General features: G+C 38.8%; 1 protein-coding gene across 1 annotated transcript; it reads right to left on the bottom strand.

The window, feature by feature from the left end:
• Positions 1 to 9128: 9128 nt before the first annotated feature.
• Positions 9129 to 59287, bottom strand: SCGN (secretagogin, EF-hand calcium binding protein). The gene is made up of 11 exons (XM_053602595.1): positions 59039 to 59287; positions 57996 to 58066; positions 47965 to 48057; positions 44324 to 44413; positions 40022 to 40078; positions 39524 to 39601; positions 27803 to 27858; positions 19762 to 19807; positions 19459 to 19518; positions 17306 to 17374; positions 9129 to 9699 (listed from the first exon to the last, which is right to left on the bottom strand). Exons 1-11 carry the CDS (start codon positions 59118 to 59120, stop codon positions 9571 to 9573), a joined length of 831 nt encoding a protein of 276 aa, XP_053458570.1. The 5' UTR covers positions 59121 to 59287; the 3' UTR covers positions 9129 to 9570.
• Positions 59288 to 72089: the final 12802 nt, after the last annotated feature.

Below are 72089 nucleotides of genomic sequence, written 5' to 3' on the forward strand. Positions count from 1 at the left end.
ATTCTCTATCCCTGCGTGCTGAGTTCTTTGTTTTGTGTTGTCTTACACATATATTCCACACATAAGTCAGATCATACAATTTTTTCTTGTTCCTCTGTCTGGCTTATTTCACTTAGCATGTCAGGTCTATCTGTATTGTGCCATAGGATAAGATCTCCTTTTTGTAGAGTCTGAATAATATTCCATTTTCTATATGCAGCACATTTTCTTTGTCCATTCATCTACCAATGAACATTTAGGCTGTTTCCATATCTTAGTTACTATAAATAATGCTGCAATGAATATCAGAGTTCAGATAGTTGAAGAGGTGGTGATTTCATCTCCTTTGTGTATGTACTCGGAAGAGGGATTGTTGCTAATTCTGTTTTTAATTCATGAGCTCTAGAATAAAAGTTTGCAGACCTATTTGAATAAGAGACCCCAGCCATATTCTCTCTGTATCACCTAAGTTCTTCTCCAGTGGCTTGGTGGTTACATCAGAGTAGGCTCTCAGGGCCATAGCTCAGAACCCATATCTTGTGCTAGTGGATGACTTGCTATTTAGAATACCTATAAATTCCCACCCTTGAGAACTTACAAATAAATAAGCAATCAAGAAGCAAAACTGAAGCCTATGAGTGTGGTAGTAGGACTTCTGAAGTTATTTTTACACCAGATCTCGTCTAGGTTTAGTCAGAAAGTCTGTACTTGCGTGACTATTAGTCCATTCAAACTACTGAATTTTACAGAATTTTGAGCAGAATTGACCAGATTGCAATACCAGGAGATAAAGTAAAGCTGGATACCCATACCAACTTCACCTAAATTTTATAAAAATGAGTGCTTGATACCTAATACTTCATTTCTTTTAGACTACATTATGCAGCAAATGTGATTGCATTGTTAGTGTGGTTTATTATCATATAGATCCAATAAAAGAATGTACTAAGTACTGCCTTATCCCCAACTATGTTGTGCTATAGAGGATTCTTGGACCACCATCACCACCACCACCAATAGTAGCATTACCAACAACATCATCATCACTACCACCATTACTGATACAGGACAGGTGGTGCCCAAGCCAGCTTAGCTGAGCTGGAGGACCCGCCACCTCCTCCCCGGCAGTGTTGGTGCAGTGGCAGCCAGCAGAGGAACCAGCAGGCTGGAGGGTAGGCAATGCCCCCCATTCGCCCTGCGCTGGAGGCTCTAGTAGCCAGAGGGGCCTGACAACTGCTAGAGAGACACTGGCTGTGGCATCTCCTTCCCCTTGAACTTATGAATGAACAGGGAACCCCCATTTCCTATGCCTAGGTCAATTTCATGTAAGTTTCCTAGGCCTCAATTCCATGAAAGGATTGTGTGCATTCATTAATACATTCATTCACCTTGCCCCAGCCTAAGGAACTGTATTCATTCATTAATGTACTCATTCTTTGCCCCAGTGGAAAGGACTGTATCCATTCATTTCCTGGCCTCATATAACAAAGAACCCATGCAACTATATATACCCCTAGACAAAGAGTCCAGAGAGAGAGCTATTTTCCCCCGATTTAGGTTTTTTCTCTCTGCCAGAAGCTTTGGTGTTTTTGTATTCTTTTCTGTAAAATAAATTTTGTCTTACCACTGATCTGTGGTGCGTGGATTCAATTTTCGAATCACTGAGACCAAGAAGCCACTGAAAATGAAATTCTGGTATCATTACCAAGAAGAGTAAACATTCTTGAGCACTGCTAAGATGCTAGATCAGGGGTGGGGAACCTGTGGCCTTACGGCCATTTGTGATCTTTTAGGTCCATAAGTGTGGTCTTTTGACTGAATCCAAATTTTACAGAACAAAGTCTTTTATTTTTATTATTATATCTTTGTTCATCTTTTATATTTTTATTTTATTTTTAAAACAAACATATTTAAAAGACCAAAGAATAAAATAAGTTTCAACAAAATAATCCTCCCTGATTGACCAGCACCATTACAGCATCATGAACCATCAGGGCTAAATTCACAGTTACAATGCTCATGATTTAGTTATAGCTTCCCCACCTGATAGGCTCCACCATCACATGAGACTGGTGGGGAGGTTAAAACTAAATCATTTACAATGGAGCACATTGCAAGTACAAATTGGTTCTATCATGTGTAGAACACAAATGTCCTAATGCTATAAATGGGTAAATGAGATGAAAGCTATGCTGATTAGTATGATTTAAGTCCTCCAATCTGTACAAATAATCAACACACTGAAATGGGCATAAATGTATTTATAATCTATGTACAAAAGACTTAATTAAAAAAATAAAATTAAAAAAAACTAAATCATTTACATCTCAACAATATCTTCCAATTCTGTTTAACAGCCCATCATGTCAAGACCAACTCTGAAAGAAGAAAACAGATTTTTTTAATGAAGATTAGAAATTGCAATATTATCTTCTTTTTGCTCAAGATGATTTGCTTTATGATACTGCAATATCGATATTAAATAAATTCAATTCTCATCAGCATGATAACACTCACAAAGACCACAAATATTTTAAATTAGAGGAAGAGGCATAAAACATTGTATTGCAGAAATTAAAAGATGAAAACCAAAGACAATTATTTTAAGTAACAATAATACCTGGAAATAATGCCACTGAATCATTATAAAGTAGCTTATTTACTCCAGGACAGCAGTACTCAACCTGTGGGTCATAACCCACAGGAACTGTATTAAAGGGTTGCAGCATTAGGAAGGTTGAGAACCACCACCTAGCAAAAAGAGAAGCCATTCAGTGATATAGAAATTATGAAAGAATGCTTTGTCAAAGTTGTAGAATGCTTAGACCCTATTAATGTTCCAAAGTACAAATAACTGCCTCTTTCAAGAACTGTCACTGATCAGCAGCATCAATTAGCCTTCGACTTACAGAACAACTTCATACATACTTCCAGATGAAAATACATACTATTCAATTGCTTTGGAAGAATCAACTGATAATACTGACTCAGCGCAGATTTTATATTTAGGCCAGCAAATATAAAATGTCTGATTTCAAATCAAAAGTTTAGTTTATTATATCACGAACAAGAACCAGTGTACAATTAAGCAAAGTATGCACAGAAGCTATCAACGCAGTTTTGCCATTTTAACTGTAGCTTATGTACACCAGCAGCAAAGCCTGGAGAGTGAGTGGCAACAAAATCACAAAAGCATTTTCCATAGTTTGTTGAGAACTGAATATTTTTCCTTACAAGAAGTGGTCCAAAGCCCGTTAAAAGCAGCAGTCAGTTGGTGCAAGATCTAGTCAATAAAATGGATAACAGAGTTTTGAAATCCAGCTTCTACAGGTTGAGCAGTGTTATTTGTGCAACATGTTGTCCAGCATTGTCTTGCAAGAAGATTGGCTTGTCTTACCTAACAATTGCAATCAGTGTAACCTGGCTTATTGTACCCTCAATGAATCCCCAACAATAAAAAAAAAAAAAAGAAGAAGAAGATTGGCTTGTCTCTATTGACCAATCTCAGATGCTTAATTACAAGCACCCTTAACATTCTGTCCAGTTGGTTACAGTAGACATCTGGTGTAATGACTGACCAGGTTTTATGAAGCTGTGGTAGATAATACCTATGCTAGACCAAACAGACACCATTAGCTTTTTTTGATGAATATTTGGTTTTGGACCGGGTTTTGGCACTTGATCTTTATCCAACCATTATGGCAAATGCTTGCAATAGTCAAAAAGAATGCATTTTTCATCACACTTAACAAAACAGTGTAGAAATAATTTGCTGTTATGTCATGACAGCAAAGAAAGGCAAGCTTCCAAATGATTTGTCCTTTGGATGCTCATTTAATTCACGTGGAACCCATCTATCTAGCTTCTTTACCATGATGATTTATTTCAAATGCAACAATATTGTTGGAATAGTAATGTCAAACCTTGCTGCTAATTCATGCTGAGGTTGAGATAGATTTGCTTCCACCATAGCTTTCAGCCCATCATTATCCAACTTGGTCTCAGGCCACCCACATGGTTCATCTCCAAGATTACAATCTCCAAAACAGAATCTCTCAAACCTTCAATGTACTGTGTATTCATTAGCCACATCCTTCTCAAACACTTCATTGATATTTCGAGCTGTGCTGTGTTGGTTCCATGAGGAAACTCATACTCAAAAATAACATAAATTTTTGACTTTTCTATGGTTTTACAAAAATTGCTGTTTAAAAAACTGTGAAAGATAATCATAAGCCAAAAAGTACATTTGAAAGAATGAGCATGTACCTTCACAATAAAAATAAAACAAGAATCAAAATGAAATGTCAGAGATGGCAACTGTCAAACTTAGTACTTAAAGAAATTGGACATTTCGTACTTAACAACCTAAATACATCATTCCAGTCATAGCAGATTAACAGATACAGATGTTCTCAGTTCTTTTCATTGTATCTTGCATCAGCAAAATCTCTGTGCTAAAGCTGCTATTTTAAGTGACATTTTGCAACAAGTTATAAGTATTGTTAACTACATTTTTTTCAAATGCAACATGGCATCATCATTTTTGTAACATGCTAAAGTTGAAGGGTAAGTTATTCAGTGTAGATTTGTTGAATCATTCTCAAGTATGTTGGCTATTGCAGTAACAGGTTTCAGCCAAAATTTTATCTCTGTGAGAACAGATAGTTAAATTTATGGAGAACAGAATCAGCAATGTAGATTATTGAAAGATTTCTTTAAGAATGCAGCATTTCTGTGTGACATCATGTCAAACAAAAACAACTTGAATATTTCTTTGCAAGGTAAAACTAAGTCTATATATGGTATGTGGCAAAACAACAACAAAAAACTAAGTATTTTGAGGAAAGCTACCTTTTATCAAAGCACTTCTTTTAAAGGAAATTTCAGGTGAGCATTTTCCCCAGTTAGCAAAGGTCATTGATGAGCAGGATGATATATATGAATCATTTGAAGAATACACAGCTGTTATAGACCTATTAATTGGAGAATACAAGAAAAGGTTCACTGACTTTAAGAATCATAACATCATACTCGAATTAGCATTTCAGCCTCACGTGTTGATATTACCAAAGCAATTACAGAACTACAGATGGAATTGATTGAACTTTCAAGAGATGATATTCCAAACTCATTTTTTGATGCTAAGAAAGATCTAACAGATACCAAAAAAAATGTGGTAGAATACTCATGCCTTCAGCAACATGCCCCCCCAAAATGTTTTCTTGCTCTTCAACCACTTCTTGCTATGAATCTACATTCTCCTGTCTAATCCAAACCAAGACACCCTTACAGTCACAGATGACTGATACCCCTCTAGAGGATCAATTGAAACTGTAAACCCTCCATGATGACAACAAATATTCAAATGCTTTCCAACAAAAAGCAGACACAATGAAGTCATTAAAATGTTAGTTTTAAGATTAACAAATATTTTTGTCTTAAAATTATTAAATACATAGTAGTTAGACCTTTACAAAATAATATACATTTTAAAATATATCTAATTGAAGTTTCTTGAATCCAGCCTTATTTCATTCCAGCTAAACTAACACAGCCCTCAAGGTTGAAAAGGTTCCCCATCCCTGTGCTAGATATAAAAAGACTTGTAGGACACAAATTCTTGATATCAATAACTTTACAATCCACTTAAAAAGTAGCCATAAATATAAAAACACTGCATGTAGGTAAAATTGTCAAGTGAGTCACACAGTGAATAACAGGGATCATAGTTTAGGGGAGGGAGCAGTGTATGAGGACCTAACCAATTAAGGAAGACTTTACTCATTCTTAGTAATTATCTGTTGCATGAATCAATAAAATACATATCTTTAGATTTGAGTATGGCTTTCAGGGTACCATCACACTTTTCCCCAACCCACCAAATATATACAACATGCACTCTGATAAGAAACTTCTGCCTCCTGGGAGCCCCTCCTTCAGCTGCCAATCCCCCTCTGGTTTTCCAATGGAAGCCTGGGGCCATTTATCTTCTTTGGCCATCAATCATTAACCCACCAGCACCTACGTTATAGAATATGAGGGTCAAACAAGTTAAGAATGTTTCTAAATAAACTTGTTTTTTGGATGGAACAAACTCACTTTTTTCCTACTCAAAGATCTCTACCAGTCCCTTTTTTGTATGCTTGGAAAGGTTATAACTTTAGGGAAGCCTATGAACTTGTAATGGAGTCTCCGCTGTGAGCCATAACTGAAAATTTACAGGTTCTTGGAGAAAATAACTTCCCTGGATGGATCTGAACACATTATTCCTAAAAGAATATAACCTACCCCCCTCACATACACACACCATCATCCTCATCTTAGCCACCTCCAGATAGACACTGAAGAGGAGGAGGACCCGAGGCTAAGAATTTATAATAGTACATTCATTGCTGGAGAAGTAGCTCAAAGATTTTCTTCATGTAGCTAAAGGAAGAGTCATGAGTTTAGTAGATATAACTTAGCCTTGGGTCCAGTTCTTATTTATGGCAGTTCCAGAAGGAACTCTATTTTAGGAGCAGGAGATTAAAATTGGAGCCCTCATACATTACCAGTGACAATGTAAAATGTTGCAGCTATGTGGAAAAGTTTGGCAATTCCACAAAAAGATAAACACAGAATTAATATTTGAACCAACAGTTCCACTCCTAAGTATATACACAAAATTGAAAACAAAGACTCAGTTGCTCATGTGTCAATGTTCGCTGAAGGATTATTTACAATAATCAAAGGGTGGAAACCAACCAAGTGTCCATCAACCGATAAGTGGATAAACAGTATATGAAATATGCAAACAATGGAGTAGTTTGTCCTTAAAACAGAATGACGTTCTAGTATGTGCTACAACATGAATGAATCAAGAAATTATTATGCTGAGTGAAAGAAGCCAGACACAAAAGGAAAAGTATTGTATGATTCAACTTATATAAAATGTCTAGAATGGGCAAATTCACGGAGACAGAAATTAGATTAGAAGTTACCAGGCAGAGAGAAAGGAATGCTTATACACTGTTGGTGTCACTGCAAATTTGTGTGAACTCTATAAAACTCTATAAAATACAGTATGGAGATTCCTCAAAGAACTAAAAGTAGACCCACCATTCAATCCAGCATTTCCACTATTGGGCATCTGCCCAACGGGGAGAAAAAAACTTTTCTTTATAAAGATATCTGTACTCGGGTGGCGCCTGTGATTCAGTGGTTAGGGTGCCGGCCCCATATACCAAGGGTGGCGGCTTCAAACCCAGCCCCGGCCAAACTGCAACAAAAAAATAGCCGGGCGTTGTGGTGGGCGCCTGTAGTCCCGGCTACTTGGGAGGCTGAGGCAAGAGAATCGCATAAGCCCAGAAACTGGAGGTTGCTGTGAGCTGTGTGACACCACGGCACTCTACCGAGGGCGATAAACTGAGACTATGTCTCTACGAAAAAAAAAAAGATATCTGTACTCAAATGTTTACTGCAGCACAGTTCACAATTGCAAAGATGTGGAATCAACCCAAGTGCCCATCAGTTTGTAAGTGGATTAATAAAATGTGAAATATATATATGTGTGTGTGTGTGTATGTGTGTGTATATATACACACACACAGCCATACCACGAAGTACTAGCCAACTATAAAAAATATGGTTTTTCAACAATCTGGATGGAACTGGAGACCATTCTCCTAAGAGAAGTATCTCAAGGGCAAAAAAACAAACACCACATGTACACACCATTAAACTGGAACTAACAGATGAGCACACATGTGCATGGAGGGAGGTAAAATTCTGGAAATCAAGGGGATGGGGAGCAGTGCAAAGAGGAGGGAAGAGCCAAAAACCCACCTAATGGGTACAATGAACACGATTTGGGTAATGGACACACACACCTATAGCTGGGACTCAAGCATTACAAAAGCAATCCACATAACATAAAACATTTGTACCCCCCTAATATTTTGAAATTTAAAAAATGGTTAACAGGACTGGGAGAAAGGGGAATCAAGAGTGATTGTTTAATGCGTACAGAGTCTCTGTTTAGGACAATGAATAAGTTTTAGGCATAGATAGTGGAAATAGCTGCATAAGATGTAAATGTAGGTTCAGTGCCTGTAGCCCAGCAGCTAGGGCACCAGCTGCATACACCTAAGCTGGTGGGTTCAAATCCAGCCCAGGCCTGCCAAACAACAATGATAACTACAACCAAAAAATAGCCGGGTGTTGTGGTGGGTGCCATTAGTCCCAGCTACTTGGGAGGCTGAGGTAAGAGAAACACTTAAGCCCAAGAGTTGGAGGTTGCTATGAGCTATGACGCCACGGCACTCTACCAAGGGAGACATAGTAAGATTCTGTCTCAAACAAACAAACAAACAAACAAAAAAAGATGTAAATGTAATTAATGATACTAAATTATACACTTAACAGTTAAATGGCAAATTTTATGCTATACACACACAGCAAGACACAAAACACATACATATGTACATATGACCACAATGGATAAAAAGTTTCAAAAGGTGACAGTGGGAGCTGAGCACAGTGGTTCCCACCTCTAATCCCAGGACTTTGGGAAGCCAAGGCAGGAGGATCACTTGAGATCAGGAGTTCAAGATCAGCCTGAGCAACATAACAAGACCCCCAACCCACTTCTACAAAAAAAAAAAAAAACTAAAGGGCGGCGCCTGTGGCTCAAGGAGTAGGGCGCCGGTCCCATATGCCGGAGGTGGCAGGTTCAAACCTAGCCCCGGCTGAAAAAAAAAAAAAAAAAACTAAAAATCAACTGGTCATTGTGGCATGCTCCTCAACAATGTGCCCTAGTTCCAGCTAAAGCTGGAGGAATCACTTGAGCCCAGGAGTTGGAGGTTGACCTGCTACCCGGGGTGACAGAGAACAAAACCCAGACCAAGAAGTATTCTCGTCTTCTCCCTCCAGTAAAAAAAAGTGATCTTGGCAACTCCTGGTTCCATTATCATCTCAACAGGAAGTCAGCCCTAGTGAGGGCATCTGAGAACTCTGGCAGGATTGGTGGTGTAGGTGGGTTCCTTCAGGATATTGCCCTTCACTTTCTTTCTCCATCCCCTAACCTCCCTTAGGTAAGTAGCTTGTTTGTCAAACAATTTAGTAGAACATTTCAAAGGTCACAAGACAAAAGCAATTACCAGTACATCTTTGTTTGCAACTGCAGTTTTATTTCCACACAAAAATCTAGTCATAGAAAGTACAGAATTGCTATGAATGCCATACACTATTCAGATTTAGCAGAAAGCCCACAAAAAAGCACAAGATGGATGCACTCAGTAGCTACTGTTCCCTGGTGACTAGGAAAGAAAAGCAGAGCAGATGTAACAGGGAGCTGAGTCTTCAGGGGGACAGGAATGTTCAGGGTCATGGGGAAAACAACACAGACAGTGTATGGGGAATGCTTTCACTGAGGCAGGGACATACCAGTCTGGTAGGAAGAGAGGCCCTAGCTTCCCTCCCCTTGCCCAACATACCATCCCAATTGTGAGAAAGTTTGCCCAGTGTGTACCAAGCAGCAATGCACAGACACAATCCTAGCAGCAAGAGCACAGAAACATGGTTAGAGAAATGGGCAAAGCAATCTGGAAGTTATGGGTTGATTTTCAGACCAAGACACAAAGCCAGTTCAGACTTCTGAATTTTTCCATCCTTGTTCACATCGCAGTGACGCAAGAGAATCTCCCGGAACTTATCAAGGTCCACCCCGCTGATGCTGGGCTGAGGGTGACAAAAGTAACATGTCAGTAGCCAGGCTAATGGCAATCTCACCCTTTAACAACCTCCCGAAGCTCAGGGGGTGCCCAGCCTGCTGAGAGCACTGCAGAGGAGCCAAGTCACAGGGGAGAGCCTATCTCCTTATCCCACCAAATGCTGCCAAGTGTAAGTTTTCTGTCATCAGCTTTATTTCTCAGCACGGCCCTGCAGGCAAAAAAGAAAAGTCTATTTCCACATCATTTCCCTGCAGTTCTTATAGAAAGCCTGCCTTATTAGCAACTGTAATAAAGACATTTTGCTTCAAAGTATAGAATCATGATCATAAATTCTGTCTTGCAGTACTGATGAGAGAAAACACATTTCATTATCTCCCTGTGGAAGGTTTCTGTGCCTCTAGTTTATAAAAAAGGATGTAGTAAACGAAAATCTAACTAAAACATTATATTATTGAGCTAGGGATAAACAATGTATTCAAAGAGACATTTTTGGGACTAGGAAGGAATGTTAGGAATGTGAGGCATGTTAGCTAGGAAAAGTCTTTGACTGTGCTAGACAATTCAATATGCATCAAGAGACCTGAATGCCACTACTGAAAACTGCTTGTGTCACTGAAAGACATACCCCTTGAACCCATTAGGGTCTCAGTCTTAATAACAGTTTTGATAACAAGTCACCAATTTCATTGCAGGAAGTTCCTGATTTAAGGGCTCTGTATATGTTAACTGTGATCTTCAGAACAATCCTAAAAGCGTGTAATCTACTTGTAATGCTAATCTACAGATGAGTTAACTAAAGCACAGAGAGATTAATTAATCTGCTGTCACACAGCTGGCACATACTGAGAAAAAGGATACAAAGTCACAGTCACACTGTATCATGACCTTTTAAGTAACAATGTAATTTTTTCTCATTCATTTCATGGGACAGTGCCAGGTAAAAATTAATTTTAAAACGCTTATCCAGGGCGGCACCTGTGGCTCAAAGGAATAGTGCGCTGGCCCCATATGCCGGAGGTGACGGGTTCAAATCCAGCCCTGGCCAAAAACTGCAAAAAAAAAAAAAAAAAAGTTTATCTGATCCTGTAATACTGGCAATAGGGAGACCTCTGGGTCTGATCCACTCTCCCCAGTTCTTGCCCACAAGTAGGTGCTCGATTACATCTGTGGAGTCAGTGAGTGACTGTCCTCAGATGCAGTTTTCATGTTTTTGCTATATGTCCTCGCTTTTCTGTACATTCTGCCTCTCTTAAAATAATGAAAGCAAGCATTCAAAGCCTCTATTAACCAGCACTTCCCAAATCTCTGTGCTAGAGGCCCCATACCATGTTCAGACTACTAGAGGGACTGAATTCGTTTTGATGATAATAAGTGCACTTTATTTTAGCCCATTCATGATAACTTTCTACCAATCAGAATATTTAATTCTCTAGAGCCTCATTCTCTAACTGTACAAAGTTACAAAGTTTTCTCTGCCTCCACTTTTCCCTTTACTGGCCATACAGATGCCTGAAAAGACTGAGGTGACAGGCAGAAGCCAAGACACTACTACTTAAGGCACCAGTCCAGGCCCATCCCAGCAAGCCTCTGTTTTTCTCCACAAAATAATAATAAATCCCACATTCAGGTCCAGTTCTTTCCCCTTTTTCTTATCAATATCACCTGCCATTGCTTTTTAAAATGAAAATAAGGGATTATGTTGGTTTTTCCTTAGGATTATTTTACTAGGCAAATGGAAATGCCTGTTCAGATACTGGGGAAGTCTTCTAGAGAGTGTCCTACCAAGTGGTTGTTCTGGCATTTGAGCAGCTCAGGAAGAACCTCTTAAGTTTTCCACCTGTCTTCCTATCAACAGTTCCCACAATGCTCAACATTCTTTTGTTAGATATTCACCTTTCGGGGGGTACACTGCCTTCTCCCTGCCACCCATTCTCTCTTTTAAAAAATGCTTATCAGGCTGGGTGTGGTGGCTCACACCTGTAATCCTAACACTCTGGGAGGCTAATGTGGGAGGATCCCTTAAGCTCAGGAGTTCCAGACCAGCCTAAGCAAGATCGAGACCCCCTCTCTACTGAAAATAGAAAAATTAACCAGTCATTATGGATGCACCTGTAGTCTCAGCTACTCAGGAGGCTGAGGCAAATGGATCACTTAAACCCAAGGGTTTGAGGTTACTGTAAGCAAGGCTGATGCCATGGCACTATAGCCTATGCATAGAGTAAGATTTTCTCAAAAAAAGTTGTTTATCAGTCAAGGGATAATAGTACATTGAGTCACTAACATCCTAGTGAGAAAAAAATATTTTGTATGCCAGAACCTTCTTTTATAGATAAATGTAGGTCAAAACAAAGTCACTGATTTTCAGGGTAGAAAAGAAGAAAAACAGGGTTGGAGGAAAGGACTTCACAGAAGGAAATGAGAAAGCATGCCTGCTCATTCACCAAAAGTTGGCTAGAACTTGACAATGGATGCCAGAAATTTTAAAATTCTGGCACATTTTAAAAAGTGTGCAAACCACTTGACTTAGTAATTCTATTACCAGGAAAAGGCTAGGTACAGAGAAAGACTTATACAAAAAGATTTCATTATAGTGTTATTTTGAATCACAGACATAGAAAACAATCTACATTACCCACAGTAGAGGGATGTTTAAGCAAATTATGCTCTAACCACAAATAAAATATTATAATGGTCACTGAATGACCATTACTATTATTCTGTAGCAGACTAGACATAGTATAGTATATATATTTTATATAATATTACATATTATATACAATGACTGCTATTCAGTAAAATCTCAACTATATACAAAACATACATAGGACAGAAAGCAGTCTATGGTGAGTCTATTCAAGTATAGAGATATGCTTCTGTATTTTTACTCTGTTTTCAGATTTCTCTGTGATATATTTATTATTTCTACAATTTAGAAGTCAAAAGAAACATTTGTGCTAAAGGCGAGCTCTTTAGAGAAGCACGTTAGATTCAATCCTTCAAGTTAGCTACTGTCCCCTCTTGTCAATCATCTTCCTGTCAATAACTTCAGGGAGGGCCTCAGGCCAGGAACCCTCAGCACCCGGAGGCACACAACAAGGTCATCTCTGGCAGCCCATGTATTTGGCTTCCAATCTTATTGTTCACATTTCTACCTCTTCTTGAAAGATTTTGAATATATTGCCTTTCCCTCTCTAATTTAAGCTGTAGATTCTTGTGTTGGTTTTTATATTGTGCTGAGTTGCAGCCTCTTAAAAAATCTTATGAGGAAATATTGTGCATATGTTTTACAATATTAGATTATATACTTTAAATTTCACTATGAGGGTAGATGGTATGTTTCTTAGCTTCTTTTTTTATTATTTTATTTTATTTTGTGTGTGTGTGTGTGTGTGTGTGTGTGTGTGTGTGTGCGCGCTCTTACTACAAAAGGACAAATGAAACAAAACAAAAAGGTAGGGGCAGGAGTCGGAGAAACCTCTGCAGGTGGTAGATAAATTTATGGTTCCATGGGTATATCCTTATCTCCAAATGCATCGAATTGTATATAAAAGTACAGCTTTTTTATGTCAACTATATATGAATAAATTTGCTTTAAAGAATTGTGCCTATTCCCTCAGGGACTTGCTATCTTGTCAGACTGACAGAGGACCTACGTACCATTTTTCAGAGCTTGGGGAATTGGGTGTTTTGGTAACCAAATAATCTTGTTAATACAGAGCCAACATATGCATCATATATGGTTGTTAAATAAGTAAAAAAGTATGAAATAAGCTTATTTCAGGGCTATTACTGCAAACATCAAGGACCTTGACCCAGGACTATAAATGTAGAAACTGGACCATCTGATCCCCTGGTCATTCTGTGATAGCTGCTTTCAAAATAAATTTCAGATATTGATTTGTTTACTTTTCCCATGAAGCTTTCTTATAAAATGAAAAAAAAAAGTCACAAGAGAAGATTCTTTGTAAAGCCAAGAATGTCAATAAATAATCATTCCCTTGGCTACGTCCATCAAATTATATGTGAATATTTATAAAGACTATAAGACTAAGAAAGATTCAATAAAGACTGGAAAAGACACAATAAAGGTATGCACCTTCAATTATCTGGTGTCAGAGGAGAATCAACTACTGTGTACATACTTTTTATTATTTTTTAGAGACAGAGTCTCACTCTATCACCCTTGGTAGAGTGCTGTGGCGTCACAGCTCACAGCAACCTCCAACTCCTGGATTTAGGCAATTGTCTTGCCTCAGCCTCCCGAGTAGCTGGGACTATAGGCCCCTGCCTATATATACTTTTTAGATCAACAAATCATCTGGAGAACCCTGATAAATTACTTCTGTATTACTGACCACAATCTGACCCAGTCCTTAGAAACTAGCTCTGTCTCAAATTGGCTGCTGCACTAGCAACTCCTCAGAAACAGAAAGGCAAGGACAAAGGGTCGGAGATCTACTGATTTCCCATGGAGGTGATATGAGGCCATTAAAGAGTGAGGCTGGCCTCCACATCCCACTAATATTCTTTTTTTTTTTTTTTTTTTTTTTTCCCCACTAATATTCTTGATTGGTCTAGAACTTTTCCCTTCTTTTAATTTTCTCTAGGAAAAAAAAAGTCTCGTCTACTATGTTGTTGGTTTGGATTTTACTTCCATCATATCCTCATGACCTTTGGAAACCATTGTCAAATTCAGGGACAACTGAAAGGCAGAACCATTGAAAATTTTTAAGATCATCCAGATTTAAAAGTGATAATTTTTAAGGGGGAATCCAGCAAAATTACACTGGATATAGATATATGGGGTTTCTCTTCTAAAAAAAAATGGAAATAGCAAAAATCAGAGTAACACAAGTTGAGAGCTATATCAGTTTTCATATCAATTGTGATATAGTCATAACAGCTAATATTTACTGAGTTCTTAATAATAGTTTACTATTATAGATATTATTAGTGAAGTAGCTCAATACTAATTGTCTTACAAAGGTTTTCTCTTATAATCTTCATGAAAACATTATGGGGATAGAATCTATAATAATTCTTATCTTCTAGATGAGGGAACTGAGGTTTGGAGATGCTAAGTGATTTGCCCAAGGTCACATTGCCAGTGAGTGATACAATCAGGCCTGGAACCCAGAGTGATCAGCCTAGAACCTGAATTCTTAGCTTGAAGCTCTCAAGAGCTTCTTGTCCTTTACTTGCCTTTATTTTCAATATTTTTCTACAATATTCAGAAGTAATTTTATAATCAGAAAAGAAAGCAATTTTTTAAAATTATGAATTATAAAATATGTAAGTTAATTGCCATCTGACATAGTTATGTCTATCTTTTAGAACCTCTCTTTGGCACTCACGTATTATTTTTAACAGGATTATCTAATAGAATAGCATGGCCATGTGTTGAGCTGCTGATTCCTTTTCTGAATACATTCTGAGACTCAGAAATAAAGATCACAGCAGCTTTATTCTAATGAAATAATAAAGACCATTATTTTTGGAAATCATACTATACCCTAGGGTTTGTGATAGATGTCTATGTTATTCCTGGTCTTCTCACAGCCTTGGGAAACAAATGTTAATATTACTGTATTGATTTTGGGGGGTGATATGACAGGTATCAGAGAGTTTGAGTAACTTGCCCACAAATATACAGTTAATAAGTGGCTGATGTGGAATTAAAGCCCAGATTTGTTAAGAGTCCAAAGCACCATCCACCATTTTATAGTGCCTCACCTGCAAAAAATTTTTAATCAATTCTTTTTATAGAATAGGAAACAAGGAAGACATGAGAACAAAAATGAGGTAAAAATGAGGTTGTAAAAGAGGAGAGCAGCCACTACCACTATGGCAGCCCCTCTGGAAACCACTGTTCCAAATTCTGGGCTTCAGATGGATTCAGAGGATCCCAATCTGTCAGCCCTACCTGGCCACCTCACACAGCCTGATGAAGATATGGGATACCAGAAAAGGTTTTCAACAACAAATCACACATCAGCCCTGCAAAAAAAGTATGTTTCCCACAAGTTTGAGATAAGACTAAAGAAAAGGGATAGCAGAACAGGACACCGCTCCAGTGGTGAGTCAACACTCACTGCTGGCTGTGTGTGCAGACCATGGAGAAGCAGAAGGCCAGGCTCCCTGCCCGGGGGATGTGTATGATCTGAAACCCCCAGGCTCTACACTCGGCAGTTACTGGCCCCAGCTCCACTGCACAGAGGTGGCCAGGCAGCTCTCAAAAACAGGCTCGCTGTCCCATTCTTTCTATCAAAAGCATATTAAAATTCCAATTTGGCAAGTCTTTCTGCCATGCTACTTTAATATCCCATAGATAATTGCCCAGCTTCTATTACAGGAAGCATTCCGGCATTAAATACATAATGAGTAAAATGGAATTTGCCTCTAGCAATCAACATAAAATGCAATACCACAATGGTACCCATCAATTATTCTGGCTGTGCAAATGCCTGTGAAATCTCCAAAAGGAGCAACAAGTGAAGGGAGAAATGAAGAGGCAAAGGGACAGTTGAGATGAAAATAACAGAAGTTAGGAGTCACAGAAGTCATCTCAGTCACCCTGATAAGACATCAGAAAGAATCTTGTCCATGCTTGCTCAGTTACAGTATTTGAACTTCCTAAAGATTTATGCAAAAATCAATATCTGAAATACTTTCTTTTGCAAGGCTCCATAGTCCCAATCAGATTTTCAATCTGATACTAATACTATACTATACTAATACTATACTATATCTGATACTAATACTATACTATACTAATACTATACTAATACCATACTATACTATACTAATACTTTCTTTTGCAAGGCTCCATAGTCCCAATCAGATTTTCAAAGAGGTCTGGAACTCCAAAGACAACTAATAATTCCTACTCTAATTTGTTGGCATCTGGGCCAACCAGTACATAATTGTTTGTCCTGAGCAAACTTTTTAAAATTCCCCCAAAATAGAAGACTACTTAACTCATTACTTATTATTCCATGAAAAGGGAAATTTGGAAATTCTCTGTTTAGCTGGATTGTACAAACAGTCAATACAGTTCACCAGGATCTCAAAAGAAATTGCTTTTTAAAAACATTTTCTACCCTACAGCAGACAGCTATATAATGTAAATATAATCTCAATTGCATTGGCCACAGGAATGTCTTAACAGGTAAGTATCCATCTTAGGGTGGGTGTGAGAGAAACCCCTTGGCAAAAAAAATTAGAACCCTGAAGATGAGATTTAGTATATAAAATTAAATTAAAATTTGTTATTCTAATAACTGAGTTCAGGGAAAAGAAGAACTTTCGGTAATCATAACATAAAGCAGTAAGATATTCAGCGGCATCTGCTTTGGTAAAGTAGATGACCTTTACGTGATGGTAAAAAGATCCCCCTATGGCAGTTTTATGTAATTTAAACTACAAACAATCTAAAGAAAGCAAGAGAGTTTTGATGAGTTTCACAGAAGTTCAAAGGTTATAAAATAGACTACATTCCTAGATTTTCTTTCTAACCCTCAGTCCCACTGGTTCCCACAAATGAACAATGAGATCAATTATAATGGCACCCACAATTCATGATGAGAATTATCTACACAGCTTCACAAAATCACCTGGACAAGCTCCATCATGTCTTTGACAAAGCCATCTACTTCTGGGCCTTCTAAGGCTCCTGTTTTACTCTGAAAGACAAAAGATTCAATCACCCAAATATCATTTTCTTAAGTCAAAAGGCTAAAGAGTAAATTAGGCAAATACACCAAACCAATATTCTTGTGTAACTGGAAACAGATTTAGAAATGGTATGTTTCACTTTATGTTCTCCATGCAGGACATGAATGTTCCACATGAATTAAAATAAGTCATTGGCAATAATTCCATGTAGCCAAAATGAGAAGCAGCAGTTTTGAGTTCTTTGCCTCCTGCAAATTGCATTAACATGCCATATACTGATTTTTCTTGCTTCACAGATACTAGGCTTTGTTCAGAAGTATTAATTATATATCGAATTGATCCATTGAAGGACAGGTTGAAATTTTCTTTATTTTGCTTTATGATTTAGCAATGACTTGGTGATTATTTAAATACATTTTTGGTATTTATTAAATAAATACATATTTGGTATTTATGTAGCCAAAATGAGAAGCAGCAGTTTTGAGTTCTTTGCCTCTTGCAAATTGCATTAACATGCCATATACTGATTTTTCTTGCTTCACAGATACTAGGCTTTGTTCAGAAGTATTAATTATATATCGAATTGATCCATTGAAGGACAGGTTGAAATTTTCTTTATTTTGCTTTATGATTTAGCAATGACTTGGTAATTATTTAAATACATTTAAATCAAGGGAGACCACATTGAATAAGCATATCAGAATTATGATTTAGTCTGTATATAAGACTCTTTCTTTTTTCCAACCATTTTATAACCCAGGCAGGCATTTTGTAGACAAAATACAGTACATATTAAATTTCTTCTCCTAAGTTCCCCTTACGACAGTTCATCTACTCTCTCCCTCTTTCTCTTTTTTTTTTTTTTTTTGAGAAAGAATTTTTCTCTGTTGCTCCAGGCTAAAAAAGTACCCTTGCTTCAGACTACCTCCCAGCAATCTCAAACTCCTGGGTTCAAGAGATCCTTTAGCCTCAGCCTCCTGTGTAGCTAGAACTACAGGCATCCCCCACAACGCCCAGCTAATTTTTTTTTTTATTTACAAGGTCTTGCTGTTGCTCAGGCTGGTCTGGAACTCCTGAGCTCAAGCAATCCTCTTGCCTCAGCCTCCCAAAGTGCTAGGATTACTGGTGTGAGCCACCACACCTGGCCCTCTTCATGTTTTCTTAATTCTGAACCTTTAACATATCATTCAAACAATTCCACTCCATTAGTGTATTATCCAAACACAGTGGTTGCTATATGACAGGCACTCTCATGAAAGTTTTATAAACCCGAGTAATTTAATTTTCATAGCAACCCCATGAGGTAAGTATTATTAGTATCCTTATCTCCCTAATTTTACAAATGAGGGAAACAAAGCACAAGGAGGTTAAGGAACTGCCCAAGGTCGACTGGCTAATAAGCCAAGATTCAAACCTAATTGGTCACAGAGGCCATGTGCTTAATCACATTATGCTACACGGCCTCTCCCAGGTGAGACTCTTCTGCTCAGAATATGATACACAGATATTCAATCTGATTAGTTTCAGGGAGACATCTCTTATGACCTTTCACAGCTTTCTGCTCTTCTTCCTTCCTACATTTATTCTACCACGTCCTTAAGAAATTCTCTTTGCCATACTTTTTACTTTAGAATTATTATTGTCTTCCCTCTGGAGAAGGATCAAATAACTGGTCTTATAAGAAAAATAAGGTGTCAAATAGGTGTGACTTTGCCTCTATTTCTTTGGGTTAGAAGTGAGGGATTTTTTTGTTTGTTTGAGGGAGGTTTTTTTGTTTGTTTCATTTTGCTTTTTACATACTATTATAAATGGACTGTAGTCCAATATAGGAGAAAATGTTCTTACTTTGATCCAAGAAGGAATAAAAACTGTAATTCTATTCTCTTCTGAAACATAGATACTCCTTTGGCTATTTTTACTTAGTTCGCTGAAGTTATAATAAAGAAGCAGAGGGTACTTTGACCTAACAACAAGTAAGTGAGATTACTATTCACCATATAATTTGGGGTCTGGTGGTAGGATGACCCCACATAGGAGCTAGAGAAGCTTCCTACCCAAAGACGGCCAGAACAATATAAAGAGGCATACTTACAACATCATAGTGGGCAAAGATCTTCTCAAAGTCCCTCTTCCTTTCTTCAGTAGAACAAGCCTATTTATGGACAAAAACATGAGCAATGTGAAACTTCAGTTGTACAATTCTTTCAGGGTCCTGCATGACTTTTATAAACTTTGAGTCAATGACCCTTAAGATCCCTAGATTCTGCTCAGAGCCTTGTCTATCTCTAAATAAGTTAAAAGGTAGGACAAATAGATACTCAAATTTTTTCTCTCCTTCTCAAATTCATAGAGAAAGATAAAAGACATAAACCAATAGAGAGAATTTCACACTTACATCCATTTTAAATTGGAGGAGAAAGTTTTCCTGAAGAGCCAGAATCCTAAATGAAAAAAATAAAAAATTCACATAATAATATATCAGCTCTCAGTTATAAGTAAACTTACAGCTTTGGTATATAGAAAGGACAGGCAATTTCCACATTATCCTGAAGAGCAAAATAGGTGATGGAAATACAGGAATCCTTTCATCACAAAAACAAAGAAATTAATTGGGAAAGACTCATAAAGATTAGTAAACACCACAGAGAGACTTTCAAAAATTCATCTTGTTAGAAAATGATGGAGTACGGGCTTTTGAAAATTCTCTCCAGCATACAAGCAATAAGAAAACTGAGGGGGAAAAGTCAGAATAACTTTTTCAGAACTCTGGAAAATAGTCTTACAACAAACTAGGGAGTGTTTATTCTGAAGAAACAGCTGAATCTTGGTAAGAGCAATAATATTGTGGCATTTAACTTACCTCAACACACACATAAAATCTGTCAGCAAAGACTGGGAGATTTCTTAAATATGCATTTAAGAAAATCTCTGTGTACTTACGAACTAACCATTGAGATACCAAGCAGATACATCAGAGGATATACATGATAAAGAATACAAACTTTATACAATTAGTTCGGAAAAATCAATAAACAAATAAACAGCAACAAAATGATCAACAATAATAAAGAAGTCCTATACCAAATTCTCAAGGGAGTCCTTTAGGCTGAAATGGAGGGGATCCTAGACAATAACGTGAATTTACATGAAAAAATAAAGAGGACCAGTAGAGATAAACATATGAATAAACATGAAAAACAACATAAATGTATCGTGTTTGTAACTTTTTTGCTATCTGATTTAAAAGGCAACTTCATAAAATAATTAAAAATATGTTATTGAGCACACAAAGTATTAAGATATAATTTTAACCACATAAAAGAGAAGGGAAGGGTTTGAAACTATTTAAAAGTGAAGTGTCACACTTTATGGGGGCAAGACATGATTGCAAGAGGGACTTTACCTAACAATTGCAATCAGTGTAACTTGGCTTATTGTACCCTCAGTGAATCCCCAACAATAAAAAAAAAAAAAAAAGTGAAGTTTTGGTATAATATTGAAATTAAGTTGGTTAATAAATCCAAATCACATTTATTCTAAATTAAGATGTTAATTGTAATCCCCCAGGCAACCAATAAGAAAATGACTCAAAAAACATATAAGAAAAATAATAAGTGAATTAAAATAGTACACTAGAAAATATATATTTAACACAGAGAAAACAGTAATGAAAGATTAGAGGAACAAAAAAGAGAAAACAAATAGCAAAATAGCAAACAAATCCTACGTTATCAACAATGACATAAAATACATGTAAGTTAAATGTTCCATAAAAGCAGAGATTGGAAGAATAGAAAAAAACAAGTAAAATTATATTTACAGATGACACAATCTTATATATAGAAAATCCTAAGGACTCAAATAAAAAACTATTAACGCTAATAAACAAATAGCAAGTTTACAGGCTACAAGTCAACATACAAAATTCAGTTGTACTTGTATACACTAGCAATGACCAAACTAAAAACAGAATAAAGACTACCATTCTCTTTAAAATATCAAAAATAATAAAATACTTAATAAATTTAACAGAGGTGCAACTCATAGATTGAAGACCACAAAACATTGTTGAAAGAAATGAAAGAAGACCTAAGTAAATGGAAAGACATCCCATGTTCATATACGGGAAGACTGAATATTGTTAAGATGAATACACTCCCCAAACTGACCTACAGATTTGAAACAATCCTCATCAAAATCTAAGTTGGCTTTTTTGCAGAAATTGACAATCTGATCCTAAAATTGATATGGATAAGCAAATGATGCAAAATAGCAATAACAATCTTAAAATAGGAAAAACAGAGTTGGAAGGCTCACACTTTTGATTTCAAAACTTGCTTACAAATCTATAGAATTAAGAAACTGTGGTACTTTCATAAAATAGACATGTAGATAAATGGAATAGAATTGAGAGTCCAGGAATAAATTGATATGGTCAATTGCGGTCAACGAATTTTCTGCAAGGCTGTCAAGACCATTCAGTGAGGAAAGAATAGTCTTTTCAAGAAATAGTGTTGAGACAAGTAGACATCCACGTACAAAAGAATAAAATTTGACCTCCACTTTACACCATATAAAAAATTAACATGAAATGGATCATAGACCAAAACTTAAGAGGCCAAGGCAGGTGGATCACCTGAGCTCAGGAGTTGGAGATCCATCTCTAGATGGATAGAAATAGAAAAAAATAGAAAAACTAGGGGTGGTGCCTGTGGCTCAGCAGGTAGGGTGCCGGCCCCATATACCGAGGGTGGCGGGTTCAAACCCAGCCCTGGCCAAACTGCAACAAAAAAATAGCCGGGCGTTGTGGCGGGTGCCTGTGGTCCCAGCTACTCAGGAGGCTGAGGCAAGAGGATCTCTTGAGCCCAACAGTTTGAAGTTGCTGTGAGCTTTCATGCCATAGCATTCTACCCAGGGCAACAGAGTGAGACTATATCCAAAAAAAAAAAAAAAACGTCAACATGTGGGTAAATCTCCATTTTGGCAATGGCTTCCTAGATATGACACAACCAAAACTAGCTGGAGTTCATGAAAACCAGAAATTTTTGTACTTTAACGTATACCATCAAGAAAATGAAAATACAACTTACAACATGGAAAAATGCATTTGCTGATTATATATCTGGAATTAGAGTAAACTATTTGGTCAACCCATATAGAATATATATAAAGAATTCTTACAGCTCAAAAATAAAGAGACAAATAACCCAATTTCTTAAATGGGCAAAGGGTCTGAACTGGCATTTTTATAAAGAAGATTATAAAAATGACCAGTAAACACATAAGTATGCTCAAAATCATTAGTCACTAGGGAGATGTAAATCGAAACTACAATGAGATACCACTTCACATCCACTAGGATAGCTTTAACCAAAATATGCAAAAAATAGCAAGTGCTAATTAAAATGTAGAGAAATTGAAACTCTCTTACATTGTTAGTGAGACTGTAAAATGGTGTAGCCACTTTGGAAAATAGTATTACAGTTCTTCAGAAAACTAAACATAGAATTACCATGTGAACCAACAATTCCAACCCTAGGTACATAACCAAGAGAATCAAAAACATATATTCACACAAAAACTTGAGTAGATATGTTCATAGCAGCATTATTCATAACATAGAAAAAGTGGAAACAACCCAAATGTTTATCAAGTGATGAACAGATAAAATGTGGTATATGCATATAATGGAATATTATTCAGCCATAAAATGGGATAAAGTATGGATCATATTACAACATGAATAGTGAAATAGCTAGACACAAAAGTGCATACTGTATGATTTTATTTATATGAAATTCCTAGAATAAACAAATTAATAGAGTTAGAAAGTAAATTAGTGGTTGCCAAAAGTTTGTAGATGAGAGAGGGGAGTGGCTGCTAATGGAACAGGTACTGAGTATCCATCTGGCATATTGAAAGGTTCTAGAATTAGATAGTGGTGATAATTGGACAACTTTATAAATATATGGAAGTTACTGAATTTTACATATTGACTGCCACACTAGAAAAAATGGGGGGAGGCACAGTGTTTTGTTAGGTCAAGCACATTAATTGTCATGTGAGTTGTATTTGACTCACACTAGTTTTGAGCCTGAGGCCTGACAAAGCATATATAACTCACATGTCTCTTGACCTAATAAAGCCATGGCCCCAAAGAAAAAAAGTTTTTCTAATGTGACAATGTGGAAGAGAGGTGGGATTTATATATGCTTCACTAGGTTCCAGGCTAAAATTAACATTCATTAAATACAAGTCACATGGAAGTTAATGTTAAAAGGGTAAATTTTGGCTTGGTGCCCATAGCTCAATGGTTAGGGCGCCAGCCACATACACCGAGGATGGTGGGTTCCAACCTGGGCTAAACAACAACAACAACTGCAACAAAAAATAACCGGGCATTGTGGCAGGTGTCTATAGTCCCAGCTACTTGGGAGGCTGAGGAAAGAGAATCGCTTAAGCCCAAGAGTCTGAGGTTGCTGTCAGCTGTGACATCCTAGCACTCTACCAAGGGTGACATAGTGAGATTCTGTCTCAGAAAAAAAAAAAAAAGGGTAAATTTTATGGCATGTAAATTATATATCAATTTTTTAATCATCTTATTTTTATTTTAGAAAACAAATATATTTCCATCTCTTTCTGTTTTAATGGAATAAAGTTGGTTTCAACAGACTAAAAGCATTGGATTTGTGCTATATTCCTATCATGGGTGTATCTAAAGAGAAAAGTAGAAAAAAACATAATATCAGTATAGGCTTTGGAAAATATTGGTCCTCTGAATGCCCATGGTGGAGAGAATTAGTGTGAGCCAATTGGAAGATAAAAATCCTGAGAATCTGCAAGGAATACTGTCCATATTATTCGTTCACACCAGGCAACCTATACCATGTTGCCAACTCAGAGGATACATACTTGGGACGAGCTTTTATGGGGAGTAAGTGGGTTGCATTTCAGAGCTAGAATTAGAGAAAGAAAATTCCAATGTATAACTGTTTTAAGAACTCTTTATTTCCCAGTACTGCAGTAACAAATTGCCACAAATGCAATGTAAATAAATTGTATCGACCTACAGCACTAGAAGTCAAAGTCTGAAATAGATCTCAGCCGGCAAAAATCAAGATATCAACAAGACTGCATACTTTTTGGAGACTTTAGGAGAGAATCACTTCCCTTGCCTTTTCAGCTTCTATAAGCTGCCTATTTGGTTTGTGGCTCCTTCTTCCACTCAAAGCTAGCAGCATGCATTTCCAAATCCTGGACGTTCAGAAGAACAAAATTTTCCAAAACATGTATGTAGTAGTTATATTACAATATTTTCAAATCTCTCTGACCTCTGTCTTCCTCTTCCATATTTGAAGGACCATTATTATTACATTGAGCCCATTCAGATAAATCAGAATAACCTCTTTCTTTCTTTTTTTTTTTTTTTTTTTTTTGCAGTTTTTGGCCAGCGCTGGGTTTGAACCCACCACCTCCGGCATATGGGGCCAGCACCCTACTCCTTTGAGCCACAGGCATCACCCAATAACCTCTCTATTTTAAGGTGCATTGATTAGCAACCTTAGTTCTATCTGCAACTTTAATTCATCCTTTCTCTGTAACATTCTCTGATCCCAGGTATTAGGATATAGACATCTTTTTTCTACTTACCACAGGTATCATTTTCAAATTCCATAGCAAATTGGTTTTGAAATACAATTGCCCTACAGTATCTACAGGTTCTGCAAGACCGTGGGACTTGAGCATCTGTAAATGTTAATATTTGCAGAGCTCCTGCTTAGAACAAATCTCCCAGAGATACTGAAGGATAACTATACTGTACTATTTTTGCTGCCTTACGTCTTTGTTCAGTTCTACTTCAACTCTTTCTTGAATCCACAACTACCTATCAACTCTTCCTATATAACACTCCACTGGGTGAGAAGTTATTCAAGAGATTAAAGCATAGTTCCTATCCTATAGGTATGGTCACAGCAGTTCCATCTCTGTGAGGTCTCTGGATGTATGCAGGGAGGCTTTTTAGTTGTCACAGTGATAGATAAAACACAACTGGCACTTTGTACATAAGACTAGGGATGGGCTCTGTGCCTATAGCTCAAGCGGCTAAGGTGCCAGCCACATATACCAGAGCTGGCGGGTTTGAATCCAGCCCAGGCCTGCCCAAAATGACAACTACAACCCTAAAAAGTAGCCGGGCGTTGTGGTGGGCTCCTGTAATCCCAGATACTTGGGAGGCTGAAGCAAGAGAATTGCTTAAACCCAGGAGTTGGAGGTTGCTGTGAGCTGTGATGCCACAGCACTCTACCCAGAGCGACAGCTAGAGGCTCTGTCGCAAAAAAAAAAAAAAAACACAAAGAATAGGGATGCTAGATGCCCTGTATTGCATGGAAATTTCCCCAGAATTAAGAATTATTCCATGTCTCACTTTATTTTCAAGTGTCCAGTGGGGCAATCTTGCATGTAAAAGCCCTGTTTATAATTACTTGAACCTGTAACTAAATTCTCATTTACATAAAAAGTCACAGTATTTTTGTAAGGCATATATAATTTACTAATTACATATATATTCCATATGGTATACTAAATTGTGTTAATTGAAGGATAAATGTACATAGTTTAGTTTGAAACTCTATCAAGACTTTTTATTATTTTATAAAATTATATCAACAGCAATTGAGCTCCTGATATACAAGTTGCCAAAAGGCTGTCCTTGTATCAGTCAGCATCTGAGCTGCTCTATTATTTATAGTGACTCTACACAGAGGCCGGCATCTGACCACTTCATTATGGCTTGACTGTGGTTGTTTCCAAGCATTTATACGTGGAAATATACATTATTAATAATAGTTTATTGTTAACGGCTTTCCTTTTATTTCTCCTTTACATATGACAGCCTGTGCATTAATATTAGCTATTTTAGTATTATGTGTTGGTTAGGTCGTGTTGCCTATGGACTTTATTTCAGGAGTAGACAAGAATGTTGGGACCAAGAGGGCAGAAAACAGCTGCTCTGGGCCTTCAATAATAGGGACCCTCTCCAGCCTTTAAGGACACTCAATGCTCTTCAACTCTCACTATCTCTGAGAAGTGCACAGTTGAATCAGGCCACCAGATGGATGGCCAGGTCTTATTTCCACCCAGATCATCATCTTTTGGATGTTTGGGGTTTTCTTCTTAGGACTGGTTCTCTCATGCAGCTCTCTGACCTCTACTTGAGAAGAACTCTGCTCCAGTTGGCCTAGAAAACCAGGTGGGATCCGGAGGGCAGAGACACGACTACAGGCTGAGATCCCTTCTGCTCTAGGCCTATGGGAGAAAAACTTTTGTCTGTCTTTGGCTGGTTTCTCAAGAGCTCTTCTTTATCAATGTGGCTAAAATTAGGACAAAAGTTCCAGGTAAAGTAGCCAAAAAGGATTCATATGCTGCTCACAGTTCCTATGAGACACAGATAGAGGACTATCCAGTGTGGGGGGGTCAGCGGGTTGGTCATTACTGAGGATTTTTCCTGGTCTGTCTCTTTCACAGATAACTGCCAAACCTTGGCAGAGATAGATGCCAAGGAGACCACTGGTGCAGCCTTTGGTGATTCTGGACTTTGGTGATAAGAGACAAAACTAACTTCTGCCTGCGACTTTGTCGAGTTAACTTCTTGTCATGGAATATATGACCTTAGCCCTTGGAATTCTTCTCTACCAGCTACCCCTGCTGCTCCCAGCCTGAAACTGCTGCCCTATCACTGTTCAGGTTACAACTGCCACCAGCCCAACCCTGAGGCACCTGGTTGGTGGCAAGGGTTATATATGCATGTTCTGGATCCAGTGATCTGACTACATGCTGCCTGTCGGAGGTGAGCTAGCCTTGACAAATCATACTGTCTCCCATTCACCTGTTACATCAGACTCACAGACAACATTTTTGAAGACACTGGGCCACTTCTGCTCTTATCTTGTCCTCCTATAATTCCAGCCTTCAGGTACGTGGTACCTCTCTGAGGTTACCCCACAGAGAGGTATCCCACAGAGTTGCATTTTGAATACTACAGAATACAACTGGAGTCTGGCTCAGTTGTCCTGTGTCCTGAACTCACTGTTCAACATTTGTGAAACCAGTGAATGAGATTCAGGACTTTATTGTTAGGAGATCATGATATGAGGTCTATGAATGTCTGGTCTCTGAGGGTAGTGTCTTTGTATGATTCATCCATAAAATTTCCTGTAAAGATTATATGTTATGCATTTTCAAGAGAAGAGCTTTCATTATTTTCATAAAGCATCCATTACCCCCAAAAGATTCAGAACCCCTGTTATTTGTTAAGATAAGCCTAGTCTTTTCAACTGCAGGTGAGACTTTATTTCCAGTTTCAAAAGGAAGTATGATATCATAAAACTCCTAGGAAGGTGTTTCTGAATCCATAATATCATTTCCATGTAACTCACCTTGCCAAGTCATTAAGATCCAACCGACCATCTTTATTTTTGTCAAAGATCTTCATCTGAAATGCAGAAGGAGAAATAGTTATAAGAAATGCTTGTAAAAGAAATTCATTTTGAAAGTTATTAAAGTGCTTTTCTATTTCGCCCTTCTGATTGCATATTTGCTTAAATTGGCTGAGGAACCCATCTGCCTGGGGGCAAATTAGTATTTGCTGCAGAAGGAATTGCCTGTTAACTTCTCACTTAGGGTGAGTCATAGTAACTAAGCCTCTTCATTCTTAGAGGCTTAACACAAGTTTATTTCTCACTCATACAATATGAGAATCCAGGGTTGGCAGGAAGTTTTACTCCATGTTGTCTACACTCCAGGACATGAAGTTCCAAAGTAGCCACTACTATCTGGCAACATTCCTGGTTGCCATGGCAGAAAGAGAGAATGGTAAATCACTTACTGATTAAAATTTCATCTCCAAAGCAAGTCCCTGGCCACACCTAACTTCAAAGGAACAAAGCAGTGCAATCCTACCACATGCTTGGAAGGAAAACTGTAAATATTTGGTGGATATCAGTAAAGACTACCACAGTTTCTGACAGGTAAAATAGGATTTACTGAACAATTATAAGCTTGAAATCAGGATTCTTGCTTTTTCAGAGTTTTCTAAAACTATTTTATAGCATATCAACAACCAAGTATGGAGAGTTTGAATCATAGAGTAAGTATTGTCTTTATAGAGTATGGAAGAAAGCTCATTTTTCTATAAGGCAAAAGGAGTGGAGGCTGGACCTTTCCTTCCTTCTAGAGATTTAGCTTTGTCCAAAGAAGCTTTTACATTACTAGATTAGACTAACTTTAAACAAGACAGAGTGAAAATTTTAAAAATTCTACATTATCCACCTATCAGGAAGACCAGACTGATTTAGGCAATATAAAGGAGATGCTTTGCTTTAAATATCTGAATTGAAATGTGACTTTCACATTTTAAGGCTGCAGAATATCTCTGAACTTTTATATAAGGAGGCTGTACAAGGAAACAGATAATCTGAACATATACTCAACAGATTTTTGCATTAAAAAATACATTAGTCCCACATCCTCCCTCTCCAAACCCAGTTCATTTTTAATATTTGAAATGAATTAGAAAGCCCATTCTCCTCAAATTTGGACACCAAAAATGTACATTACAGAACCTATTAAAACCTATGAACACAATTGGATATATATATGCCCAATTATGTCCCCCAAACATAAACTCTATACATTACCAATAAAAATATGGTAGCAATACACTTAGCCAGAGGATGAGCTGTGAGTTATTTTCTGTGATACCATTATTACGAGAGGTTCTATCTTAATGGAAAATGGCACTAGCTTGGGGTCTAAGCCCCTCAGTAGTTAACTCACCTTAAAGACAAGGGCACAACTTTATTTTTAGTAGAGACAGGGTCTTGCTTTGCTCAGGCTGGTCTCAAACTCCTAAGCTCAAGAGATCGACCCGCCTCAGCCTCACAGAGTGCTAGGATTACAGTGGTGGGTGTCTGTAGTCCCGGCTACTCAGGAGGCTGAGGCAAGACAATAGCTTGAGCCTATGAATTTGAGGTTGCTGTGAGCTATGATGACATCACAGCACTCTACTCAGGGTGACCTAGTGAGACTGTCCTGGGGAAAAAAAAAAAAGAAAGAAAGAAAAGACACGGGCACAATTCCATGGCTGTGTAAACATACTGAAAGAGCAGGGGAAAAAGTCTCTTGCTCGAAATTGGCTTGGGGAAGAACTAAACACCAATGTGATAAATTATGCTACTATGTATCAAAAAAATTGACTATGTGGTTCACTTCAAATTAAGAATCAGAAAAGAATTGCTTACTCTTCCCATTCCTGTACGCGTACATGTAGGGGTGAACAGTACACATAAGCACACGACTTGCTCGGATCTGCTTTCTACTTCCTCAGGGCCTCTGTAACTATTTATAAGTTAAATAGTCATAATAAGGGAAGCTTGGAACATGTCTGTTGCACCACACTAGAAATCAGACCTTGTGTAACATGAGGACATTACACTTTTTTTTTTGCAGTTTTTGGCTGGGGCCAGGTTTGAACCTACCACCTTCAGTATATGGGGCTAGCGCCCTACTCCTTTGAGCCACAGGCACCACCAAGGACATTACACTTCTTTGCAAGTATAACCTTTGGTAAAATATGAATATTTGGCATATTTATTTGGGACATTATGACTTCTTAATCTTAAAAACTACAGTAACAACCACTTGTGAGGGCTCATTACTTTATATATTATTTCCTTTAATCATCGTAACATCCTTATAAGGTAAAAAATATTATCTGCATGTCACAAATGAGGAAACTGACATTTAAAAAGAATAAAATAGGTTGTCTAGGAAACAAGATTTTAATCTAAGCATATCTGTCACCAGAGCTCTTTCCTTAAAATCAGATTCTTAGCTTTATAGAGTCTGGGTATCATTATGCATTTAGTTTCCTTCATGATTGGTTCTGAAATAAAACATCTGGTGCCATAGACTATGCTAGAAATGTGGTATTTGCCTTTTCTAATTGCTTCTCCTCGGGAAAGTAAAAGACACTAAATGGATCCTTCCTCGCCACCCACCCCCACTCCCATCAACGGTCTGAATTTCCCTAAAGAAATTTCATGATAATTGAGTCAATTCTAAGGCTGTCAATTTTTACTACATTCACTAGGTTCATGCTCATATAGTCCCTTTCTGTACATTTTCCTTCACCCTGAATATAATACAAGAAGTACAATCCCAGCGCAAAGGGACAACAGCTCAGACGGAAGCAGTGAGTTAGGCAACTGGTGGTGGTGACAGCCTCAAGCCCTGTGGACATGTACTCCTCCTGGGCTCCCATGTCCTGGTACCTGAATCTCTACAGCAAACATGTTCTGATGGAAGATAGTACATGGGGAATTGACCCCTGCCCAGAAGCTCCTATCCCAATGACTCCCCACAAGACCCAAAGTATGTCCCACTAGGGCAAACGATATTTCCTGCCAATGATGCTCACTCTGTGTCCATCCGGGAGGACTCTAGTGTGGACTCACAGAATTAGAGTGTGACCACCTTCACCTAGAACATCAACCACACCTGGCTGATGGCGCGAAGGAATGATATTTTAGTACTATGTGGACTCTGAGAATAGCACTAGCCAGTCCTTTGGGAAGCTTGGGTCTCCTCTAGCTTATTTGGTGCCACCAGAGCTGTCAAGAAATTTTGTCTTGCTCATTTCAAAAGTAACATGACCAAGATTATAAAGAGTTTTAATACATCTTGACAAAGCTAGAAGGTGAGGTCCCTTCCAAAACACTTGTTGAGTTAGCCAATGAGGCTAAAGCCAAAGCAGAGAAGACCAAGGACCTAGGCAACAAGATAGCCACCAGGAGCAGCCGCAGCAACAATTTGTGTTACCATTACAGCCCCTGGTTTAGCCTTAGCCCTGCTACCACAGCCAAAGCACACCAGATCACCTAGTCTAAACCCTCTTTCTTCTCTCAATTTACTTTATTGTTAAAAATCTATATCCAGGGCTCGGCGCCTGTAGCTCAGCGGCTAGGGCGCCAGCTACGTACACAGAAGCTGGCGGGTTCGAATCCAGCCCAGGCCTGCCAAAGAACAATGAAACCTACAACCAAAAAATACCCAGCATTTTGGCAGGCACCTGTAGTCCCAGCTACTTAGGAGGCTGAGCCAAGAGAATCACTTAAGCCCAAGAGTTGGAGGTTGCTGTGAGCTGTGACGCCACAGTACTCTACTGAGGGTTGACATAGTGAGACTCTGTCTCAAAAAAAAAAGAACAAAATCTATACCCAGCCTACCTGCTGTCTAGGGGGTGTTTTGAGGGCTGGTGTCCTTTGGGCCATCAATAGTGCACCAGACATGTTACCCACGTGCCTGATTATTCCCCTGGTGGGCAGCTGAGGACACGGCCACAGGCAGGTGCAGTGACTTGCCTAGAGTCACAGACAGGATGCAGATAAAGTGGTAATCAATGCCAGACTGGAAGTTCCATGAGGCTGGAATCTTTGTTTTGTTCTGTGATGTGCCCCCAAGTACTTGGAACATGTCTAGCATGTAATAGGAATTCAATAAATATTTGTTAAATTTTTCAAAAAAAGAAAAGAAATGCCTATTTTTGGATTTTTCCCTCCTTCTTTACATTAATTCACTCCAGTAGGGCTGTGCCAGTTGAAGGTGGTAGCAATGGGGGCTTCTCCTCCATTCCGAAGAGCCCTTAATCACTGTTTTTACCTATATTACTGCTTTTCCGAGTCTTAAATTCATGTTTTGAGTACCAACTACCTGAAAGATGCTATACAGTCGCTCAGAAACGGGCCGCCATGTCTTACTGACAAATTCCTTAAGATTCTGGGAGTGGTGGTTCTACTTCTTCAGCAAGAGGCTTTGGAATTACCCACAATTCTCCTTAGGTTGAATAATATGCTTCTTTTAATTTTTCAAATCTTTATAGAAGTGATAGTGGTTGTAAAATGCAAATTCACTTAAAATATTTACCGGGTAACTTCTTGTCAATGGATATTTTCTCAAACAATATATCCAAAGTACAACTATTATCATGGTGTGGGACAGGAAGTCCATGATTTTTTTTTAACTATTATTTAAATGCATGCTCAAGGTGAAAGATATGCAAATAGATCAGCAGAGGGAAGATGCAACGCCCTGCCTTGCCTGCTGCACTCTGGCTGCTATGTTTCTTAGAGAGCGTAGGAGATGAGAATGGAACGTGGGACTGTTGGGGAGCCTTTTCAGTAGTTCAGCTGAGAAATATCTGTGGTTTGGAGCAGGGGAGAAATGGTCAGAGTCAGGAAATGTTTTTGATGTAGCCAATAGGATTTTCTGGTTAGATGTGAAATGATAGAAAAGAGGCATCAAAGATAATTTTAAGAGTTTTGTCTTGAGCGACTTGAAAAGTTGAGTTCACATTAACTGAGATAAAGAACCACTACTATTAGTGGTTCCTTAACCAGTAGTGGAGCAGGTTTGCACAGAAAGCTCAGAATTTTTATTTTAGATGTGGTAAGTTTAAGATGCATATTGGGCATTCAAGTGGAGACATATATCCAAGTGAATCCAAGAAGTTCAGAGAAGAGGTCTAGTCAAAGGGGTAAATTGGGAGCCTTCAACTTTTAACTGGTATTTAAAACCATGAGACTGGCTGAAATCACCAACAGAGTGAGAGTAGACATAGAAGATATCTCAGGCCTAAGCCCAGACATGCTTCAGGTTGGCCTGGAACAGAGAGAAAAATGCTTAGACCAAGGGAAGGAAGCAGCTATAAAGGATGGCAAACCGAGACCAGGACAGAGGATGAGGACGAGCTTAACCTCATCTAATTCTCTTTATTCCACCACGGTCTCAGATTTTAATCTGTTATAATAGTTCAAGTTTCATGCTCTAATTTGGTACATGAGCTTAATATCTCCCAGAGGTATTAGCTTAATTTAACAAAACTAAATATTACCTAATAATATCCTACTGAGACAGCTCATCCTTCCTTGCCACCACCACCACCCCCCCATGTTGCCAGCACTTCTTGATTCAGTATCATCGTTATTCATTAATAGGCTGGTTCCTTCCTTGTCTAGAACATTAATTAGGAATCAGGACAAGACAAGGTGCTCAAACCTTAGCTTTTCTCTTTTGATTGGACATTCTGCCCAGCTAATTTATTAGTCATGCATCAGCTAGTTTTCAAATGTGTCAATTCTTATTCAGGTCAATTTGAATTCATTTAACTGGTGACCTGCTTAAGTTAAGCATTTGATGCTAAAACTCAGAACTAAATCTTTAAGATAATGTTGCCATGACTATGACCATTGCTCAATAAAAATTCATTAAAGCAGCACTAATATGATTTCATGCTTGATGTGTTGCTTAGAGTTCTGGATATAGAAGCCTTTTTTGAGAAGGTTGAATTTCTAAAACTTAGTACACCCAGAGGTCTCTAGGAAATGTAAAAAAAATTCTTTTTTTTTTTTTTTTTAGACAGAGTCTCAAGCTGTCACCCTGGGAGAGTGCTGTAGCATCATAGCTCACAGCAACCTCCAACTCTTGAGCTAAAGTGATCCTCTTGCGGTCAGTTTTTCTAATAGTAGGGACAGGTTCTCACTTTTGCTCAGGCTGGTCTTTAACTCCTGAGCTCAAGCAGTCCACCTGCCTCAGTCTCTCAGAGTGTTGGGATTACAGGCGTGAGCCACTGTGCCCAGCCGGAAATGTAGGGGTGTTTTTTTTTTTAAATAAGTTATCAATTTCTAGAATCTATTTATTGTATACATTAACTCTATAAACTTAGGGAAGAAAAATGAAATAGACTGGTCAAAATATCATTAATTCATTTAAGTCTCTTGATCAAACTCAGTACTTTGGTTGAAAACCTTCACCTCACTGATCAGGAGCCAATGAGGGATCATTTGGAGTCTGATCAATCATGGCCTTAGCTCCATGGGACAATTTAAAACAGAATTTAGCTATGAAACAGGCACAGAATAATAAGATAGTCTTGGCCAATGGACAATTCTCTTCCTAGCTACTTAAAATTTGCTGATGAACACTCTGATTTCCCTCAGCTACTTCACAGGATTCTAGGTTAATGAATCTAAAACCATCAAAAACTGCACATTGTCAGATTTTCTTGCGTTCAGGGCATCCCATTATAAGATGTTGCCAACTGGAAGTTTTTAAAACTCAAACCTGGAGGCTGTGAAATCTGAACTTTTGTAAACTTAAACCTGAAGGTTCTGAAGAGAAAAGATCTCTGGGCAACAAGGGCTGCTGGGCAGATGTGTGATGAATAGCATCTCTTTCAGCCACATCCCTACTGTCTGAACTATCTCCCTGCCTATTCTTACCTCTACCTAGATGGAGTTGTTTGAATGAGGGGACCCCTGGGGCTTTATGCCTCCACAATTCACTTTTCTCCCTCTTCACTCTTCCCCAATTTAATCAGTGTTCCTCTCTCCCCTAGAACAGTTTTGTGGAACTCTTTCCTATTTCCCATTGTCTTTTATTAATTTATTTCCTGTTTGGTATTTAATAAGGTGTCCATTCTTAGTATTATTTGGGGCTTGTAGGGGAAAATGAGTTTCTCTCGGAAGTCAATCCTGTTGTGCTGTCAGAGTTCTGATATGATCTTATCTTTAGAAACATTCCAAGAATCCAAACTTGCTTACATGGCTTTGTCTTTACCTTGCTCTTCACTTTCTTCACAGGATTGTTTTCTCTTCCCAATCTCTCAGTAGAGCTTTACTCCCCATCTTTTGAAAGTTTCTTTTTAATAATTTAACATTCAGACAGTTAGGCATGAATGCTATGATTGAAACACCATCTTTGGACAGATTTGCGTCTGAATTTCCTCTATACCTCTTCTCATACAGGGTGGCCATAAAGTTCGCGTGGAATTTAAAATAGGCAACTGTTTTAAATTCTATACAAACTTTATGGCCACCCTGTATGACAAGGGTAAAGTGGAAATTCAGACCCAAATCTGTCCAGAGCCTGTTTTTCAATCATAACATTCATGTCTAAAATAGTCGTCTATTTTAAATTCCACATGAACTTTATGGCCAATCTGTATTTGACCAAAACCTGTAATTCTTCTTTTTTTTTTTTTTCATTTAGAAAACACCTACTTCATAAGGTTTTTGTGAGAATCACATGAGATGTTTATAAAGTGCTTCAAACTGGGCTAACACAAAGTGAACACAGTTGCTATGATTAAAATGCTCAATTCTAGAGTAAGCACTGGCTATACTTCAATGAAAATAAAATACCACACATCCTCAGTAGAGAACATATTTCACAACAATTTAAATTTGATCATGTCCACCTACCTTTTCTTGTTTGGCCTTTCCTGAGGCTAAAGAATTGCTGTGTTATTGTAATCTACAGAGTCCCAATTGTATCTTATTTTTGAAAAAAATTAAGAAAACTTTTCCAAAATATTTCAACTGGGTCTCGGAGTAAGATTGGTAGATTTAAGGACTGAGGGAAAATTGATCTCAACTTCTACTATCGAGTGATGCCCTGTGGTAGTGCCTGGTGATAAAAGGAGGAAACAGCAGGAACTTTTGCTTCTTTTCCATCCTTTACAGATTTCCTCTATAAGGAGGCTTCCTAAGGGAAGGGATCATATCTTCCTTGGTAGACTGAATTCACATCTTTGTATGCATTAATCTATCAGATTATATTCTAACCAAAGAAGAAAGCATTAAGAGAGTGAGTGCTTTGGTGGTGGAAGAGATGCTCTGAGTCATGTTGAGATGCTCCCTCAGTCCAGAGGAAGGGAGCACCTCAGACTCGACTGGAGAAAAGCAGAGTCATCTGAATTCTGAATCCACAGGAGTTGTCCTCTCTTGCCCTGCTCTGCTGATGCTTTCTGAACTTGCTCTGCTCTGTCTTCCCTGCTGTCTCTGGCTCCGAGAGCCTTAAGGGAGAGAGCTCAGCACTACCACACACCCTTTCTGGCTCTGCCCTGAAGAGTCTGGTTTAATGGGGGGCGGGGGAGAAAAGGAGAATTTCAGAGGGAAAGTTGGGTCTGTGCAAAATGCTAAAATGTGCAATATGTGACCTTCCAGGTGCCCTGTGAGAGCAAGAGCAGGGTCACGAGGGACACAGACAAGGGAGGTGGAAGGGCACAAAGAAAAATGTTACCTATTTTGTCATGGTTTCATCATAGCTAGCTACTGGGTAACAACCAAAAGCTCAATTTAATTTGCATTAAGTAGCCTAGGTGAGGGCAGGGACGTGCAAGTGAGATGCTGTCCTTGCCCTCAAAGAGTGGATCACAGGCTAGAGGAGGATGAGGCCCATAAACAGATGATATTGGCATCATCCTTGACCCCCACGTGATTTATCAGGAAATCCCATCAATTCATATTTAGTTCTTGCTTCTTCTGCTTGAGTCAAAGCTGCCAACCTCTGACCTGAAGGGCAGCAACATCCTCTTAACAGATGGCCCTGATTCTGTCCTCACCCATTTTGAGCTCTTCTCAACACAGTGGCCAGATCACAACATCCACTGCTTCAAATCCCCTAGGACCTTCTCATCTCACTCAGACTAAACCCCAGATCTTCACAATGGCCTAAAAATCCCCAGATGGTCTAGGCCCTCTTTAGTCTCATCCTGGCTTACTCTGCTCAAGCCATAATGATCTATCCCTGTTTTTAACAATCCTAGATACACTCCTGTCCTAGTGGCCCTGCGCTTGCTGTACCCTCAGTCCTTCCTCACCTCCCATCTTCTCAAAGGGGCCACCTTGGAAATCACCTCTTCTCCCCGGGACTCTACCCAGCTGGCCCTGCTGGCACTGCCATCCCCACCCCAGTCAACTGTTTTAGTTTTCCATAACACTCAGCACCCTCTTTCATGCAATATAATTTATTATTGATTACACTCGTTGTTTATTGTCTCTCCTTTGTCTATTTTGCTCACTGTTGGTTCTCCAGTGACTAGAATAATGCCTGGGGCATGGTAGATATTTAATGAGTATTTGTGGAATGAATTAAATGAATGACTATGATGTTACGAGGGTGGCATGCTCAAGGTACTAAAGGGGCACAGAGAAGGAGTCACTGTGGAGGAAGGTTAGGGAAGATTTTTAGGGCAAGATGATATCTAGCTGAATCTTGAAGGATAAGCAAGAACCAGGTGAAGAAAAGTAGGGGAAAAAAATAACCGTGCTATATTAAGAAGTCGAAAGTAGTAATTTAGTATGGTTAGTTGGAAGTGAGGGAAAGCTCCTTTGAGTTAAAGGTATTCAGAGACATTCTGGCAACCTGTTTAAGTCTTTAACTGTAAATACATTCATTAAATAGTTCGTGTTTTATAACATGAGATACAAAATCGAGATCATGATAGCCAGGGGTAACAGTCTGTTAAATCAATGTTAAAAATATGCTCAACTAGGAAAACTACCTCTTGTTGTTGTGCTCTTCATGCAGTTTCAGTCTAATTTCCTTTTTCATATTACTTATTCTATTAGAGGGTTTCACTGGAGCTTAGGTTAAAAGGAACCTAGAGATTTTCCTGTAGCTGGGAAACTGCTCCCCGCTTCTGGGGGATTTCCCACTTCACCCTTTAGTGCTGAGCACATATTTACTCAGGATTTCAAACATCATTTTGCATACTATTAAAACAAATCAACATAGTAAGAAGTCAAATTATGTCCTTAATTGACATCCTGTCCTGGGATTTGATTCTCTGCTTAGCATCAGCTTTTCTCCTGCCCTGGCTATTTACAAGTAACCACGTCAATTTACAAGTAACTTTCTTCCTTCCCAGCACAGAGTCTCTTGACTGGGGCCAGCATTCAGAGTACCCATAGCCCAAAGTGAGAGAGCTAAGAAAGGTTCAGGGCTTAAAAACAAGGAGAGCTCAGCTTCCAATTTAACTGGTACCTTTGGTTGGGTAACAACTTTTCTCAGTTACCTGATCTTTAAAATGAGTTTAAGAGTTCAACTTGGTGATAACTTAGTCACTTACCCTTTCTAAGCCTTGGTCATTAGATAATAGAAAATTGCATGAACAATGCCACCACTGTAGATAAGTTGTTAGAAATAATACAGTACGTGGAAACCCCAATTAAATGCCTACTAGATCATGGTATATGTGGTACGGTGGTATACATGTTAATGGGAACTCACACACTCTTTTCAATGTTACATACCCCCAGCTACTCACCACAGGGGGCAGTGCGGTGATTCTGCTCAAAAGTATATATAATAAATATAACGCTCCTAAAGTAATTAAGCCTTTGTTAGCAAATTCTTTGCTTGCTGAGTAAGAGTTTGATGGGAATGAAGCACGCACCTGGGGAGGTAAGGGACTAGAGGAAAGCAAAATGCAGGGGAGTCAGATCCTATTCAATACAAATTGTTGACTAGCACTGGGAGAAAGGTATCAAGGAAGGTATTGAAACAGAATATGAAGATGATTTCACCAAAGGCAATTTATACTATATTCCCATTTTCCGGGGAGCTTGATATTAAAATCTTCTCAAGGTCACTTGGGACAAAGATGCCATGAAGGCAGTGTGAAATAATGATAAGAACCATAACAATTACTGCAATAAGAACTAACATGTATGGAGCCCTCATTATACTCTGTCTAGATAGCGTGCAAAGTGCTTCATATGCAATTCACTTTGACCTCACAGTAATAAGGTACCAATAATCCCTGTTTCACAGAAGAAATAAAGTCAAGAAACTTGACAGTTTTGCTAGATCATGACTAGTAAGTGACAGAGGTGGGACACACACCCTCCCCCTGCACTAAGTTAACACAATAACTGAGTAGAATCATCCACCGTGGTGAGGGGAAGCTTCCCACTGTTTGGCCTTGATTGTCTAGGTCTGTGTTTACTTGTTTCTATGTGGCTTTGATCAACATTGAGGTAATTGGCCTGGTGCTCAGAAACCTAATGTTGACTGGACTTTTCCAGGTCTCCCCAGACAGGTGAACAGCTTCTGTCTTAAATATATGCAATCTGGTCACAAGAGACAGGCTAAAATAATTCAGCTTTAGTCAGTGTTTTTCAAAGTTGAGGTTTTTTCATGCATTCATTTAGTCTGCAGACTTTTGTCAGAGACTTGCTTTGTGCTGGACAGTTTCTGGGCCCTGGGGAGGCAGCAGAGCTGCTGCCCTCGTGGAGACTGCACTACTCATTACTTACCATGGTGCCAGTGTATTCTTCCAGTTTGGCCTCCGGAATGGCTTTTTTATGGTGGAAGAAAAGGTCTCGGAGGAAGTTCTGTGGAACCAAGAGAAGAGTCACGTTGTATATAGTGATCAAATAAACTGCAGATGTCTCCAAATGCCTTATTTTAAGGATTGTGGTTCCTTTGTTTCAAGGAGGAAATAAAAGCTTTCAGCAAGCAATAAAATTCAAGAATGGAGAGCTGTCACTATTTATAGGAAGCTCATGGAACCCAGGGAATAGCTCCAGGCATGAAAAATGCATCATAAATGTTCAATTATGTCTCCTTCCCAGAGCGGGCAATGTGACCTGCACTTTCTAAACCTTTTAAACATAAATGCTTCTTTTTTTATGTAAAAAATTCAAACCCATGTTTCCTAGACCCACAGAAATCAAATTCATGATACAATACATCAAATTCCCAGCGATGAACAAATCTACCCTTTATCCATTGACAGTTAGTGGTACACTTACACAAAGTTCAGCAGCTGATATAAAGCCACTGCTGTCAGCATCATATTTACGCCAAATCTGAAATGCACAAAAGTCATTAATTCATTTATCCTCAAAAAATTTGTAATTGATTTATGCTAGTGTCTACTACAATTCAGCATACTTAACTGAATACAAAGACGATCTTTCATAGGAAATTTTAGGCTTTCTGTGGTAACAGCAATTGTTTGGGTAGAACTCACAAGAAATGGATCACTACAGTCAGTTGGAGCCACTTAAAAAGACCACAATACTTTCATTGAAAGGGGGGTTTTGGAAATACTCAAAATGGAAAGCTAAGAAGGGATGGATTCCAATTTGAGGCTATTTGGCAAGCAAAGGAACCTACTCTGTACTAAATACCTTAAAATTCAGGCTACTATAAAAGCATCTCCTTAAACATATAGCTGAACTGGCAAGAAACCAAGAGGACTTTTAAGAGACCTAGGATGATAGGAAAGCACAAACCTTCGAGGTAATGTAGGAAACCAAGCCTGTCCTAGGTGTATCTGCTGATCTCTGACAACATAGCCTGCTGCTTTATCAGAAAACTGCACACACCACAGGAGATAAATCCTGGGGCCCAGGCCAGATGGGAAATCAGATTGAGGTACCTGCTTAAAACTACACCTCCAAACAGCAATACCTTAGTGAAAGGATGAACTTTAAAATAATTACATTGCAGGAAAGTCCACTAAGGAATCTTACTTGGCTCTGGAGGTGGAGGGGATATTAAGGTAATAATAAAACATTAAGATAACTCGACATATGTGCTGGGCTTGCCCATGGAAGGGAAATGTACTGTGGGCCATAAGTTAAGACTCCACCCCAGCAAATGCACCCAGTTCTGCTTTCTGAAGCTCAAATAAAATTAATTTGTCCCAACATAAAATAATCAAAAAAACTTTAAGATATTTCTGATAACTCCAGTGACATGCCATCCCTCTCAATGATTTGAGGCCAGCATTTATCCAACCAAAGATGCAATTACTGAACTGGAAGAAAAAACAGCTGAAAATCTTTCAGCAAAGCACTGAATCACTTTCTTTAATATATGCTGTTATTCTGAACCACTTCTGATTATTCCATGGACAAGCCTCACTTCTGCACAAAATGAAAAGTGCACTAAACGTTTTTCTTTCTTTTTTCTTTTTAATTGACAGATTTTCCTTAGATCCTAAATAAGTTGCTTATGCTACCAACTACAGGGTCCTTAATTCTAAACTATAATCAGGGTCCTCAATGCAGACCTTACAGGGATAGTGGGAAGTGGTTGACACTGGTGCTGACTCTTCGTGAGAAGAATTCAGAAATATCATTCCTTTCCGTCTCAGTCATTCACATAAGAATTTAGCCCAATTTACAAAATCAGCAAGTTAAATGTGATTTTATGTTCGAACTTTCAGTGTGTGAATGTACCAAAACTATGAGAATTTCAAATAAAAAAAAATTACATGCTTTTTAAATCCCCTTCTCCAATCAATGTCCATCTACATTTATAGTTTTACTACAGCTGAGTCATTGGAAGGCTAAAAATTTTTATGTGAAAATCCAGCAAGCCTAACTTTAAAAAAATGAAAGTAAGGTAAAGAAATTTTCAGAAAACAAAAGCAGAGTTTATTAACAGCAGGCTCTTGGTAAAGGATATACTTTAGGAAGAAGAAACACAAAGAAGGAAATTTAAGATACAAGAAGGAATGGGGAATAAAGGCAATGGTGACAATGTTTCATGTGGTGACATATGAGCACAATGAAACAAATCCCAACTACATAAAACTGTGTGGGGCTAAAGAAAACAAGATACAACTAGTAGCACCTTATGGTCCTGTGCTTCAGAGGAAAAGTAAAGATATTGGTTTAGAATTTCTTAATATATATAGAATATATAGGTTATAACAAATTTAATTTTAAAAAGAGAATCGGATTGAAGATAATTCAATTCTCTTGCATCCAATTCATTATGGATTCAAGAATCCATAATAATTTTTTAAAAAATGGATAGAGTGAGGGAAAGCTCTTTCTTACTGAATAAATTGATGAACTAGAAAGAAAATGGAATATACAGTATTTTTTAAAAAATGAGTAAAGTCCCTTAGGTTAGCTTTTCTAATTCTTAAGGGTATTCAAGACTACACAAGACCTAACATTTTAATCCCTTTTTATAATAATAAAAGTAAATCTTGTTCACTGTAAAAAATTAATGAAATATAGAAAGAATAAATTTGTAATTTCCAGAAATTCCTACCCCAGAGATAACCACTAATTGTTTCTATGTGTTTCCTTTCCCTCGTGTTTCTATGACCTATGCTACAATACTGAATTGGAAGTCAATTGCGTGGCATACTTATTACTTTCATGTATCATAATTGTACTAACTTTTCCTTTACTATTAAACATTTACATTACTGTCAGTTTTGACTAAAAGTAATACCGCAACATTTAATGAACATCGTTGTAAAGAAAACTTTTATCTATGTCTCTGATTATATCCATAAGGTAGATTCCTGGAGAAGTGGAATTACTAAGTCAAAGGGTAAAGATTTAAAAAAAAAAAAAAAAAAAACAACCCTCTGGGTATCCATTTTTAAAGGATCCTTGCTGAAATTTTGCAAAATTACTTTCTATAAAATTATCCCACAGTGCATACCTACTAACAGAACATCAGCAACAATCTCCAGCCCTCTTTAGTAGTACTGAACATTTTGTTGATTCTCCTACAATCATTACCACTTTGATTGATAAAAAATTTATTCTTTTAATTTGCATTTCATGAGTTGCTGGCATGTATATATATATGCTCTGTTCAAATTTCTTCTGTGGATTGCCTTGCATGTGCTTTTGCATCTTTACATAAAAGTAAACAAAATTGCAGGAAGGATGCTGAGTTATTATCTCCTAAGTGAGGACATGGTAACTATTTCAGCAGTCCGGGTACTGGATGCAGTGGCTGTCTTGAATTGGATGCTCCGGTCTTAGAGCAACCCTGATCTTTGCTTCCTTGGTCATTTTTCACCAACAAACAGGTAACTTGTAGAGGCTGAGAGGGGGAGTAGCAGGGAAGGAAAAACAGAGGGCCATTGTTTCTAACTAAAGGGCTTTTACTCAAGCCCAGTGATTGCAAATAGAAGGCCTGCTGTATCAACACTCTAATAAATTATGTTTTTACTGTACCATGTTTTCAAAACTGGAATTAGTTGCCAACATTTAGAAGTAGGTAGATGTTGGTGAGGAGCTGATGGAAAAGGAATGCTTACACACTTTCGGTGGGACCATAAATTAGTACAACCTCTGTAGAAAATAGTATTCCTCAAAAACTAAAAGTAGATGTACCATTCAATTCAGCAATCCTTTTACTGCGTATCTATCCAAAGGAAAATATGTCATTTCATAAAAAAAAAAAGATACCTGTTCCAAATATTTATTGCAGCACAATTCACATTTGCAAAGAAATGGAATCAACCTAAGTGTCCATCTATTGAAGAGTCGATAAATAAAGTATTACATACACACTCCCTGGAGTACTACTCAGCCATATAAACAAACGAGATAATGTCATTAGCCACAACTTGGGTGGAACTGGAGAACATTATCTTAAGTAAAGTATTTCAAGAATGGGAAAACAAATACCGTATGTTTTCACTAATAAATGGGAGCTAAAACGATGGGAACATACGGTCATAAAGTGTAAAGGACATCGGAAACCAAGAAGTGAAGAGGGTAGGAGAGGGATGGAGGATAACAACTTACCTATTGGCTAAAAAGCTCACACCATTCTGGGGTGAGCACACTAAAAGCTTTGACTTCAACATTATACAATTTATCCACATAGCAAGAACATTTGTACCCTCTAACATCTTGAAATAAAAATTACTTTTTAAAAAAATATGTAGTTTCACATGGAATCTAGATTTCTAGACAGAAGTCTCAACAGGCAGCAGTTCAGAGAAGTTTGCTACAGGGCTATTGGCTTCAGATGAGGCACAGGCTCTTCAGTTTCCACCGTGCCCCACCTCCATCTCACCCTCTTCCTATTCCAATTTTCAGCATATCTGCCTGACTTTTGGTCTAAGCCTTCCTCTGTCAGCCCAGGAGCAACTTAGAACAGCGCTAAGAGAGAACACTGGGGTTTGGCCCAGATTCATCACTAAGAGCTTCTTTGCTTGGTCTTGTCCCCCATGCTTAGCTCTCCCTGTGGAACTGGGTAGGAGTGGTGGCAGCCACCACAGGTGGTTAAGCCCCTGGCCTCCTCTCAGCCCCCTTTCTCATAGAGACACAACCACTCACTTGCATAAACTCCACGCTGCTGTCCAAGGGGGTTTCCCGGCGAAAGAGCAGAAGAAAGTTTTCATCCTCAGACAAGAACATACCAGCAAGCTAAAAGAATAGGAAGAACAGCAGTCAGGGATGCTGGCCAGTATCCATTTAAGGAGTATTCCCTGAGTAAAAGGCATGTTGGCACTTACCACAGGGCAGCAGGGCTCAGAGATCTGGAGAGCCCAGCTTGTGGTTCTGTGCTCATAAATATCATTCTTTGATTCACTGATTCTTTCAAAAAGTATCACATTCCTACTAGGTATAAAACATTATGAATATCACCTTCTATAAATGTACAACCCTAAAAATGATAATAATGATAGGAATAATAAATTTGTTAAGTACTTAATAGGTCCTAGGCACTATTAGAACTTTTGATATTAAATTAATTTAATTATTTAATGGTAGAAAATAAAAATAGCAGATAACGCTTACATATGCTAGCTCATCTAATCCTAACAATGACCTATAGGGTACACAAAATAACATTACTCCTATTTTCTAGTTAAGGAAATTAGGCTGCACAGAAATAAGGAATTTGCCCAAGTTGCACAATTGGTATGTAGTAAAGTCAGGACCTCAACTTGGCAATCTCCAGTCCACACTTTAAATTACTATGCTTTGCTGGTCAGATGCTGTATAGACACAGTACTTCAGTGTCACGTGCAAAAGCAGCCGTGACTGCTTCTGGCTTGATTCTTGAGTGTTAGCTATGATTTATATTCTTTTACATTATTAGTGTCTATATGATATTGCAATCATTGATTTAAATGTGACTGATTCAACCAATCAGGCTCTCTGTATGAGCACCTATTTGACTGATTTACTTCACTCACTCCCATGAAGAAAGGTCAGATCTTCTTCCTCTACACGATTATAACACTTGTTTCAGCACAGGTGCAGGCTTTGCTGAGTTCATTGTCAAACCTAGGGTACTGCAGTGTATATTGACTTCTTCTGAGTTGCTCCTTTAAACAATAGTCATTGCCTCTGTAACTGAGTAATTCTCTCAGCATCTTGTACAACACTACAGGATGAGTCCAGAGCAAATGCTCTTGGTTTTAGGTGCAATCCCCATTCACATTCTCCAAATGTCAGCTCAGGGACACATCGTGTTAGCAATAACTAACATATATTGAGTATCTGCTCCTTGACCGGTAGTAACAAAGTATTTTTCATTTATTGTTTCATTAAATTCTCACACCAGCTCTTTAGAATGAGTGTAAATATCCCCCATTAACCAATGGGAGACAGCACAGTTCAATCTGTAAGTGATAGGCTTTAGAGTGGATCCAAATTCTTTCTCCATTACTGATTAATATGTGAGCTTGGGCAATTTAATTGATATTTCCTTGCCTGATTTCCTCACTTGGAAAATGAGTATAATAATATTGATCTGCTGGTGCTTATATAAAAGCTAAAAGTATAAATATAGAGCAAATATCTATAAACTGTTTAGCTAAGTACCTGGTAGACATTAAATAGTCAATAAATCATAACTGCCATGTTGGTGAAGATGATAAAATTGAGGATTGGAGAAGTTAAAGTAACTTGTTCTAGCTTTCATATTCCACCATGCTGACTTTATGCTTTTCTCCAACCCATACATGGTTAACTGGAACTGGAAACTGCTCTTCAGGACTAAGCAGTATTTTTTTTTATATAATGGTGGCATAAGCTAAAACAACAAGAAGAAAAATTAAAATGTCATTCATTTATGCCAGGTCTTTAGAAGTCACTCTGTCTTCAATTTTGGTTTGAGTAACACTGAGGTGTTCTAGAAAAATCAAATATATAGATAATCCCCAACCTCACTTTGGCCTTTTAGTTGTGGCCTTTGCCCATCTTACTGTTTGAAAGAGATTCTGAAATATGTCATGGTGGGCTGACCTTTGTGTCACAATTGCATGTAATTGGAATAAGTGATTCCAATTGGAAACAGAAGATGTTGCTGCTCCTTTGACTCACAGACTCATGGGGTTTTAAGGACCCTTAGGAATAACCCAGTTCTGGATCGTCACCTTCTCTGCAAACAACCCCCTCAATGACACTTTTGTGAAGGACTCCATGACAACATGACTGGCCAATTGCACAGGAATGTCTACCTGTTATTAGTGAGATAACAGCATAGTTTTAAGTTACTTATTACATTTCACTCATTCATTAATATTTCTTAAGCACCACTATGTGCTCTGCTCTTGGGGCTGGAAAATACAATACAGAACAAGCAGTCATGAACATAGTACTTTATTTGGTGCACCTAGCTTGATGCTTGCACTTACTTTTCTATTGAAGAATAGTTTTCTGAAAAGGCAGCCTCCTGGTGGACATGTCCACTTTTGATTAAGAGACATTATCTTCCCCTATTCACATAACTCCCTGAAGAAATTGCCTTATTATTTTCTTCAAGAATATCAACTGTCTGGCTTGGTGCCCATAGCACAGTGGTTCTGGCACCAGCCACATACACTGAGGCTGGCGAGTTCGAACCCGGTCTGGGTCAGCTAAACAACAATGACAACTGCAACAAAAAAAGTAGCTGGGCATTGTGGCAGGTGCCTGTAGTCCCAGTTACTTGGGAGGCTAAGGCAAGAGAATCACTTGAGCCCAAGAGTTTGAGGTTGCTGTGAGCTATGATGCCCTGGCACTCTACTAAGGGCAATATAGTGAGACTCTGTCTCAAAAAAAAAAAAAAAAAAATATATATATATATATCAACTGTCCAAGTATGGTAGCATCAAAATACTAGGTTTTCAAGGGTCAGGTAATATGACTAACAGGCAATTTTACAAAAAACCAACATTTTTGTTTCAGTATTTTTATGTACAGCTCCATATCTATATAGTATGAACCTGTACAGATCCATACTTATAGATGGGCTTACACTTAAACCACTACCACTTATTTGGCCAGGTGGTACTAGGAAAGTAACTCAGTTTCCTCCCTGAAAAAATAGGGATAATGCTCCATGTCTAGCAAAATATACATGGAAATTCTTTCTAAACTAAAAGCACTTTTGTAATTGGAAGGAAGAATGATCAGGTGAAAGTAGACTACCATGACACTGCAGGCTTAACACAGTTGCTTACTTTACTAGGTGCTCAATGAAAGTGGGTTGAAGGGAAATAAAGCTGGCTATTGTCTGTTTTATTTTTAATGATCTTCAGGAATAGACCTGGGAACTGATACTGAAGTTTAAACTAATATATAGTGTGGCCATAGACAACTATTTTAAATCCCACACTAACTTTATGGCCACTCTGTATTGTTGATAAGTTTTCAAGTTTCAATTTGAATAAGACACTGTACAAAGAGACAAATGAGGAATCAAGTGACTAAAAAGCCTCCATCATCTCAATTATAAAATAGGTACAAATATTGATTGCCCTATATAAAACGATGAAAGAATTGCATACTCTTTGTCACTAAGCAGATGAAAAGGAAGAGGTGCTCCCTAGGCCACCTACCTTACAGAAAGCTCTAATTTCCCAGTGAAAAGTAAGATTTCCATTGTCTTTCAAAGGAAATTACATTCCAAGGAGATAAAGTCAAGGAAAAAAAAAAACAGTCAAGAAATATACAGCCACCAAAGATACAGTAATGAAAGGTACCTCTTTCATCCGTATGTGACCATCTTTAGACCCATGTTGAGTAGTCATAAATTGCTGTTTCACCTTCTGCACATTTTCTTCCATGACTAAATCCTGCAATGGGCCAAATATAACCACATTAAAGTCTCTGGGATCCCCAAAATATAGATAATATAACACATACTCAAAGCACACAGCCTGATGATTACAATGATTATGTTATTCTGGTCTAGATGGCAGGTCCCTTGGCCATTTGAAGTGATCCTACCCTTTTGTAGAAGAACAGGATGGAGATTTCTTGAACAACCAACCACTAATCAGAATCTTAACTAAGTAAAATTTATAGCTTATGAATTATTCAAATATTGATGAAAAGAAGCTTAAAGACTAGAGTGCTGAAAACAAATTTGAATATTATGTATTTGGTTGTGACAAAAGACTGTATTGTAATTAATATACAAATGTTCTTCCCAAGAACTTAGATATTTTAAATTTTTAACTGAAAAATCAAGCTGTTCTAGACCCCTATGCTGCTATAACCAATTCTCTTAATATTTTCTTACATATGTATTCTCTGAGGAAACAATAAGAAGGGAGAAATAATTAAAGAGAAGACCAAAGTAATTGTTAAGTTACAAAACATGTCACAACTCTCTTCCATAACTAACCTTTCCTACACATTTAATTACCTTCCTTAGTGGATTTCAGGGTTATTGCAGGAAAGATGACATGTATAATGAACAATAAAGAATGAATTTTGAGGCTGGGCACAGTGGCTCATGCCTATAACCCTAGCACTCTGGGAGGCTGAGGTGGATGGATTGCTTGAGCTCAGGAGCTGGAGACCAGCCTCTACTAAAAATAGAAAAATTAGCTGGGCATGGTCCAGCAGGCCTGTAGTCACAGCTACTTGGGAGGCTGAGGCAAGAGGATGTCTCAAGCCTGAGTTTGCAGTTGCTCTGAGGTATGTCATCCAGAGTGACAGAGTGAGGCTGTCTAAAAAAAAAGAATTTTGATGTAGCAGTTGAGAGACGTAGATAATCCCTAATAGTGCCTGATTTCAAGATTCCAGGTGCTAGAGTTCATGCTAAAGTCATTCTCCCTAATACTATTACCCTATCCCTGCTCCCAAGCTCCACAGCTGTGAGATAGAAGGGTTGAAAAGAGATGACCTGTTGACTATTATTCCTGTTGGCATTGGGGTGTAGGGGTGACTCTGAGCTTTCACAGGACTCTCTGGATACCTCACCTACACACACACACACATGCGGACAGTTCTCTGGGTGACATTAGACTGACCCAGTTCTTCCCCCTTTCTCACTTGTAGGGCTGTTTTAGCCCCTCCCTAGAATAAGATGTCCTACAACACTTTAGCTCAGTGTGATATGTTTCCTTTCAATGCAAAACCTAGGAGAGACTGCTATCAAGCACCTACCACATGCCACACACAGTTCTGGCCCCTGGTGACATGGTGATCAGCGAAACTATCACAGGCAGGTGGAAGACATCTTTGTCTTGCCTTCCTTTCCACCGAGGCCTCTCCCTAATGGGCTACAAAAATAGCAAGGAAGAGGGGAATGTGGTGGGAAATTAATAGCTACCTACATCTAATTCACAAGAAAAAGAAAAAGAGGCAGATAAATAGACATTTTTGGAGTGCCAGCCAGAAATGGGCACTAACCAGGCTCTGTCACAAATATTCCCTCACTGGATCTTCACAATGGGCCTTGGAGATAAAACAATTTACTACACACTTCAGCCCATGGCTTCATTGCTGGTCTATTCATCTTTCCCTTTGGGGGAATTTTTTTCATCTTTGTGTTTCCTAGCTTCTAAATGGAAATTCTACTTTCCCACCCCTGGCTGAGAAATGTCTCAGGGTTCTGCAGTCCTGACTTGGAGAGGCCATCAGTCTTGTCCTTTCCTCCTTAGCCTGTCATCTCTTCAGTTGATCTTTTATATATGACAAATATTTTCCAGGGAGTAGAAAACATAGTAGAAGAGCGATACAGGCTCGGCACCTTGGCTCAAGTGGCTAAGGCGCCAGACACATACACCTGAGCTGGCGGGTTCAAATCCAGCCCAGGCCCGCCAAACAACAATGATGGCTGCAACCAAAAAAATAGCCAGGTGTTGTGCTGGGCACCTGTAGTCCCAGCTACTTGGGAAGTGAGGCAGGGGAATCTCTTGAGCCCGGGAGTTGGAGTTTGCTATGAGCTGTGATGCCACAGCACTCTACCCAGGGGAACAGCTTGAGGCTCTGTCTCAAAAAAAAAAAGAAGAAGAGCAATACAAACTCTCAACCTTCTAGATCTCAACAAATGAAGAAAAGATTATTCTAATTCATGATAATTTTATTTATTGATGCACAAAAAATCAAAGTATATGCTTCTTTCAGATCCATCTTAGTGACTTGGAAGCAAAAGAGGAAAAAGGAAAAAAAAATCAAAGAATATTTAGCACCATTTTCTAAGGATCTCAAGACTCTGCCCTTTCATTTTACTGAGGAGGAAGCAGACCAGAAAAGTGATGTACTTGAATACTAGCAGTACCACATGCAACCAGCACTTGTGCTATCTGGTACACCACACTTGCCATCACATCTTGCTGTTGCTACAGATGAGGCAGCACCTAGTAAGGGACTTATTAAAGTCTAACACTAAGTGGTCTATGAATGAGAAATGGTTCAAATAAAATGTGAGGAGTGCTTGATGACTTGCTCTGGGATTTTTTTCAGGATAGGTTCTCACAATCAGTTAGATAACAGGATGCTTTAAATTACAAGACCCTAAAGTCTGAAAACCAATTTTTGGAGAGGCAGAAAGCACATTGATCAGTAAGCGCAACTTTTGCCAGGGAATTCCAGGACATTATTGCAAGATCTCAACCCTTGACATTGCCATCCTACCTCACTAATTCATCGCAGGAGGCAGGTGTATAGCAAATGTTTGATGGTGGCTTATACTAATGAGACAAGAAAAATGCTCTGAGCTGAGATGATTTAAGCTATTGGATCATCTGATTTTCCATGCATCCAGGACTGGTGTGGATATCAGAAATATAGGGAACTGCCAAACTTCATGTCAGTCAATGCTTTGCCTCTTCCCTTTCCAGCCATACTTTTGCTGGCAATTATGACAATGAAATTGTACCTTCTTTTATTCTACCCATCACCTTTTGCTGGAAGGGGTTAGAATATGATAAATGGATAAAGTGCATGAAACAGAAAGAGGTGAAAGAATTAATATTCCACATAGTACCCAAACGGTTACTAGATAATGAAGAATAAACTTGATTTGGAATGAATTGCAATGAAGATGAGTCACTTTGCAAAAAATTAAAAGTTGTTTGAATTAAGAACTATACATATAGCTATTTAAAAAAAAAAGTAAACCCAAACCACTAGCATTTGTGATTGAGAAGATATATCAAGTAGATGTGTGTATTCTGGCCGTAACAAGGCCATCTATTGTATCTATGGTCCTGTATTTAGAAACCCAAAATTATTAGAAGAAGAGGACTTGGACAAATTGACTCTGTAAACATTAACCAAATGTATTCACTTGACGATTACAAATGGGGAATAGTCAAAGGCTCATTTTTTAAAAAATAAATAACTTTCCTAAATGAACCTACCAAATTTAAAATCTGGGGGAGAAGATATTAGTAATTTGGAACCAAAATCTTACTAATCAGCAAAGGGAAATAATGCCTGGATCATTCGTCTAATTTTTTTTTTTGGAGACAGAGCCTCAAGCTGTCGCCCTGGGTAGAGTAGTCATGGCATCATGGCTCACAGCAACCTCCAACTTCCTGGGCTCAAGTGAATCTCCTGCCTCTGCCTCCCAAGTAGCTGGGACTACAGGTGCCCGCCACAACGCCTGGCTATTTTTTTTTGGTTGCAGCCGTCGTTGTTTGGCGGGCCCGGACCAGATTCGAACCCGCCAGCTCAGGTGTATGTGGGTGGCGCCTTAGCCGCTTGAGCCACAGACGCCGAGCCTCATTTGTCTAATATTGAGCGAGTGTATTGGATCCCTGAGGTGCTAGTCTGCCTATTGTCTACTATTTACCTTTGGGTAATCTCCTTCACTCATGAGGTAGTAAATATGACATAAGGCATCCTTCAAAGGCAACCCTCGCTTGGAAAACTTACTCTTATAAACTGGAAATCCTATTGATAGACATATGTTTTTTAGTTCTTTTTAATGTTTGAGAGAGTAATTACCCTGTGTGTGATAACCCACTGGTGACCTATGCCAAAGAGGGTCCAGAATAAACACTGGGAAAACCAAAAACCCAAGAAGATACCACATCCCCATAACAACATATAAGGGGATGTTTTTGCAACTAAGAAGCGCTTTTTACTCGTGTTCTCTCACTGACTTTCATTGTGAAACAGGTCAAAACATTATTATTCCCACTTCATGAATAAGAAAATTGAAATGCAGGGCCTTCAAATGACATACTGATACTACACAGCTACAGATGCAGAGCTAGGACACAAACGCTGGCCCTCCATTTCTGCATGTAGTTGCCCTTTCATGAGGCATCTTTGGAGTGAGCCCTTGCAAATAAAGAACTACATTTTTTTTTTCTCTGTGGAAGGTGAATAGGTACTTTGAGATGCTAAGATCTTCTGTTAACCAGGTTTCCTTGTGTGACATCCCACTAAACACAGAAATTAGCCTGTCTAGTCTCAGCACTACAGATTGTGTGTGTTTGCATCTGGGGGTACATGCACCATACAGGAAAAGCACGCTGGATATCATTCAACAGGATGGGGCTTTACTCCAAATTTCAGCGTGGCCTTTTAGATTAAGAACTCTGCCAGCACAGCAATCATTTCTTTATCTTTGGAACATAGGATCTGTTGAATAAAAAGATAATTCTTTATAAAGGGCTGGGCATTCCCCAAGGAAGTTAACTAACATAGGCCATTTTAGTGGAAAATTATCCTTTAATGTAAATAAACGTGAAGCCAAAGAAGCAGTGGCCAGATTCTATTGCACCTTTATTTTGAGGACAGAGAGCCTTGGAATTCTGACTTCTTAGAATTCTAACCCTCTTAGACCTCTAACCCTAAGGCTGGTGGCTATCCTCTGGACCTAAAACAAAACAGCCCAGGGCTCCTCAGTTGTAATTCCCCATTTGTTATTATCTGGGCCTCAGCAGGGAACATATAGTCTCCAAAGCACTGAAAAAGGCCCAAGATATGGAATAATCGGTATACAAGGGGTACGTACATATAGAACCTGATGCTCACAGTGGACTGGCAAGATCTAGACCCAGTCTAGAGGCTAATTCTCAGCATTTGAAAAGAAAAGGCAGGGCGGCACCTGTGGCTCAAGGAGTACGGCGCTGGCCCCATATATTGGAGGTGGTAGTTTCAAACCCGACCCCAGCCAAAAATTGCAACCAAAAAAAAAGAAAGAAAAGGATTGCAAAGAGTAAGAGAACCAGCAAAAATAGCAACTGATGGTTCCACTAAGTCAATCCCCTCAGAGGCTATAAGGAGAAGGTAATTATAAGCAGGCTGGTTCCTCCGCAGAATTGACTAGCAGGCTGCTTGCTGTTAAAAACCTCAAAATGCCTTCTTCTGAGTTCTCTGTGACCCACTAATCAGCAGAGGAAAGTAGACTTATTCAGACCTCTGAAGAACAGAGACACCAAAGGGAGGGGCTGCCTGCTGGCGGAGGCCTCCCCGCTGCCGGCTTCTGGACCCATTGGGCAGTGCTGATTAAAAGCAGGTGGCACAAAAGATGACCGTCTGTCAGGTACTGGGTATCCACTTTCGAAGTCCTACCTTATGGCTATGGGCTTGCTTAGGGCCAACGTATTGTCCATCGGGGGAAAGCCCAAAATTAAAAATCATTTCCTTAATCAAGGTTGTCAGGGCATCATGGAGTGCACAGTGAAGGCCCCTGCAGCCATACCCCAGAGTAATGCCTCAGCATTTTGAACAGGATTCAATGGCAGATGATAACATTTTTCGTTAACAGTTTAAACTTATTATTCTGACTCCAAAAGCTTTCTCCTAGCCAAACACTTGTGAGAGGTGCCTGGGGCTGCTGCCCTAGCTTTGTGGTACTGGCCTGGTCATATCAGAATCCCCCCTCTAGCAGGTAGTCACTGTTCCTGGAAGGTCAGAAGGTAAAAAGACATGCAAACTGACCGAGGGTGCTTTCATAATGCATGATCCTTGGCAGATCTCAACTGTATTGAAATACTTATGAAATGGGACCTAGGGTCCGCATTAACAAGTATAGGTACTTATTAAGCACATCACATTTTGATTTGCATTAGGCTAAGGATTCTGAAACCTTCCTACCCCTTTTCCAGCCACAGGGACATTTACACTGAACATCACAAGACACCAGTGAGTCATCTGTTGTCTCCTTTTTTCAAGGACCACACTTGCCTCTGTGTGAGACAGTTGATCCACAGGCCAGATCTGAGGCAAGGGCAGCTATAAGGACAGCCAAACTGCAAGAGATGACATCCTTTTTTGCTCTCAGAATGGCAACAACACCTCTACAAAAGGTGTTAGCCAACAGGTTTTAGCCAAAACCTCAAGTGAAGACAGCTCATGGCATCCTCAGCTTACAGCAGAGCAGACTCTTGTGTTTGAGTAGCTGTCCGCCACAACTCTATGACTAAATGAGAAACTTCCAGTTTTAATACTGACAATTTTTCTCCTCCTTTTCTATAAATCAATAGAGCAAGGAACCTTCTAAAAAGGTGTAAAGATCAGGTGTGTTGGCTCATGCCCAGCTCTTTGGGAGGCCAAGGCAGAAAGATTGCTTGAGCTCAGGAGTTCAATACCAACCTGTGCAACACAGCAGGCCCCTAACTCTACAAAAAAAATAAAAATAAAATCAGCTAGGTGTGGTGACACACAACTGTTGTCCCATTTACTCAAGAGGTTGAGGCAAGAGGATCACTTCAGCCTCGGAGTTTGAAATTGCAGTCAATGAAATTGCAGTGAGCTGTGATCACCCCCACTATCCTTTAGCTAAGCAACAGGGTCAGATGCTGTCTCTGGGTTTATTTATTTTATATAATTATAAAATCTATATCCCAAGTCTCTGGGATATAGATTTTTAGGAATTGACCATCCAGTTTATTATGAGCTTTTGGACAGCTTTATCTTTTTTCTTTCCTCAAATACCCCCATTCATGGTTGATAAGATGGCATCTAGCTCACAGGTTCCTGGACTCTAAATGAGCCTTAGCATTTATAGACATGAACAGGAACTCTGCAGGTGAGGCTGAAAGAGTTCACTGTGGTCTGCTGGCATGTAAAACTGCCCAGCAAAATTGAAGCAGAAGTCTCACTTGGGGAGGCTTCCTCATCTCTACTTGTAGCTGGTATAAATGCAGAAAGGAAGGAAAAAGAGAAGGGTATGCAAATGGTCTGATCAGAAGAAAGAAGAGGTTCATGTCTCCATTCTTCTCACCTGCCATTCCCTCACAGGCTGTACAGGGCTGGAGGGACAGGAGAAGGCAGTTAGACAAAAAACAAGAAAAGGTACAGAAAGAGAGGGATGAGAGACCAAAAAAGAGATAAAGATGAAGGGGGAGGAGAAATTAGGAAGAGAAAAGAAGGTCAAAAAGAGAGGAGGCAGAGAGATAGGAAAGAGAGGGGGAAAGATAAATGAAAGATGTGGGAAGAGAAAGCAGAGACAAGTGATCCATCGCAGGCTGGGCAAGGGACTTGAAGAGAAACTTCTCTGAAGGAGACAGGTGCATGGCCTACAGACATATGAAAAAATGCTCATCATCTTTAATCATCAGAGAAATGCAAATCAAAATGACTTTGAGATATCATCTAACTCCAGTAAGATTAGCCCACATCACAAAATCCCAAGACCAGAGATGCTGGCGTGGATGTGTAGAAAAGGGAGCACTTATACACTGCTGGTGGGAATGGAAACTAATACATTCCTTTTGGAAAGATGTTTGGAGAGCACTTAGAGATCTAAAAATAGATCTGCCATTCAATCCTATTAATTCCTCTACTAGGCATATACCCAGAAGACCAAAAATCATATCATAACAAAGATATTTGTACCAGAATGTTTATTGCAGCCCAATTCATAATTGCTAAGTCATGGAAAAAGCCCAAGTGCCCATCGATCCACGAATGGATTAATAAATTGTGGTATATGTACACCACGGAATATTATGCAGCCTTAAAGAAAGATGGAGACTTTACCTCTTTCATGTTTACATAGATGGAGCTGGAACATATTCTTCTTAGTAAAGTATCTCAAGAATGGAAGAAAAAGTATCTAATGTACTCAGCCCTACTATGAAACTAATTTATGGCTTTCACATGAAAGCTATAACTCAGTTACAACCCAAGAATAGGGGGAAGGGGGAAAGGGAGGGGGGAGGTGGGCAGAGGGAGGGTGATTGGTGGGATTACACCTGTGGTACATCTTACAAGGGTATATGTGAATTTCTTAGCACAATAACTAAGAAAATGCCAGGAAGGCTATGTTAACCAGTGTGATGAAAATGTGCCAAACGGTCTACGAAACCAGGGTATGGTACCCCACGATCACATTAATGTACACAGCTATGATTTAATAAAAAAATAAAATAAAATAAAATAAAAAATGAAAAGCAGAGAGACTGGACATAGAAAAGAGAAACAAAGAGGCAGAGATGAGAAATAGAAATCAGAAAGAGATAAGAGATGAGAGAGGTCAGAGAGAGAGGCAAATAAACAATGGGAGATGAGACCCATGAAACACCAAGATGGGAAACAAAAACAAGCAAAAAAAATTTAGAAAAACATACATTTAAAGAAAGAGAGAATGTGAGAAGCAGACAAAGAGAAAGACCAAGAGGTCTGTGTGGCTAATGGAAGCAAATGCCACCCCTTCTTTTCTAAGCTAGCTTTCCCTGACCCTCAACACTCCCCCGCCCCACAATTCTCAGTAGAAAGCTCCTTGTTCCCCTTATTGAGCTCTTACATGAGAATGTGATGCACTTTAATATTCTTCCAGGCAAACAATTGCAGTCTCTGAAGATAAACTATCTCCATAGGGCAGTACCTGTGGCTCAGTGGGTAGGGCACTGGCCCCATATACCAAGGGTGGCAGGTTCGAACCAGCTCCAGTCAAATTGCAACAAAAAAAAATAGCCAGGCATTGTGGCGGGCGGCTATAGTCCCAGCTACTCGGGAGGCTGAAGCAAGAGAATTGCCTAAGCCCAGGTGTTGGAGGCTGCTGTGAGCTGTGTGATGCCACAGCACTCTACCGAGGGTGATAGAGTGAGACTCTGTCTCTATTAATTAATTAATTAAAATAAACTATCTCCATAGTTCATTTAAATGCAGCTATCACCAGAGTTACTCCCTGTATTATGCATATCCTAATGGAACTTTCATCAAATTGAGACCCTTCCCTGGCTAGCTTAGCTCATGTGTCTCTTGAGTTTTTCCCTCTGCTTTGGGGCAGAAATATTCAAAACTTCATCTGTATCTCTCATGATCAGATATACCACCAGAAAGGGGTATGAACACCAGACACACTGATTCATATTTATATCTGAGTTTCATGTATGTTAGTTAATTTCTGGCTTGTCATTCCTTCATAAATCTGTAACCTCTTATAATAAAATCAATAATGGAAAAACTATTTTAAATGATTTGTTTGCTGTTTGTTATCAAAGTAGTATCATATGTACTAAACACCAATCTTACTGTGCTTAACATTGTCCCAACATTTTTTTTGAACAAAGGGAGCTACTTTATCTCCAGTTATAAACCAATTATCAGATGCATAACCAAGGAGACATTTAAAACCAAGTTGACTGAGTCCACATTTAGGATTTCTGAGTGGGTGACAGATGTTACACTGAAACATTGTAACATGTCTATGACCAGCATGTCTAATGCTTCCTGTTGCTGGGAGAAGGAGAAAAATTACATGCATGCAAGGAAAAAAAGAGGTCAGAAGGAATTAATCAGTACAAGTCAACATAAAAACTTGAATGCTTATACTTTACTGAGAGAAATGAATGTTTCGTGCACAAGTACTTACATCAGTACCCAATTTCATAAACATGTGGTGAAAGAAAGCATCAAGCTCCTTCTCTTCTATGTAACCCTTTTCTAAATGCAAAAAGATAAGCATAAGTAATAGTCACTTATGTAGAATAATACATGAAATTTAGTATTTACCTATTTTTTTAAAATCTCACAATTTACAAAATCTCCATGGATACTATTCTGTGTTCTTCCATAACCTAAGTGCCAGCATCTAACTCTGCAAAACATAGATTTGAACAGTGAATGTGTCCCAGAGCAAATGTTTTCTTGGATGTTTGTATTAACACGTGAAAAAGGAAAGCTATTAAATACATTAATTTTAATATTAATAAACATGAGTTTTATAATAAAATTTAACCCAAGGATTTCTGAAGTTCAGAAAAACTTTAAAGATATTTACATATTGAATCTTAGAGCTTAAAATACACCTTTTAAATATTTTATTTATTAATAAAAATGAAGCAAGTGCTAAGTAGCTCTATTATATTTTTGTAAGTAGTCCTTAGCCTTGAGACTAAGTAGTCTTTTTGATGTGACATTCAGTTTTAAAGTTGATAAAATTTATCCTCCCTTTGAGAGAGCATGGGGGGCTGTACAACAAAGTCACTGAATGAGCACAATTAGGAAAAACTAACTTCAGAGAGCTGAGGCGCAACCCACGGACCTTGAATATACATAATGATATTTGTGTTTCTATGTGCAGTATAGGTATATAAAAGGTCCTCATTTAGGATCTGTGAAGAGTGACAGACATTATACTAAAAGTTAGTGACCAGCAGGTCTGCTGCTGCAGTTGTGCTTTTTATAAAACACACAGACAGAGAGATTGGGGTGGGAGGCAAACCTCTTTCCCACGCTGAATTTTCACAAGGTATCTAGAGGTGTAACAGCAGCATCCCAACGTCCGTTACATACTCTGCATTAGGTGTGCTGTACTAACAACGCCAGTAGACAAGTCTTCCTGCAGGAAAGGGGAACTCTAGGTTCTTTCAGCGGGCTGGACCTGGAACAATGCAGGGGGCTTGTTCTACTCACCTTCGGGGTCAAAGTGCTGCCAGACCTGCCAGAAGCAAGCTGCGTCCAAGAGACCCGGAGTCTGTTTGCGGGCGCTGTCCATGGTATTGACCGCGAAGACCAGGCTCCGGTGCACAACTTTGCTAACCACTTTTTTAAAAAAAAGATAATCCCTGACTCCCTCGTCTGCTTCTTTCGCTCTCCGATTCTCTTTGAACACCTGTTGGCGGGGTGGACTCAGGGCAGCGGGCCCTGGCTTCGCGGAGCCTTCCCTCAGCGCTGACCGGCTCTCGGCAAACGCAGCCACTTGATGCCCGCCCGGCTCCCGGCGCGTCGCCCCCGCCCCGCCCCGCCCTGCGCGCTGTCCTGGCCGAGCCGCAGGGGAGCTCCTGTCTGTCTCAGCGCTGTGGGGGAGTCAGGAAGAGAGGAGCTGTCTCGCGCATCCACGGCTCACTGCCTTTGCCCTTTAACTTGTTTGTCAGACTCACAGAAAACAGTTCTCATGCGTTTGACTCACCTTCCAAACTTGTGTCTCAAGGGGTTTTCTAGGGAGAGCTGCCTCATCTAAAGGGTTGGAAGAAGTGTCAGTGTCAGGGCCTTTTGGATCTGAAGATTTAGAAATGGAGTGTGAGAGAAGGGTGGGCGGGTGGTGATGTGGCGGTGGTTAAAAGGTTACCGTTAAGCAAGGAGTCAGTCAACAGCAGTTATTGAGCTTTGGACTGTATAGAACATACACATTGTTCTATTAACATGTACTAGAAGACTTTGCAACTGAATAGAGATGCGGCAAGTCACTGTGGTTTAAAGTGGCGTCATTAGGACACCGAGGAAAATAGAAATTAAGCCATACTCAACCAGGAGAGTTTAGGGAAAACATGGCTGACTGCAGAGTCCCTAGTTAGAAGGCAGATGATTGAGGCCAGATCATTTGGAGGAACACAGAGGTCTCTAAAGATCAGGGTTGTTCAAAATTTGACTAGATGCTTTGCAAAAGAGTGAACAAACTATGGTGAGGGCTTTTGACTCTAGGCTTAGAACATTTTGTTAGGTAATCTATAGAAGGAGCTTGGATATTAGACAAGTTGGACCAGATATAGATCTTCTTCATGGCATTCTGACTCTGATATTAGCATTCAAATTTATTTATAAAAAGCACATGTACATAAGCTATCTAAACTATACCAATAAAAAGAACATGGCATACATGGTCAAGTCACCTGATCAGGATCCCAGGTCCATCTCTACTAGCTTGTGACCTGCACAATTAGTTTTATCTAAGACTCTGTTATCTTATCTGTAAAATGAAAATTATAATATCTGCTTTGAAGGGTTGATGTGAAGATTACAGCCAAACATAGTATTGCACAATGAATTATAGCTAGTATGGTGCTATAGGTGATGAGGGGTGACTATATTATAAAAGAAGAATGGTTTAGAGAAAATAAAGTCTAAGAAAGCTATCATAGTCGGGAAGAACCTAATAAAATATGACAAGTAAATATAATATTTTATTCTGTATGGGATCCTGGAACCAAAAAAAAAAAAAGGCCATTAGGTAAATATTAATAAAATTTGAAAAAATACAGAGTTTGGGTAATAATAAAAAAAAATGTTTAGAAGTAAATGGTTCTGGGTTCAGAGCCCAGCTTTAACTCTTACTAAACTGTATGATATTAGGAAAGTTACTCAAAAGATAACTCACTTTCTTTGACTGTAAAATCAGAATAATAGTAGTATCTGCCTTATATTATTTATGTTAAATGAAAAATTCATATATGCCTATTCGCATAGTACACACAGTAAACACTCAATGTAAGTTAGCTAACACAACAATAAATCTTCCATGCATACATATTTGGTAGACGGTAAAATAAACTTTAGGATTTTTGAGGAGTGTGTCTTAGGTTAAAAGAAGAAAAATAATATCACTGATAGAGAAAGGGTTGAATACAAAACTTAGAGAAAGGCATAGCAGGAGTAGAGGGAAACGGGCTCAGTATCCATGGTTATGGATATCCAGGTAGCCCTGGGAAATTCTTGGATACAATGTCAGACATCACCCAGGAAGAGTAATCAATATACACCAGGTTGATACCTGATCTTGTTTTCTGATAAATAGTGGCGAAAGAAAAAACAAGGCAAATCTCAGAAATAATAGACAAGATCTGATGTTGAGAAATGGTTAAATAAGTGATGGTAAATCTCTATGTTGGGCTTTGGTGCATATAAAATCTTGATTTGGAATCCAGTTAGCACAGAAAAATTCTCAGAACATAAAATTTAGATTAAAAATGAATGTACAAAAGGGTACATATAATATTATTCAATTTTGAAAATGAAATACATGTTTCTACACGTTAAAAAATGGAAGGCTATATACTAATGATTTTAATGATGTTTATCTCTATAGGGGAAAAGGGAGGTTCATGGATGATTTTAATTTCACTATTTGTAATTCTACTTTAAAACTGTCTACAGTAAATACATAATGCAAAGAATTTTAATTGCTGAAAGTCATAACAGTGAAATCTAAGGAAAGAAGAAAAAAAGCACAGCTGCAAGAATTACTGCTTTTCTCAGGACTGGAGAACAAACAGAACTCAGAACAATTTCTGGGAGCCTGCATCTGGAACTCTCTGGGGAGCAACAACTTCTACTTGATCTATTTTCTGTTTTCTTCCTATACAAGTATCTACCATGGCACTTGGTAGATACTGCTAATGTACTTCGCACTCCCTCATACATGGGTCATTACAAAATTTTTATTTTTGTTTTATTTATTTATTTATTTTTGAGACAGGGTCTTTGTCTGTCACCCTGGGTAGAGTGACATGGCATTTGCATAGCTCACAGTAACCTCAAACTCTTGGGCTCAAGTGATCTTCTTGACTCAGCCTCCAGAGTAGCTGTGACTACAGGCAACAACCACAATGCCTGGCTACTTTTTTCTTTTCTTTTTTCTTTTTTTTAAATAGTGACAGGGTCTCACTCTTGCTCAAACTCCTGAGCTCAAGAAATCCACCAGCCTTGACCCCCTGTGCTACAATTATGGGTGTGAACCCTCATGCCTGGCCCCATTACAAATATGTTAGGTAAACAAAAATCAAGAAACATAAAATCCATATAGACAGAAACAAATGGAGTCCTCCCAGGGACACCAATAAACTGAGCAAGTTTAAACTTGCCCAGGAGAATCAGAAAGGATGCTGTCAACTCTGTTTCTTGGAAATAAAATAAAGTACCATAACATAATCTATCTCAAAACTTTCAAAGTGACCCACATATAAAGATTTCCTTTTGAAAAACTTATCCAAACCTTTGACAGAGAAGTGAGCTATTAGGAAAGTGTTCAAAGATATCATATCAGCAGGAGACACCTTTAAGATGATCACATTGGAAAGATTCTCCTGCCTGGGAATGGAATGAAAAAAGGGGTGATTTACCAGAGATCCTTACTGTCCAGCCAGAGAGCTCTGAGTAAAGCAAATACTCAGCAGCTAGACTCAACTTGAGATACACTATGCATTTTATGGGTTAATTTAGCCCTTTCCACAGAGATTCTGATTTAAATGATCTGGATTGAAGCCTCTACATTGATATATTTTTAGAACTCCTCTAAGAATTATTTTAGAACCACTGACTAGCATTCTGTTTCCATTTCCCATTGTCCATATTTTGGTCATTTTATTATTTGGGTATGGCTTGGCTTTTCTAAAGGGTAATTGAGGAAAAGAAAAGACTTCTAAAGAACTAATGTTTTTATTAATATCCCACAACACTTTTATTAATATCCCATATCTTTCAAAAAGAGATTAGAAATGTTACTTATCAGTCATTTTGGTAAGCTTTGACAATTGATAGCTAAAACCGGAGGCTAAAATGAGTTGTTTTTCTTCTTCTTTTCCTACTGATTTCATTTTCTCTTACAATCATTTCCTGCTTTTCTCATTAGCATAGCTAATTAATGGTTAGTTGTACAAGAAAGAGCAGTGGTCTATAATTTGAAACACTGCTAATTAACCTTGATGTATGAATTCAATTCTAAGCTAAAATACCTACATCTTTTTCCAAACTCAGAATATTTCTAACTGGAAATATAAACAATGCTTTCTTTGGCATCATTATCCAATAGTTATTGAACATTCAAACATGGTAAACACCTCACAGACTATATAGTAGACCTTAGAATTCAATAGTACATTCTCGGTACAATGCCACACCAGCTCCAAACGGCAAAGGAAGCAGAACAAAAGAAATTGGACAATTGCCGTAAGAAAATACTAGAAATAGAGTTAATGTATTTTTTTTTTTTATAGAGACAGAGTCTCACTTTATGGCCCTCGGTAGAGTGCCGTGGCCTCACCCAGCTCACAGCAACCTCCAACTCCTGGGCTTAAGCAATTCTCTTGCCTCAGCCTCCCGAGTAGCTGGGACTACAGGCGCCCGCCACAACGCCCGGCTATTTTTATTTTTTGTTGCAGTTTGGCCGGGGCTGGGTTTGAACCCGCCACCCTCGGCATATGGGGCCGGCGCCTTACCGACTGAGCCACAGGCGCCGCCCTGAGTTAATGTATTTTTTAAAGTATGTCTTTTATTGTTTTCTTTGGAGTCACATGAATAGTACAAATCATTCACGTAATGTAGATCAAAATGAGAGAGAGAGAAAGGAAGAAAAGAAGGAAGGGAAAGGAAGAGAAAAAGAAAAGGAAAGAGAAAGAAAGAGAGAAAGAAATTTCCTTCATAATTTCACCATCTACAGTTAACCCACAATACTAACATGTGGGTGTATTTTTTATATGCATAAAAAGTGAATTATACTGCTCTGTGACTTGTTTCACTTATTATGAAGCATGTCATTATATATTCTTCCATGATGTCATTTTAATGCTGGTATTATCGTAATTTATTTAACTAACATCCTCTCTTTAGAATTTTACATTGTCCCTAAGGTTTCATATTTATAATCTGTGCTGTGACAATAATGTTTTCACACTCTCATAATTATTTCTTTGGGATAAAATTCCAAATGTGTTAAGTGCTGTGATGAAAAGTACAGAACATTTTAAGCCTTTAACACATACTGTTAAAAAATGGTCTCCCCTACTATGAAGCTAAATTATAGCTTTCACATGAAGGCTATAACCCAACTATAGCACAAGACTATGGGGAAAGGGCCAAGGAAGGGGCAGGGAGGGGGGAGGTTACGGTGGAGGGAGGGTAATGGGTGGGGCCACATCCACGGTGCATCTTAGAATGGGTACAGGTGAAACTTACTAAAGGCAGAATACAAATGCCTACATACAGTAACTAAGAAAATGCCATGAAGGCTATGTTGAACAGTTTGATGAGAATATTTCAGATTGTATATGAAACCCGCACATTGTACCCCTTGATTGCACTAATGTACTACACAGCTATGATTTAACAATAAAAATAAATAAATTTAAAAAAATGGTCTCCCTGGAAGGCGGAGCAAGATGGCAGCCGAGTAACAGCTTCCTTGCATCTGGGAGATAGGACTCCAGGCATCTCTGGCTGCTGGGATCTGCCTATCATCACCCCTGAGAGGATACAGGGAGTCAGCGAGAGACTTCTGGACCCCAAGAGGAGGACTAAAACAGTGGAAAAACGGCAAGTAGTCGCGTGTGTTCAATCCGTCTAAACCCGCCCGCAACTGTAAGTTCAGTAGCAGCGAGACTGCAAACCAGAGAGGCCTTACCTGTGAACTGTTTTGGTGTCTTTGGACTTGGCACTCAGCTGAACTGCCTTGGGAAGAGCCTGAGCGGGAGTGCGGAGAACTCTGGCCTTAGTCTAGGGCCCCAGTCTGAGCTGATGAGCCAGACGGAGCTAATAGTGTTTGGCTCTGGGTCACAGGCACCCATTGTGAGCGATCTGCCCCGGCAAGCTCCGCCCTCAGGGTCGCAGAACTGGAATTGGGTGGGAGCTGGTAACCCAGCAACCAAGTAGCCTAAGGGCGGGGTCTGAACCGCCTTGCAGCCCTAACCCTCGGAGGCAGAGGAAGACCAGTTTTGGCACACAGGGTAAGTGGATAGCCACTTCAGCAGTGATTCCAGCGACAAGCACTTCCTTGGGAAAGCTTCTGCTCAGCAAGTGAACAAGTTCAAAGTGCCTTTTAAGTGGGCTGAAGAGAGATTTAGGGTGTCTACCTGCTGGGGTTTGAGAAACTAGCAGCCTCCAGTCGTATCAGAACTGTGATTAACATCTCATACCCCAGAAGACCATGTGTTGCCCAGACAATATTCGATAACATATACATACTGCTTTGTTTTTGGTTGTGTCTTTTTGTTTATTTTGATGTTGTCGATGTTGTTTTGTTTTTTAAGTTCAACCTTTTCCATACAGATCCTTTTTCTTTCTCCATTTTTCTAGTTTAATTATAATTTCCCATTGCTGCCTATTTCAATAATTAGAACTTCATTTTTGCTAGTGTTTCTACCGCTATTATTTGGTTTTCCACCCAATTTTATCCCGTAAAGATTTCTGTTTGTCTGTTTTGGTTTGATTTATAGCATTTTTGTCTTTCCTCTCTAATTGGTGGAGGTGGGGTACTGTGTCTGATCAGGTTAGCAAAGAGCTGCTGACCTCAAGGGAACCACCCAACTGGGCATCCCCAGAAGGTGGTTTTTTTTTAAGGTTGTATCAAAGTACCCTACTGTACACCTATATTGTTGCTCTGTCTCCCTCTTTCTGTGCCTCTCTTCTTTTTGTCAATATTCCTTTTACCCACCCCCTCTCCTTTCTCTATTTTTCTTTTTTTATCACTCGGTCCTCCTTCCTTTCATCCCTTTTTTGTTCTTCAACCTTCTCACCCTTCTGGTCCTATAACCCTTAGTCCACACGCACAAGAACTTAAAGAGCAAGAGGAAGTGAAAGGAAAATTAGGGCAAGGAAACAGATAAAAGAAATCACTCATGAGGAAGAATCAGCAAAAAACTCCAGGCAACATGAAGAACCAGTCCAGAACAACCCCACCAAGGGACCATGAGGTAGCTACTGCAGAGGATTCCACCTATACAGAAATGTTAGGAATGACAGGGAATTTAGAATACACATGTTGAAAACGATGAAAGAAATGATGGAAACAATGAAGGAAACTGCTAATAAAGTGGAAAATAACCAAAAGGAAATTCAAAAACAGAATCAAATAAGAGATGAACGATATGAAGAATATAAAAAGGATATAGCAGAGCTGAAGGAACTGAAACAGTCAATCAGGGAACTTAAAAATGCAATGGAAAGTATCAGCAACAGGTTAGACCATGCAGAAGAAAGAATTTCAGAGGTAGAAGACAAAGTTTTTGAGATAACTCAGACAGTAAAAGAGGCAGAAAAGAAGAGAGAGAAAGCAGAACGTTCACTGTCAGAATTATGGGACTTTATGAAGCATTCCAACATACGAGTTATAGGAATTCCAGAAGGGGAAGAAGAATGCCCCAGAGGAATGGAAGCCATACTAGAGAATATTATAAAAGAAAATTTCCCAAATATCACCAAAGATTCTGACACACTGCTTTCAGAGGGCTATCGGACCCCACGTCGCCTCAACTCTAACCGAGCTTCTCCAAGACACATTATGATGAACCTGTCCAAAGTCAAGACAAAAGAAAAGATTCTGCAAGCTGCCAGGAGTAAGCAGGCAGTTGACCTACAGGGGCAAATCCATCAGAGTGACCGCAGACTTCTCTAATGAAACTTTTCAAGCAAGAAGACAATGGTCATCTACCTTTAATCTACTTAAACAGAACAATTTCCAGCCCAGAATTCTGTACCCTGCTAAGCTAAGCTTCAAAATTGATGGAGAAATCAAATCATTTACAGATATACAAACATTGAGGAAATTCGCCACAACAAGACCAGCTCTACAGGAAATGCTTCAACCTGTTCTGCACACTGACCACCACAATGGATCAGCAGCAAAGTAAGAACTCAGAAATTGAAGGACAGAACCTAACCTCCACACTGATGCAAAAGATAAAACTAAGCAATGGACTCTCACCAAATAAGACGAATAGAATACTACCACACTTATCAATTATCTCAATAAATGTTAATGGCTTGAATTCCCCACTGAAGAGACATAGATTGGTTGACTGGACTAAAAAACACAAGCCATCCATTTGCTATCTGCAAGAAACACACCTGACTTCAAAAGACGAATTAAAGCTCCAAGTCAAGGGTTGGAAGACAATTTTTCAGGCAAATGGAATTCAGAAGAAAAGAGGAGTTGCAATCTTATTTTCAGATACATGTGGATTTAAAGCAACTAAAGTCAAAAAAGACAAAGATGGTCACTTTATATTGGTCAAGGGAAAAATACAACAAGAAGACATTTCAATTCTAAATATTTATGCACCCAATTTGAATGCTCCCAGATTCTTGAAACAGACCTTACTCAGTCTGAGCAATATGATATCTGATAATACCATAATAACAGGGGACCTTAACACTCCTCTTACACAGCTGGACAGATCCTCTAAACAGAAATTAAACAAAGATATAAGAGATTTAAATGAGACCCTAGAACAACTGTGCTTGATAGATGCATATAGAACACTCCATCCCAAAGATAAAGAATATACATTCTTCTCATCACCCCATGGAACATTCTCCAAAATTGATCATATCCTGGGACACAAAACAAATATCAACAGAATCAAAAGAATTGAAATTTTACCTTGTATCTTCTCAGACCATAAGGCACTAAAGGTGGAACTCAACTTCAACAAAAATGCTCGACCCCACCCAAAGGCATGGAAATTAAACAATCTTCTGTTGAATAACAGATGGTTGCAGGAAGAAATAAAACAGGAAATCATTAACTTCCTTGAGCATAACAACAATGAAGACACAAGCTACCAAAACCTGTGGGATACTGCAAAAGCAGTTTTGAGAGGAAAATTCATCGCTTTAGATGCCTACATTCGAAAAACAGAAAGAGAGCACATCAACAATCTCACAAGAGATCTTATGGAATTGGAAAAAGAAGAACAATCTAAGCCTAAACTCAGTAGAAGAAAAGAAATATCCAAAATCAAATCAGAGATCAATGAAATTGAAAACAAAACAATCATTCAGAAAATTAATGAAACAAGGAGTTGGTTTTTTGAAAAAATAAATAAAATAGATAAACCATTGGCCAGACTAACGAGGAATACAAAAGTAAAATCTCTAGTAACCTCAATCAGAAATGATAAAGGGGAAATAACAACTGATCCCACAGAGATACAAGAGATCATCTCTGAATACTACCAGAAACTCTATCCCCAGAAATTTGACAATGTGAAAGAAATGGATCAATATTTGGAATCACACCCTCTCCCTAGACTCAGCCAGGAAGATATAGAGCTCCTGAACAGACCAATTTCAAGCACTGAGATCAAAGAAACAATAAAAAATCTTCCAACCAAAAAATGCCCTGGTCCAGATGGCTTCACTCCAGAATTCTATCAAACCTTCAAGGAAGACCTTATTCCTGTACTGCAGAAATTATTCCAAAAAATTGAGGAAGAAGGAATCTTCCCCCAACACATTCTATGAAACAAACATCACCCTGATACCAAAACCAGGAAAAGACCCAAACGAAAAGGAGAATTTCAGACCAATCTCACTCATGAATATAGATGGAAAAATTCTCAACAAAATCCTAGCCAATAGATTACAGCTTATCATCAAAAAAGTCATTCATCATGATCAAGTAGGCTTCATCCCAGGGATGCAAGGCTGGTTTAACATACGCAAGTCTATAAACGTTATCCACCATATTAACAGAGGCAAAAATAAAGATCACATGATCCTCTCAATAGATGCAGAAAAAGCATCTGATAAAATCCAGCATCCTTTTCTAATTAGAACACTGAAGAGTATAGGCATAGGTGGCACATTTCTAAAACTGATTGAAGCTATCTATGACAAACCCACAGCCAATATTTTACTGAATGGAGTAAAACTGAAAGCTTTTCCTCTTAGAACTGGAACCAGACAAGGTTGTCCTCTGTCACCTTTACTATTCAACATAGTGCTGGAAGTTCTAGCCAATACAATTAGGCAAGACAAGGAAATAAAGGGAATCCAAATGGGAGCAGAGGAGGTCAAACTCTCCCTCTTTGCTGACGACATGATTTTATACTTAGAGAACCCCAAAGACTCAACCACAAGACTCCTAGAAGTCATCAAAAAATACAGTAATGTTTCAGGATATAAAATCAATGTCCACAAGTCAGTAGCCTTTGTATACACCAATAACAGTCAAGATGAGAAGCTAATTAATGACACAACTCCCTTCACCATAGTCTCAAAGAAAATGAAATACCTAGGAATATACCTAACGAAGGAGGTGAAGGACCTCTATAAAGAAAACTATGAACTCCTCAGAAAGGAAATAGCAGAGGATATTAACAAATGGAAGAACATACCATGCTCATGGATGGGAAGAATCAACATTGTTAAAATGTCTATAATTCCCAAAGCAATCTACCTATTCAATGCCATTCCTATCAAAATACCAACATCGTACTGTCAAGATTTGGAAAAAATGATTCTGCGTTTTGTATGGAACCGGAAAAAACCCTGTATAGCTAAGGCAGTTCTCTGTAACAAAAATAAAGCTGGGGCATCAGCATACCAGATTTTAGTCTGTACGACAAAGCCATAGTGCTCAAGACAGCATGGTACTGGCACAAAAACAGAGACACAGACACTTGGAATCGAATTGAAAACCAAGAAATGAAACTAACATCTTACAACCACCTAATCTTTGATAAACCAAAGAAGAACATACCTTGAGGGAAAGACTCCCTATTCAATAAATGGTGTTGGGAGAACTGGATGTCTACATGTAAAAGACTGAAACTGGACCCACACCTTTCCCCACTCACAAAAATTGATTCAAGATGGATAAAGGACTTAAATTTAAGGCATGAAACAATAAAAATCCTCCAAGAAAGCATAGGAAAAACACTGGAAGATATTGGCCTGGGGAAAGACTTCATGAAGAAGACTGCCATGGCAATTGCAATAACAACAAAAACAAAGAAATGGGACTTCATTAAACTGAAAAGCTTCTGTACAGCTAAGGAGACAATAACCAAAGCAAAGAGACAACCTACACAATGGGAAAGGATATTTGCATATTTTCAATCAGACAAAAGCTTGATAACTAGGATCTATAGAGAACTCAAATTAATCCACATGAAAAAAGCCAACAATCCCGTATATCAATGGGCAAGTGACATGAATAGAACTTTCTCTAAAGACGACAGATGAATGGCTGACAAACACATGAAAAAATGTTCATCATCTCTATATATTAGAGAAATGCAAATCAAAACAACCCTGAGATATCATCTAACCCCAGTGAGAATGGCCCACATCACAAAATCTCAAAACTGCAGATGCTGGCATGGATGTGGAGAGAAGGGAACACTTTTACACTGCTGGTGGGACTGCAAACTAGTACAACCTTTCTGGAAGGAAGTATGGAGAAACCTCAAAGCACTCAAGCTAGACCTCCCATTTGATCCTGCAATCCCATTACTGGGCATCTACCCAGAAGGAAAGAAATCCTTTTATCATAAGGACACTTGTACTAGACTGTTTATTGCAGCTCAATTTACAGTCGCCAAAATGTGGAAACAAGCTAAATACCCACCAACCCAGGAATGGATTAACAAGCTGTGGTATATGTATATCATGGAATACTACTCAGGCTTTAAAAAAAATGGAGACTTTACATCCTTCGTATTAACCTGGATGGACGTGGAAGACATTATTCTTAGTAAAGCATCACAAGAATGGAGAAGCATGAATCCTATGTACTCAATTTTGATATGAGGACAATTAATGACAATTATGGTTATGGGGCGGGGAAGCAGAAAGAGGGAAGGAGGGAGGGGGGTGGGGCCTTGGTGTGTGTCACACTTTATGGGGGCAAGACATGATTGCAAGAGGGACTTTACCTAACAATTGCAATCAGTGTAACCTGGCTTATTGTACCCTCAATGAATCCCCAACAATAAAAAAAAAAAAAAAAAAATGGTCTCCCTTTTGATTGTACCTATTTATACTGCTATTCATAGTGGAACAGAGTACCATTCTACCCCACCCATTAACAATAAAACCAAAAATATGTTAATTTAAAAATCACAAAATCTACATATTTGAAAAGAAGAGCTTTGTTTCTTATAAAAGGTTACAGCCTGCAAAGTGGCCATTCTGACAGGCTGAGAAGTGTAGCCCCCAGCAGGGACCAGAGACCAGCCTTCAAGGAAGGGTGGAGCAAGACAGAAATTTAAGCGGAAAGGGTTGGCTACATATACATATTATACAGGTTATAGGAGAAGCTATGAATATTCATGAAGGTGGTTGTGAAGCATGCATATAACCCATGTTCAATTTGGAGTGGAGACTTGACATTTAAATATATTATAATTAGGACCTGTACCTCCAAAGGTCTTTTCAGGACACAAAGGGGCTAAAGTGTAAGAATCAGCACGTGTTGCTCAGTGGTTAGGGCACTGGCCACATACACCGGGGCTGGTAGTTTCAAACCTGCCCGGGTCTGCTAAACAACAATGACAACTACAACACAAAAATAGTTGGGCGTTGTGGTGGGCACCTGTAGTCCCAGCCACTTAGGAGGTTGAAGCAGTAGAATCGCTTGAGCCCAAGATGTGATGCTCTGGGCAACATAATGAGAGATGCTGTCTCAAAAAAAAAAAAAAAAAAGAGTGGGGAATAAAGTGTGTGTAGCCTCTATAAAACCAGTCCAAGGTCAGTGGTCTTATCAAGAGAAAATTACTGAAATCAGTCACTTGTCCAATCAAAGCTGTAGACAGCCTGTGGAACAGGAGGATAAGGGTTGGCATCTGGCAGTGAGGCTGCAGACTGATTTCACATTGTCTATCGAGGTTAGGGCTTGTTTGGCTGCCAGAGAAAAAGAAAAGCCAGGGGGCAGTCAGAACATATTAATTTCTTCTGTAAGTGCAGGGGTATGTGACTTAACATTTGCCTGGCATGGCCTTAGGTCTTGTTCATAATTTGGCATCTTACTGTC

Source organism: Nycticebus coucang, chromosome 9, assembly GCF_027406575.1.
Source record: "Nycticebus coucang isolate mNycCou1 chromosome 9, mNycCou1.pri, whole genome shotgun sequence".
In the NCBI taxonomy this organism is placed as follows: Eukaryota; Metazoa; Chordata; class Mammalia; order Primates; family Lorisidae; genus Nycticebus; species Nycticebus coucang.

Coding starts and splice junctions, on each gene's coding strand:
- SCGN (XM_053602595.1), bottom strand. CDS start 59,120: ATGGACAGCGCCCGCAAACAGACTCCGGGTCTCTTGGACGCAGCTTGC. Junction 58,067..59,038: donor GCAGCACTTTGACCCCGAAG/GTGAGTAGAACA, acceptor TTTTGCATTTAG/AAAAGGGTTACATAGAAGAG. Junction 39,602..40,021: donor TATCAGCTGCTGAACTTTGT/GTAAGTGTACCA, acceptor TTGGTTCCACAG/AACTTCCTCCGAGACCTTTT.